This window comes from Zea mays, chromosome 6, assembly GCF_902167145.1.
Source record: "Zea mays cultivar B73 chromosome 6, Zm-B73-REFERENCE-NAM-5.0, whole genome shotgun sequence".
NCBI lineage: Eukaryota > Viridiplantae > Streptophyta > Magnoliopsida > Poales > Poaceae > Zea > Zea mays.
Genome location: NC_050101.1, coordinates 108,138,372 through 108,209,128, shown reverse-complemented (window position 1 = coordinate 108,209,128; position 70,757 = coordinate 108,138,372). Strand labels below are relative to the sequence as shown.

The following is a 70,757-nucleotide window of genomic DNA, read 5'->3' as shown; positions in this document are numbered from 1 at the left end:
CACCGACAACGGCACCCAGTTCACCGGCAGAAAATTCTTGGATTTTTGCGAGGATCACCATATCCGGGTGGACTGGGCCGCCGTGGCTCATCCCATGTCGAATGGGCAAGTAGAGCGTGCCAACGGCATGATTCTACAAGGGCTCAAGCCTCGGATCTACAACGACCTCAACAAATTCGGCAAGCGATGGATGAAGGAACTCCCCTCGGTGGTCTGGAGCCTAAGGACGACGCCGAGTCATGCCACGGGCTTCACGCCGTTTTTCCTGGTCTACGGGGCTGAAGCTATCTTGCCCACTGACCTGGAATACGACTCCCCGAGGGCGAGGGCCTACACCGAACAAAGCAACCAAGCCAGCCGAGAGGAATCGCTGGACCAGCTGGAGGAAGCTCGGGACAGGGCCTTACTACACTCGGCGCGGTATCAACAGTCCCTGCGACGCTACCACGCCCGAGGGGTCCGGTCCCGAGAACTCCAGGTGGGCGACCTGGTGCTTCGGCTGCGGCAAGACGCCCGAGGGAGGCACAAGCTCACGCCCCCCTGGGAAGGGCCATTCGTCATCGCCAAAGTTCTGAAGCCCGGAACATACAAGCTGGCCAACAATCAAGGCGAAATCTACGGCAACGCCTGGAACATCAAACAGCTACGTCGCTTCTACCCTTAAGATGTTTTCAAGTTGTTCATATACCTCGCACCTACGCAAAGTTTAGTCGTCAAGGAAGGGTCGGCTTAGCCTCGGCAAAGCCCGACCCTCCCTCGGGGGCTAAAAGGGGGGAGACCCCCTATGCGTCGAATTTTTCCTCGAAAAAGGATCTCTTTTTAGCAGGATTTCTTTCGTGCTTCTTGACTACTTCGGAAAGCGGATCCTGGAAACGACGGAGTACACGTAAGCAGCCAAGGCTGACCGAGCCGAGGGACTCCTACGCCTCCGGGATACGGATACCTCACTCATCACCTTCTGCGATAAGTAACTTGCGCTCGGATAAAGCGACTCCGTGGACCGAACAAGTCTTCACGTTCGGAAGCTCTCCTGCCGAAGCAGTCCTTCAAGCTTTCTCGACTAAGTCGGGGACAGGGCCTCATGGACGGGTGAAAGTACGCGTAAGCGGCAAGGCCGACCGAGCCGAGGGATTCCCACGCCTCGGGGATACGGATACCTCACTCGTCCCTTCCGCGAAAAGCAACTCTCGCTCACACAAACATCCCTGTTACCGACAGAGTCCAGATGCTCGAAACAAGAGAAAAAAAAGACGCAGCTTCGCAAGCGCGGCGAGGGTGTGTTTTTCTGGCCTCGGCGGCCGCAGAAAGCACACGCTACAAGATGATCTGATCCTGCAGGCTCGGGTCTTCACGCTGAAGGGAGCCATAGCACCCTCGGCATCGACGACGTCTTCAGCAAAGTCCGACCCAGCCTCGGGCGGCGACGCGGTCCAGGGACTCCTCCAGGAATCCGGCCCGAGCAGGCGGCTCGACCGGTTACCCCTGGGGTCTCGGTCAACCGGCTTCCAAGGGCGCCAGCCCGACCCGAGGCCTCGACTGATCGACTTTGGCGTCGGCTCCGCTGACGGACAACACGACTAGGCTCCGGCCAACCAGGTTCCCATTCTCGAGCCAACTCCGCCTCTGTTCATACTAATATCGCTACCCCTGGCCTCGGTCCACCGAAGGGCGGCCGAGGGGTCTCTTTAACTAAGCTAGAGGAACCCCAGACAACAAGGCCGAACGGGCCGAGGGATTCCTACGCCTCCGGGATACAGATACCTCACCCGTCACCTTGACACGGGGCGACTCATGCTCGGTAAAGCGGTTCAGATAATCAACAGGCGAGACTTAGTGCTCGAAAATGAGGGAAAAACACGGCTCCGTGCCGAAATTACATACATGTTCAGGCCCCGACAGCCACAATGAACAAAAAGCACTGGCATTCGAAGTGCCATTACGAACGGAACTCCGGTTCCCCCCTCCGCAGGTACGAACGACCCCACTCCATGGGGAAGGCCTGCGGAGCAACAGAAGACCGACGGTCGGCTTGCCGCCGCCCATCCTGACTACGGCGACGGTAGGTCGGCGCTGCTGCGGTCTTGCTCTCGCCCCCGCCGACGCTCGAGGGGCGAGGACAAGCACGCCGGCGCGGTGGCCCGGGGCGCGGGTGGTGGCAGTGATCCCGTCGGTGACGAGGACTTCTCGAGCCGCCTCCGCCTCGGCGCCGATGGCAGGGGACACCAGCCCCCCGGCAGATCCCCACTCAAATCCTCCCAGACGAGTGGGGCGCCGGCCTCTGCGCAAGGGCGCCGTCCCAGTGCAAAAGCAGGGCCACCCCAGAACACGAACGCCGCCCTAACGGCGCGCGGAATCGTGGGTGGTCCTCCCGTGCACACGATGCGGCGGTCACCCTCCGGCAGGAGGGGCCGCCGGAAGCCCGGCCGACGACTCCGACACGCTGGAGGTAACGACGCCCGCCGTCGATCAGCCCCACGTTGTCTAAGTCCGCGCCGTCCGCAGGGCCAGCGAGCGCCTCCACCCCCGAACGCCGCGGGAAAGGGCGACCCGCGGACCCGCGCGGAAGGTAGAGCACCGGCTCAGCGTGGCTCCCACCCCAGCGGGGATGATGAACATCCTTGAAGCTGAGGGTGGGACCAAGATCGCAGCCCGGCTTGCTTTTCCCCACCCAGAAACCGGCGGTCACCATCCTGGGTGATCGCCGGCATGGGGGTACGGCCGGGCCGGCTGATGAAAATCCTTGAAGCCGAACGATGGCTGAGAGGTACCAACTCCCATGGAGTTGCGTTCCTCCAACGAGGAGGCGGAGAGGCGGCGGATACCCCCCATCCGGGGGCTTGGAAGATGGGAAGACACGACGCTTAAGGGAGGAAGAAGACATGGTTGCCTTCCGAAAGGAGTCTCCCTCCTTTTAAAGGCAACTCTCCCTACGTGCGCCCCCAGGCGCCGCAAGCCGAGTCTTCTACGACACGCTCCAAGGCCCTCCCCTGCGACTCGGGGGCTGGGTCCCGCATGTCATGCAAGCCGGCTCAGGGCAGAAGAAGCCAAACCGCCGCGCGTGGTGCGCACGACCGTCCAGCGGTTACAAGCGACCCCCCATTTTCGCCCAGACCAACGGGCAGAAGGGGCGGGCAGCCATGCAGGCGGCATGCAATCGCGCCAGATGGACGCGCTTCTCCAACTTCTGACACGCCAGCTTGGGAACCCAGGCCCACGCGTCGAGCAACCGGCGCGCCAGTCGCTGCATGCAAGCAACCGCACCGCCACTTGTGCCACCATCGCGCCTCTTCGGTTGCGGAGCCAATGCCGCGACTCGAGGCGACCCATCAGCGCCAGCCTGGCGCGTCGGTCAAAGCGACCGAAAGTGGGCCAGCAGTGATAGCGGTGGCAGGCAGGCGGGCGCAGCGGTCACGTCGTCAGCCAGGCTCACGTCCCATCCTGGGACAGCAAGAGAGCCTCCTCTCACGGCGTGGAGACGGTGCACCCGTGACCCGTTCCTCGAACGGATCGCACGCGCGCAACGGCCGCCCCGCCAACCACTCGCCCCGTCGCATTAACTCCGTGGCGGGACACGCGGCGCCTCTGGCAGGAGGAGCGCGCGACGCTTCACCTTCGCCGTAATAATCGCGTCAGAAAAGGTACGCCACGTCGTCCGATTTCGTATCCTTTTCCGTTTTCCTCTTTCTCTATCTCTTGCAACAGGGACCGGGAAAGGGGGATACCCCGAGAGGGATCCTTCTCCGCGAAGGAACCGGGCTCCGAGCCCCCCACTACTGATCAGGGGTTCGAAGGCTGGCCCTCCGAAGGGTTCAACAGCCGCCTCAGATCGCATGGGCCCGACACCCACTACTGGTCAGGGGTTCGAAGGCCAGCCCCCCGAAGGGTTCCATGGCCGCCTCAGGCTACTCGGGCTCCGCGCCCATTACTGATCAGGGGTTCGAAGGCTGGCCCCCGAAGGGTTCACAGTCGCCTCAGACACCGAGCGAGGGATGACCAGGGGTACGTTCGATACATAACCAAGGCTCGGGCTGCGCTCCCGAGGTACCCTAGGACATTTCCGAGACCAGCGGGAACGATCTTGTAACGGAATCCCATCGGAGGGAGGCATCGAGCCCTCGGACCCCGTCGCCAGGGGATCGGGTCCGACAAATCACCCGCAGGTACTTTTGGGCGTGCCTCTGGGCCCCTAGCCGACCCCCAACGAACGGGGCACGGACGTCCACTCGGATTACCCGCTTGCAGCTCACCGGAGACACCATGTTCGGTGCCCATCGAGGGTAACATGGCGCACTCCCCCCCTCCTCCTTGCGGAAAGGCGACGTAGGGGCGTATGTAAAAAGTCGAGTCTGTCCCTGATCGCCCTCTCGCCCTGTGCAGAGGCTCGGGGGCTGCTCTCGCAAAAACCGGCTCCGGCCAAATCGTTGACAGCGTCAACATACCAGCCCGAGAGCTTGGACCCCGACCGTGCACCCGGGCTACGGCCAGTTCGCATGAGGGAACGACCAGACCAGCCGAAGCATTGCGCGAGGTATTAAGACCTCGAAGGAGTGTAACCACTCCTCCGAGGCCTCGGGGGCTACACCCGGCGGGTGCGCTCGCGCGCACCCACCGGAACGAAATGCAACCGAGAAAGGTTGGCCCCCTTGCAAAAAAGTGCGACAAAAGCCTCCAAGCGAGTGCTAACACTCCCTTCGAGGCTCGGGGGCTACTGTCGGGGACCATAATTAGGGGTACCCTCAAGACGCCTAATTCTCAGCTGGTAACCCCCATCAGCATAAAGCTGCAAAGGCCTGATGGGTACGATTAAGTCAGGGATCAGTCCACACGAGTGACTCGATCACGCTTCACCCGAGCCTAGCCTCGGCCAAGGGCAGCCGACCTCGAGAGACTTCCGTCTCGCCCGAGGCCCCCTTTTTATGGCGGACACATCACCGGCTCGCCCGAGGCCTTGGCTTCGCTCAGAAGCAACCCTGACTAAATCGCCACACCGACTGACCAAATTGCAGGGGCATTTAACGCAAAGGTGGCCTGACACCTTCATCCTGACACGCGCCCCCGGCAGAGCCGAAGTGACCGCCGTCACTCCACCGCTCCACTAGCTAGTCTGACAGAAGGACAGCGCCGCCTGCGCCACTCCGACTGCAGTGCCACTCGACAGAGTGAGTCTGACAGGCAGTCAGGCCTTGCCAAAGGCGCCACGGCGAACTCCGCCCCGCCCGACCCCAGGGCTCGGACTCGGGCTAAGACCCGGAAGACGGCGAACTCCGCTCCGCCCGACCCCAGGGCTCGGACTCGGGCTAAGACCCGGAAGACGGCGAACTCCGCTCCGCCCGACCCCAGGGCTCGGACTCGGGCTAAGACCCGGAAGACGGCGAACTCCGCTCCGCCCGACCCCAGGGCTCGGACTCGGGCTAAGACCTGGAAGACGGCGAACTCCGCTCCGCCCGACCCCAGGGCTCGGACTCGGGCTAAGACCCGGAAGACGGCGAACTCCGCTCCGCCCGACCCCAGGGCTCGGACTCGGGCTAAGACCCGGAAGACGGCGAACTCCGCTCCGCCCGACCCCAGGGCTCGGACTCGGGCTAAGACCCGGAAGACGACGAAACTCCGCCTCGCCCGACCCCAGGGCTCGGACTCCGCCCTGGCCTCGGCCGAACGACTTCCGCCTCGCCCGACCCCATGGCTCGGGCTCGGCCACGGCAACGGAAGGCAGACTCAACCTCGGCTTCGGAGGAACCCCCACGTCGCCCTGCCTAGGGCACAGACCGCCACGTCAACAGGAAGCGCCATCATCATCCTACCCCGAATCGACTCGGGTCACGGAGAACAAGACCGGCGTCCCATCCGGCCAGCTCCGCCGGAGGGGCAATGATGGCGCTCCACAAGCTCTATGACGACGGCGGCCCCCAGCTCTCTTACGGAAGCAGGACGACGTCAGCAGGGACTCGACCGCTCCAACAGCTGTCCCTCCACCAGGCTCCGCCGCACCTCCGACAGCCACGACATCACGCCAGCAGGGTGCCCAGATCTCTCCGGCTGCCACATTGGCATGTACCTAGGGCGCTAGCTCTTCCTCCGCTAGACACGTAGCACTCTGCTACACCCCCCATTGTACACCTGGATCCTCTCCTTACGACTATAAAAGGGAGGACCAGGGCCTTCTTAGAGAAGGTTGGCCGCGCGGGACCGAGGACGGGACAGGCGCTCTCTTGGGGCCGCTCGCTTCCCTCACCCGCGTGGACGCTTGTAACCCCCCTACTGCAAGCGCACCCGACCTGGGCGCGGGACGAACACGAAGGCCGCGGGACTTCCACCTCTCTCACGCTCGACTCCGGCCACCTCGCCTCTCCCCCCTTCGCGCTCGCCCACGCGCTCGACCCATCTGGGCTGGGGCACGCAGCACACTCACTCGTCGGCTTAGGGACCCCCCTGTCTCGAAACGCCGACACTATTAAACCCTGATTGGCGATTGCATCTCAATTATCTTAGACCATAAGTTTCTATATGTGTTGGCCACTTTAGGTTCCATCGTGATTTGACGTGGATTGCAATCCTATGTTCTTGGTGTACAGCCACTCCCATGTCATCTAATTGCATTCTTGTTTGGGTACTTAATATAAAAAAATAAAGTACAAACCGCAATCTCGGGAATTTTGTAGGGTTTAAATTAGCAATAACATGAGGTCAATACACTAGTATATTTGGTGTTAGTGTAAACTCGATTTAAGGAAAATTTTCTGATATGCCATCAGATGTTATACTCATTTTTTATAAAGTGATATATATATATATATATTATGTATAATATGTATGACTAGTGACACACAAGAAAAGAGTATATTTTCGGATGGTATACAGAAAATTGGCCGTTCTTCCAACGCTCGACACCCGTCCTGCACGTCCACATTGTCCACGCTGGCACAGCAAACCCAATGACGTCGGGCCGTACCCACTCTTTTCTGGCCCAACCGTTATCCTCCGCCACCCCGATCAGCGGCGACCCTACAATCGTCCTCCACTTTGTGACATCATATACTATAAAAAAACAATTAATAAAAAACCTAGTATCCTAAATATTATTATTCTATACTATATTTAAAGCATCAATTTCAACCGTCGCCGTACGTCATTTTTTACAAATAACCCCTCACAACTATTTCAAATTAATCCGTTGCACGTTTATAGATGTCAAACGACGCCCGACACGGGCTAGATACACGTGGTGACGCGGGCCACAACTATGGCACAGACATGTCATGTCGGCCTGCTAACTGTGTCGGGCCAGCCCGTTAGCCCGTCGATCCATTTAATTAAATCAGCGTAACGACGCCCGACACGGGCTAGATGCACGCGGGTCACAACTATGGCACATGCACGTCATGCCGGCCTGCTAACTGTATCGGACCAGCCCGTTAGCCCGTCGATCCATTTAATTAAATTAGTGTAAAATGTTAAAAAACGATGTAGGAGGTAGGGTTCGAACCCATTCCCTGATGAAAGAAGGGCGGGCGACACTGGGTGAAACTGTCTAACCAGTAGAACATCACACTAAGATGTTTCTAATATTGAATATAAATTGTATATAGGTATATACGTTTTTTTGTAAAATAAAAAAATAATCGTGTCGGCACGGACCAGCACTACGGGCCGAGGCTACAGCCCAAGAACGGTACAACGTTCTTGGCTCATGTAAGCATTAGGTCGTTTCTGAGACCACATTGGCGCAATGAACTACATAGTGTTGAGGTTGCTGAATTGGATGAAGCAACAATGATTTGTCACATTAACAGCAAAATGAAAGGTTATTTGTTGGTTTTAAACGTTAGTAATTGCTACGAAGTAGCATAATTTATATGGAGCGCATCCAGTTTTTATTGATGCCTGACTTTAGCAATCACTCCATATTTTGATCTATCTTTTTTATAAATTTGACTTCATGGAACTTATTTTAGAAACTTGATCTCACGAACTTTCTCTTATTTGGTCTATGTATGATGGAATTATGTCATTTTATAATATTTGTTCATTCAGTCAATCGTTGTGAACTCTCTTCTAAACACTCACTTTATTGGCTGTGTTGTACCAAGACATATTTGCATGGAGTAAACAATAATATCAGTTAGCCAAATCAAAAAATATATTATACAGAGAGCGGAGACAATCAATAAAAAATCTTGAAATTCTTTTGATGAATAGTTTATGTGGGTATTGTTGTAAGCCGTCGCAACGCACAGGTAACCGACTAGTTTACCATACAAGTTTCACTAAAATCGATATATTTTGACTCTGAAAAACCAGAATAATTTATAATTTGAAATAGAGGGAACACCGCTTATTAGGGCTGAAAACGGAACATTTGACTCGTCCATTTTCTTATTTACGGTAAAATCCGAAAACGAGTGAAGTTCTATCACACTCGTTTTTAGCCAGGTTAAACCCGTATGTCTGAAATCTGGATCAAGCCAATATGAATTAGTGTATTAGCTAAAGCCTCATATCCTTATCAAATTATAGCACAAATGTCATTCTAGCCACCAACTCTTCTCAATGACAAAGTGGTCTAAAGGTTTAAACAACCAACCGTAGTTATATGTACACCACTTACAACCAAATAACAATGAAGTGTTACCTCTCTGTATCTATTTGTTTTATATTATTATCCTATTAGTCACTCAGCAATTACATGCAGCAATCTCTCTGTATCTATTTGTTTTTATATTATTATCCTATTAGTCACTCAGCAATTACATGCAGCAATTACACCGGTCGTTGTTTTTTTTTCGTACGTCAGTTTATTCTGCTCCCATTTTCGTTGCCTAAACCTATTAGAAGAAATTTCTAAAACCTTTTTCTAGTACAAGCTAGGGTTTAATATTTTTGGAAAACTTGATTGAGCTGTTCCAATAAAAGTCTTGTACAATTAAATAATCGGCAAAATTGCTCTGAAAACCTTTTCCACACAAGTTTTATCCACATATATTGAAGGAGAAAAAAATGTTTCTACAATGTTCTAAGATCATTTCCAAGAGCCTTTCTAAAATATATTCTCTAAATCATCATTTAGAGAACCATTTTAGGAAAGATTGTTTTCTATATTTTTGTACCCTGTAACAACTTTTCTATATATCTTGCACAATCTAGAGAGCTATTCTCGTTTTTCATATTTGACTAGCATTTCATGAAAAATCAATCCCGAGAAGTTGTCCAGACAAATTTAAATATATCTGAGAAAAGTTATGCACGAATAAATAAACTTACGCCCACAAGTTCCTCGGTGAAGTTTATGCAGGAAGTGGTGTTATATGAGTTTTGGGGAAGTTGCATTATAAGTTTGTGCACAAAACAAGGAACCTTATAACTTCAGAAAAATACAAAACTGCGTAGAAATGAAAATTTCGATAAAGAAAAAGAACGGAGATGTGAGGAATCGCTCATCATTTTCGGCCCAAGAGCATGCGTTTTTTTAGTTTTTAGCTGGTCCTTAGAGCAGCTGCCATCTCCAAGAGACTTTATAAAATTTACTCCCATCTCCAAGCGTCCACGGATGTGCTAATCGCAGTGCGCAGAAAACTTTGCACTCAAACTTAATATGTCACTGTTCAAATCAACGGAGAGGGGGGTTTCCCTTCTGGTTCGTTCCATGTGTGGGAGCACCGACGATAACAGCAGACGATGGAAGCCCTTGGCTTGCACTACGAGTACCTTGACCAGCTTCCGTCGCTTGCCCTATGGAACACCCGGGGCTTGTGTTTTGGGAACGTCTCTTCCCAGTCCGGGTTATCGATCAGGTATTTCCAGATCCTACAAACAAGAAAAAAATTACAGATAATTCTAAGAACAAGATAACTGTGAGTCATAAATCAGTTTGACAGTATTTATGGTCTGCAAACTGCAAAGGAGTAGGGAAGTCTACACTGTAGACACACAAACCTTCTTTCGTTTTCCACGAAGTGAGGTGGTTCTGCGGCTGGAGAGGTGGAGCACCGCAGCAGGACTTCGGAGTCCGAGAGCTGGTTGAGTGAGGACGCTATATCGGCCCAATCTGGCATCCTATGTATCAACAGGCGATGGATTTTATGGTAAGGGAAAACTGTAAGCAAACAAGGCATGTACTGTTTCCGAGTCCGTTGGATACCATGCGCTCTTAAACTATTTGTTTACTGCAATATTTTCTTGAAATTTATACAGCAAGAACTATCACTCAGTAGGGAAAAAAGTTGTGTTTTTTCTGGTTCCGAGTGGATTTGATATATTGATGGCAAAGAAGATCATGGTAATGCCTCTATAGAACTGTTCATGCAAAGAGGTACTAAACAAAGATGAACATCTGTTTAGAAATGTACTATAGGCATTAATCGAAAGTTTTGCCTTTCCTTTTCAGATAGTACTACACCCATTGCACTGTTGGAATATCAAACTGGATGAAAATAACTACTGAAACAGTAGCTCAGAGTTCAGAAACGTGGATGTTAAGCACAAAGAGTTTGAAACATGCAAATAAAGACGATGGGAGGATTTTAGATACCAGCAGGCAGGTGCAATTTGGAAAACATCGTCCTGAGTATCGTAAGTCTCCAGCAACCTTCCTTGCCAAGTTGGATCATAAGAGCTAACGCTCACACGAATTCTCCTGACAACTTCATCTGGGCACCTTGAATCCATATCAAAGGTTGCTGGTATCACAACTCCAGATGAGGTTTCAACCTGAAGAAACCAGGTCAGCCTATGTGAACAATCAATCTCAAGTTTTGTATGTTCAAATTCACAGTGCTAAAGCTCTATTGTATGCATGAATATTTGAAATCCGCACCGAAACCAAACACAAAAATGGATGTAGGGGGAAATGGAGAGGTGACTGCAGAATATAACTTTGGATTAACCTTCAATGAGACCTTCAAGGACATTCTGTAGGAAGGCATCGGAACTGCTATGTACTGGTTCTAAGCAGATTGGTGCCAACTAACCAACAATGTAACGGATGCAGAAGAGAGGAAATCACTAACCACAAATCCACCAATTATAGGTAGCGCATTTCCAAATGAGTCACTCTTCGTGTTATTCTCAAGGACACAAAATGATCGAAGGTGGAATTGTAGCTGGGACTTATGCAGCACTTCAACTATTTTGCAACATAGTGGATAGGAATACCCTTCCTGTTTGATGTGTTTCTTTCCAGAGGAACGAACAACCTGAAGAAGTGAAGAGTTAACAATGGTAAATGGTTCCACAACGTCTTGTATCACGCAAAAAAAGAGAGAAATAAAATACTCAACAAAATGGTGAACCACCAATAAGTTTTGAATCCAACCTTTGTGGAAGCATCAGCAAAGCCACCAATAAGGTGAACCTGCAGTAAGTACTAGTGAGAATGCCTGAAAGGTGCATAAAGTACACCCCATATTGAAACCACAGTTAAAGATACAAACATCAAATGGTGCATTGTCATCACCAAGTAATTCTAACATCTGCTTGATCCCTCCCTCCACAATTTCTGGAAAATCCATATGGCTAACAGAGGTCCTGGAGTAAGCAATGGAAGATCACAAGCATTGTCATAAGTCCTTAATCTCAGTTCATTCAGAAAATACAAGAGTTATAAAGTTAACAAGAAACTGAAGCCTTACAGGATCAGATAAATGCTCACTTCTTTTTCACTTACATTCCAGTCTTGTTGTTGCGAATTACAACACCAATGCATGTAGTAGCCTCATCTGTGCCAACTAACTATAACGCAAAAGACATATTAACTCAGGTGTTATTCAATTTTAAATGACATATGCAAGGTTTCAAATTGCGGGCTATAGTAAGTAGTGGCATATTTTTCCCAGAAGCTATAAAGCTATAGCACCGCTATAGCGGAGCTATGACAGATACTGGTTTTTAAGAAAACCATGAAAAAATGCAAGTAATTGATTCATAAAAAATATAAGAATCATGAAATTTGGTGGACACAAAGGCTTTAGGAGTACAGGTTCCAATACTAGTAAATCATCACAATCCACAAAGTTGGTAAAGTACAGGTAAAAAAACCTAAGAAACCAGCTAATAAAAGGTAAAAAAAAAGCTGCTAAGATGACTGCCAAACCCTAGTTTTACAGGTAGCAGCAGTAACCCCTGACAACGTCCCCAAAGCTCCCAGCACAAGAATCCCTGCTTTATCCTTCGCACCCAAAAAGGTTTCTGCTTCGTCCCGAACCAATTCCCAAATCGAGTGAAGTGAAACTACGAAGACTTGCCGATCCACTACTTCAGAACCTGAGCCCTTTGTCTCGACAGCAACAGTGATGATTTAGACAGGAAAACGAAGTTCACCTTCACAGCACAAATCATCACTGAGCTACACATATAATCGATCAGATACACAAGGAACTCCATCAACGACGTAACAAGATCCCGTTTTTATCACCCAAAGGCAGGTGGGGAACGAAATTCCCCAACCCTATTAGACCAAGCCGCGACAAGGCAACTCCACGCACCTCGACGCGCGCCGGATCCACCGTGGCGTACTCCCGCTGGAACACGTAGACGTGCTTCGGCGCCCCCTCCTGCCCTGCCGAGATCCGCCTCTCCGGCGCGACCTTCAGCCGGTCGACCGCGTGGCGGATCCCGGGGCTCTCCAAGAGCGCCGCCACGAGCTCCCTCCCGCTGTCGCTCTGCAGAAAAAAAAAACGATGTCGTAGAATCAGAGACAGGAGCCAGCACCCACGAGCTCGTCAAGGTGAATAACCGACGCACCGTGCGAGAGGCAGCGCCGGTGCTTCCGGAGGAGGAGAGGACAAGGTCGCCGTCGAGGAGGAGCATGCCGCCGGCGGTCTGAGTCTTTGTCGGAGGAGAGCTGGAAAGTGTGTTTCAGACTCGAAAAGTGGTGCAGAGGGAACCAACTTCCAAGCTTCCTTGCGCACCACCTGGTTTCAAGATCAAAGAAGACGCGATGCATATACAGTAATACAAAGGTGCAGGTGGTGAGGCGGCGTTCATAGGGATAAGTTTAATAATAAAATCAAATGTTTAGCCATTAGTTAAATTATAAGAGATAAAATATATAATACTCTCTCCGTCCCAAGTTTAAGGGAGTGTTCAATGACTATGTATGTGTTCAGGGCGAAGCCAGCCTCGAGCTTCGTTGGTGTCAACATCATTTTGCACTAATATCATCAATATTGTAAATTGTGTGGTTGTTTTTTATCCAGCATTTTATGTGATTTTTTCATCTTGCCAAAAGTTACCTATACTTTTTTAAGGACAATCTCAGGCCAGATTCTTCTGCTCCTCTTGATATATACTAGAACATGAGGCGCACTTCGTGCGCCCTACAGTAAAGCAGCGAGGAAAGGGAAGCGAAAGCCTAGTTAATTGTATCATCAACAAATAGTATGATTTATTTGTTTGAAGAATAGCAGCCCTACAAGCTCCCCAAACAACTGTAGTTTATCGGTGACAGTGTGCTGCTGGTAAAAAGTAGCAAATCTTTCGATAAACTAAAACTATGGATACTTCCAAATATCAAGTGCTGCACATAGTTGGTTACTGTAATCATATAGCAATCTGAATAAATTTCATAATTGAAAGTCGCCTAGAGGGGAGGTGAATAGGGCGAAACTGAAATTCTCAAATATAATCACAACTACAAGCCGGGTTAGCCTTAGAAATATAATTGAGTCCGCGAGAGAGGGTGCAAAACAAATCGCAAGCGAATAAGGAGTGAGACACGTGGATTTGTTTTACCGAGGTTCGGTTCTCGCAAACCTACTCCCCGTTGAGGTGGTCACAAAGACCGGGTCTCTTTCAACCCTTTCCCTCTCTCAAACGGTCCCTCGTACCGAGTGAGCTTTTCTTCTCAATCACTTGGAACACAAAGTTCCCACAAGGACCACCACAAGATTGGTGTCTCTTGCCTCAATTACAAGTGAGTTTGATCGCAATGAAGAATCAAAGAAAGAAGAAAGCAATCCAAGCGCAAGAGCTCGAAAGAACACAAGCAAATCTCTCTCACTAATCACTAGGGCGTTGTGTGGAGTTTGGAGAGGATTTGATCACTTGGGTGTGTCTAGAATTGAATGCTAGAGCTCTTGTAGGTAGTTGAAGTGGGAAAACTTCGATGACTTGAATGTGGGGTGGTTGGGGGTATTTATAGCCCCAACCACCAAACTAGCCGTTTGGTGGGGCTGACTGTCGTATGGTGCACCGGACAGTCCGGTGCACACCGGACATGTCCGGTGCGCCAGCCACGTCACCAAGGCCGTTGGGTTTCGACCGTTGAAGCTTCTGACTTCTGGGCCCGCCTGGCTGCCCGGTGTACACCGGACAAGTACTGTAGATTGTCCGGTGCACCGTCTCGCGCGTGCCTGACTTCTGCGTGCTTCTGGCGCGCATTAAATGCGCCTGCAGGTGACCGTTGGCGCGAAGTAGTCGTTGCTCTACTGGCTCACCGGACAGTCCGGTGTACACCGGACATGTCCAGTGAATTATAGCGGAGCAAATTCCCGAAGTTGGCGAGTTCCAGAGCCGCTCTTCCTTAGGGCACCAGACACTGTCCGGTGTACACCGGACAGTCCGGTGAATTATAGCGGAGCGCCTCTGGATTTTCCCGAAGGTGAGGAGTTCAGCGTGAAGTCCCCTGGTGCACCGGGTTTAGGGTTTAGGGTTTAGGGTTTAGGGTTTAGGGTTTAGGATTTTCCCGAAGGTGAGGAGTTCCCGAAGGTGAGGACAGTCCGGTGCGCCAGACCAGGGCACACTTCGGTTATCCCTTTGCTCTCTTTGTTGAACCCAATTGTTGGTCTTTTTATTGGCTAAGTGTGAACTTTTGGCACATGTATAACTTGTACACTAGAGCAAACTAGTTAGTCCAATTATTTGTGTTGGGCAATTCAACCACCAAAATCATTTAGGAAATAGGTGTAAGCCTAATTCCCTTTCAATAGTTCACGAGTCTACTTTTTTACTATGCAATTAAAAAAACACATGTGAACAGAGCTAGGATATTTTTGCAATTGAAATATCATATGGCTGTTATTCTTTACTTTATCAAGATCATTATCCTTTGGCTCAAACTTCTTCAGAGGTCGCCGAGCGGGGTCGGGGACGACGCCAGCGCGGCCCACGCTGACTCATCCATGGGCCAGGCGTCTTCGAACACGAGCAGCGACGGCCCCGCTGCGTTCGCGAACCGCGGCTCGCCGAGGATGCGGCGCACGCCGGCGAGATACTCCGGCCCGCCGCTCTCCCACAGGTACTGCCCCGGCAGGCTCCCCGCCCGCACCACGTCGGGCGTCTCGAACCACTCGATGCACACGAAGTGGCCGCGCACGCGCTCGTCGTCGCATGCGTGCTTCACCAGCGTCGTCTTGCCCACCTTCTTGGCGCCCACCACGGCGAGCGCGCTCAGGTACGGCGCGCGCTGCAGCAGGAAGTCCACCACGCGCTCCTTCTCGACGTGGCGCCCGAACACGCAGCGGTCCATGTACATCGTCGTCCGCTCCGGTCGGTGCACCTTCCGCGGGTACCCCTGCACCAGCAGGATGAACTCGCGCATGTAGTCGCGCGTCAGGCCCTCCAGCTCCTCGGCCACGGCGGCCAGCCTCTCGGTGCCCCCGTCGCCGCCCACGATCAGGCTCGTCACGCGGGAACGCTTCGCCCTGCTGAACGATCGGCAGAGCGCGAACGACCTCTTGCCTGCACTACTGGCGGCGACAGTCGTGGCGTCGCCGTCACCCGCGTCCTGTAGTCCCAGCCTCAACAGCGACTAACAAGAAGGTGTCCTCAGATCCGGCCAGCGCCCCGTCCTAGGGGCAGCGAGATCCAGGCGACCAACTTCGATGGCGACAAGATCCCCCTCTCCTTGGGGACCCACGCGGAGGTAGGATGGATGGCGCCGATGAATGGCACCAGCGAGGGCGAGCCGACATGTGGCGAGGAGAGCAGGCGAAAGGAATGGAGGGAGAGAAACCTCACCACTGCAGGAGTGGAGGAGGAGACGCACGGGCGGCGGGAGTAAGGAGGGAGTAGAGATAAGGGAAGAGGAAGAGGAGTACAGAGGATGGAGTGGAGATGAGACATTTTGAAGCGACCTATGCAGCACGAGGAGAAATCCGGACAGGATAGCCCATCATTCCATGTTCGGAGACGAAGCAGCCAGCGAGGGCGACGAGGAAACTGCCACCACTGACGCTGGCGCTGAATCCGAACCCTCCGCGGGCAAATTCGCCGATTCAGACACAGAGGACGTCGCCGGCGAGGCCGGCGAGGTAACGAGAAGCGACCGACGGTGGATCCACGAATAAGACCGCGGGGAAGACGACACCCTTGGCGATGGCGCCGAGGAGGTGCTGGATCGCCGCAGGGCCTTCATCGGCCCGCCCCGCATCGCCTCGTCGTTGGGGCTGTACTCCAGCATCTGCGACGACGGCGGCTCCCACTTGACCGGCATGCGGGACACGAAGGAGGGCAAGGCAGAGGACGCCGTTGGGGGATCCGGGAAGGGGAGGCGAGATGGAGTACGAGTGGGGCGGGTGATGTGGAGGACGAGTGGGCAGAGGCGTGGAGGGGTGGACGTGAGCTCACACACGGTCCTGATTCGCTGAATTGAATTAAGGATTTCGGGTCCGCGGGCTACACGTCGCGTGCGTGTTAGTGGGGCGTCCGTGGAATGCGGGGAGGGCTCGAATTCCTTGCATCTTTTAACTAGAAGTAATGCCACTATTTGAAGGGACAAGTGTATGTAAATGAAAAAAATAGTTCATGAAACAAATATGTGTATCAGCCATTGATCTTCACATGTAGAAGCGATTGCTCGGACCCTAGAAATTTGTTTCCTTAACACATGAGTTTAGCCATTTCCTTTCAAATTCCTATGTTGTGTCAGTCCATAGACTCTGTCACACTCGGAATCAAAGGACAAACTCGAGTGCGTCTTATATGTGTGTCAATCAAAATCAACACATTCAATGACTCAATGTATAGAGACGAATGTCACAATCTTTATTACATAACGAAAATATCTTATAAAATTATTGATAATGAATAAATCGAACTAATATTATTATTATCTCTTGGCATCATCAAGCTGACTGAGAGACGACACCTAGACCTTGTCGAACTCGTCGTAATAGTCCTCCTCCGGTGGCACCTACTCTTCACCTAGGGGAGTTTTATTGCAAGAGTGAGCCCACAGATGTTCATCACTCAATAAGTGTAGTGAATAATGTGCATGAGCTCACTTACGGTGGTGCTCATGTATAGTGTAAGACTGATCAATAAATAATGGTTAAGGTAGAGCATTACTTTTAATAAGTTGGTCAAATTTTATTAGCAGTTACTAAGTATAAGTAAATAGCATCCTAATAAAATAAAAGATCAATATTATAATAATTCTCACAATGCAATGCATATGACAGAATAAGTTTAATTTCATAAATGAATCACACGAGAGTCCTGAGTCGGTCTTGACCGTGAGCATGGCTGATATATCAGTTTTACACTCTGGATAGGTTGTACCATTTACCCACAAGTCGTGTTACCCATTCATCAAGGGATTGTGACTTCCTATTCATCTTTACCAAGGAGACGAGGCAGGGTTCCACTACGAGACATTTACAAAGTTCCACTAGCTTTAGAAAACTTCCTACGATTCCGTGAGAAGAGCGACATAGGAATCCCTCGTCCGAAAAGCCATCGCAGCATGATCGACCCGAGGACCTCCCTACACCAGCAACTCCTCTATCGCCCTTGCCCCTTTCGGGTAAGGTAGTCCTCCACTAGTTTTCCTAAATAGTCAGCCAAGGGCGTCCCATTCTGCCCTTGTGGTGGCACGATTATCTCGAGTTAAGCTCCATGTTCTAATTAACACAATAATATTATCATGAACAATAAATAATCTAGTAACAATAATAAAGCATGATCCTGAATCATATGTATCTTAACATCCAAAACCACATAGAGCAATAGCAGAATACTACCCAATAGTTCAGTGGCAAGCAAGGTGTGAAGTAACCAAACTAGGGTAACCTATTAGGTCCCATCGGATTAGCCTAAGCATATAATAGTGATTAGCAGAAACAATATTGGGTAAAGAAGAGTGATCAAGGGCACAACTTGCCTTCAGCGAGCTCCCGCTCAGAGTTTTCCACATGCTGTGCTCTGGGCTCCTCGGTCACTTGTTCGTCTATTCGCAACAATACAAACAAACATGGTATGGGAGAAATTAACATCACACCAAACATGGGGCAAAATGCATAATAATGATCTACGCGTTGCTACGAGATTGTAGGTTCGAGAATCACTAAAATCGGAGTTACGATTAAGAAGATATAGTTTTCGAAAGATCTATGTAAATAACTTAAGAAAACTAGTCCTTATTTTGATTTTTATAAATCATCTGAGAAAGAACTAACTAGTTAAACTTTAATCTAAACTATAACTTCATTAGAGATCATATCTAGTCAATGTATAATTATAGATTAAAGTATCACATTTATCTTTGATTAGAAAAGTTATCATAGTACCGATATTTAATTACTCTTGAAAACATATAACATAATGTTGTTATGGTGTAGACAATTTATTATGAAGCTAATGTAGTTGGAACGAGCTAAAACAGAGTCAAATTAGGTTGTTTGGTTCTGGGTCAAGGGTTGGGACAGTACTATCTAGTGTTGTCCCCTGTTGTCCCTCAAAATTGGAGGGACGAGAGAGGACGTCAGGGGACGATCCCGTCCTAGCTGTCCCACAACCAAACACACCCTAAGTTTTTGAGTTATTTTTACACTTAAAAAACCATTTTCCACATTCATTCACGAATTTCTGGACTGCGGGTATGATTTTCCAGGAGTATAGGGTTTAATTAAAAAAACTTGGGCCTACTGGTAAGGGTCCCATGCTACGGGTCGATCGCAAGTTGATTCCGTAGTTCCGAGGGGGTTCTTTAAAAAAGGCAATACCGAAGGGGTATCTGCGTATACCTACTGTTGGATCCCAATCCGATGGCACTGATTAGAATCCATCGATAATGAAAACGATGGCCCTCGGATCTTCTATCCGTGGCTGAGATTTGCGCCACGCCACACGCTACACTGATCTGCCCATCTACCCGCCGACAGCCCTGATTTAATGGCTCGAATGGGTATGGGTGTCTCTAATCTACACTGTCCACGCGAGATCGACAGCCACTGTATATACTTCTTCCTTCGCCCAACCGAAGTGGCAGCGCGCTGGTTATCCGCGACGGCGGTGCCAGGATACGTCATCCCCCATGTACCAATTCACACAGGGACAACAACTATTCGTACGGGGAGACGAGGCTGATTGATTGGGGGAGATCTTACCGGCCAATTGAGTCGCGAAGGGGACCAACCACGGCGTGATGCAGACAATCGGAGAACACGAAGTCCGACGAAAGATTCCAGCGCCCTGGGTCTCTATACGCCCCACGCAAGACGTTGACTTCCTTCCTCGAGACCCTATGGATCTTTCTCGACGATCGCCAAGGGCTTGGTGGCGTCGAGCTTGCGGTTCAAGCACGGGGGCAATCTGTGGCTCCACCTCCTCTCGATCTGTCACACCCGGGTTTCGGGGCACCAAGACCCAGGCGCGAACATAATCATCAGGTGTGCTGGGACCAAGTCTCACACATATGATGATTCATGGCACAGGATCGAATGTCACATCTTTACTACATAATAGGAGTTCTATACAAAATAAATAATTACATTATAAGGAGACAACGGTCCAGCAACCCAAAGTTGACTGGGAGACGACGACCTAGATCTCTCACGAACTCATCGCAGCATCCTCCATGCGCCTCATCTTGCGGTACCTGTTCTTGACCTGTGTGGGGTGTGAGACAGCAAGAGTGAGCTCACATACGTTCATCGCTCAATAAGTTGTGGGGAATAATGTGCATGAACTCGTCAAAGGTGGGAGCTTACGTGAAGTGTAAGGCTTACCAAAGAGGATGGTTAGAGCTGGGCATTGCTTTTAAAGTTGGTCAAAATTTTATTAGCAATTACTAAGTATAAGTAAATACCAAACCATAATAAATAATAGAACAAAATTAATAAATAATCCCATGCAAATGCATACGACAAATTGAATTTAGGTTCCATAAATTAATCATCAGAGAGTCCTGAGCTGCTCATGACCGTGAGCTCGGCTAGTATACTAGTTTTACACTCTGCAGAGGTTGTACCCTTTACCCACAAGTCGTGTATCCCATGTCGTCAGGGTTAGCTAGACCCTTAGACACTACCGAGGTGAATGGCTAGGGATCCACTACGAGGCCTTTACAAAGTTCCACTAGCTTCCGAAAACCCGCTACAGTTTATGAGAAGCGCACTTGCAAGAATCCCCCGTCTGACCGCCATCGCAGCAAAATCAACCCGAGAACCTCCTTGCATGCAACTCCCCTACTGCCCTTGCCCCTTTCGGGTAAGGTAGTCTTTCGCTAGCTTTCCTAATTAATCAGCCAAGGGCGTCCATAAACCCTTGTGGTGGCACGTGTTTCTCAAGTTAAGCTCTATGTTCCAATTAACATTAATGATCTTGACATGAACATAAATAGAATAACAACATAACTGGAACATAGATATGATAAATAATTATCCCAAACCCATGTAAAGCAATAGCAAACTACCCAAGTGATTCAGGGGTAAACAAGGTAATGAGATAAACAATCTAGGGTAACCTATTGGGTCCCATCAAAATTAACCTATGCATGAATAAATGATATTAAAGAACATTATTGGGTAAAAAGTGGTCAAGGGCACAACTTGCCTGGCACTTGAGATTCCAGTTACCAGGGTGATTCTTCAAATCCTCGTGATCTCACTGCTAGTCGTAGCAATACAAACAAGCACAATATATAGAGAAAATTAACATCACACCAAACATGTAAACAAAATACACAGTAATAATCTACACATTAAAATGAAATCCTAGGAACAAGAATCATAATTTTTGGAGTTATAGATTTTAAGATATTAATTTCCTAAGGTTTAATGTGCTTGAAATATGATTAAATGAGAAATCATTTTTCTTACTGTTTTCATGTCAAAACTGAGACTCTAAGTGATAGATAACAATTTTACAAAATTTTAGAAACTGGAATGGGTTATTTTGGAGTTTATATGAATTTTCTATGAATTATTCAAATTCCAGCACTCATTTATATAATAAAAACCTATTTTCTAATCCATTTATTCAATTTAAATAGGCTCTGGACTGGGCGCATTAAAACAGGGAACTGCAGGGGCCTCTGTGCAAGTTATTTCAAGACTCAGAACACTATTTGTAGTACTGCTGGTTGATTTCCAGAGAGGTTAGGGTCTTGTCGGCGTTTCAAGACCAGGGGGTCCCTGGGCCGACGAGTGAAATGTCGCCGCGTGCCCCAGCCCAGATGGGTCGGCGCGAGGCCGAGCGCGAAGGGGGGAGAAAAGGCAGCCGGAGACGGGCGTGAGAGAGGTGGAAATCCCGCGGCCTTCGTGTTCGTCCCGCGCCCAGGTCGGGTGCGCTTGCAGTAGGGGGTTACAAGCGTCCACGCGGGAGAGGGAGCGAGCGGCCTCACGCGAGCGCCTGTCCCGTCCTCGTCCCCGCGCGGCCAACCCTCTATAAGAGGGCCCTGGTCCTTCCTTTTATAGGCGTAAGGAGAGGATCTAGGTGTACAATGGGGGTGTAGCAGGGTGCTATCGTGTCTAGCAGAGGAGAGCTAGCGCCCTAAGTACATACCATCGTGGCAGCCGGAGAGGTTTTGACACCCGGTTCGTGTGGTGTCGTGGCCGTCGGAGGAGCGCTGGAGCCTGGCGGAAGGACAACTGTCGGAGCTGTCGAGTCCTTGCTGACGTCCTCTTGCTTCCGTAAGGGGGCTGAGAGCCGCCGTCGTCACAGAGCGTGCGGGGCGCCATCATTGCTTATCTAGCGGAGCGAGCCAGATGGGACGCCGGTCTTGTTCCCCGTAGCCTGAGTCAGCTTGGGGTAGGGTAATGATGGCGCCTCCTGCTGACGAGGTCGGTCCGCGCCCTAGGTTGGGCGATGTGGAGGCTCCTTCGAGGTCGAGGTCGAGGTCGAGTCTGTCTTCCGTGGCCGAGGTCGAGTCCGAGCCCCTGGGTCTGGCGAGGCGGAGACCGTCGGCTGAAGCCAGGGCTGAGTCCGAGCCCTGGGGTCGGGCGAAGCAGAGTTCGTCGTCTTCAGGGGCTGAGCCCGAGTCCGAGCCCTGGGTCGGGCGTAGCGGAGTTCGTCGTCTTCAGGGGCTGAGCCCGAGTCCGAGCCCTGGGTCGGGCGGAGCGGAGTTTGCCGTCTTCCGGGGCTGAGCCCGAGTCCGAGCCCTGGGTCGGGCGGAGCGAAGTTCACCGTCTTCAGGGGCTTAGCCCGAGTCCGAGCCCTGGGTTGGGCGGAGCGGAGTTTCCTATGGTGCGTGAGGCTGGGCCTGACTGCCTGTCAGCCTCACTCTGTCGAGTGGCACAGCAGTCGGAGCAGCGCAGGTGGCGCTGCCCTTCTGTCAGGCTGGTCAGTGGAGCGGCGAAGTGACTGCGGTCACTTCGGCTCTGTCGACTGAAGGGCGCACGTCAGGATAAAGGTGTCAGGCCACCTTTGCATTAAATGCCCCTGCGATTTTGGCGGTTGGCGTGGCGATCTGGCCAGGGTTGCTTCTTGGCGAAGACTGGGCCTCGGGCGAGCCGGAAGTATGTTCGTTGCTGGAGGGGGGCCTCGGGCGAGACGGAGATCCTCCGGGGTCGGCTGCCCTTGTCCGAGGCTGAGCTCGGGCGAGGCGTGATCGAGTCCCTCGAATGGACCGATCCCTGACTTAGTCGCACCCATCAGGCCTTTGCAGCTTTGTGCTGATGGGGGTTACCAGCTGAGAATTAGGAGCCTTGAGGGTACCCCTAATTATGGTCCCCGACAGTAGCCCCCGAGCCTCGAAGGGAGTGTTAACACTCGCTTGGAGGCTTTTGTCGCACTTTTTTGCAAGGGGACCAGCCTTTCTCGGTTGCGTTTTGTTCCGGTGGGTGCGCGCGAGCGCACCCGCCGGGTGTAGCCCCCGAGGCCTCGGAGGAGTGGTTTGACTCCTCCGAGGTCTTAATGCCTCGCGCAATGCTTCGGCTAGTCTGGTCGTTCCCTCATGCGAGCTAGCCGTAGCCCGGGTGCACGGTCGGGTCCCAAGTTCTCGGGCTGGTATGTTGACGCTATCAACGGTTTGGCCGGAGCCGGGTTTGCGAGAGCAGCCCCCGAGCCTCTGCACAGGGCGAGAGGACGGTCAGGGACAGACTCGACTTTTTACATACGCCCCTGCGTCACCTTTCCGCAAGGAGGAGGGGGGGAAAGCGCCATGTTGCCCTCGGAGGGCGCCGAACATGGTGTCTCCAGTGAGCTGCTGGCGGGTAATCCGAGCGGACGTCCGTGCCCCATTTGTTAGGGGTTGGCTAGAGGCCCATAGGCGCGCCCAAAAGTACCTGCGGGTGATCTGCCGGACCCGGTCCCCTGTCGACAGGGTCCGAGGGCTCAATGCCTCCCTCTGATGGGATTCCGTTACAAGATCGTTCCCGCTGGTCTCGGAAATGTCCTAGGGTACCTCGGGAGCGTAGCCCGAGCCTCGGTTATGTATCGAACGTACCCAGGGTCATCCCTCGCTCTATGTCTGAGGCGGCTGTGAACCCTTCGAGGGCCAGCCTTCGAACCCCTGATCAGTAGTGGGCGCGGAGCCCGAGTGGCCTGAGGCGGCCGTTGAACCCTTCCGAGGGGCCGGCCTTCGAACCTCTGACCAGTAGTGGGTGTGGAGCCCACGCGCTCTAAGGCGGCTGTGAAACCCCTCTGAGGGGCCAGCCTTCGAACCTCTGATCAGTAGGGAGGCTCGGAGCCTGTTTCCTTCACGGAGAAGGGTCCTTTTCGGGGTATCCCCCTTTCCCGGTCCCTGTTGTAAGAGAGAGAGAAAGAGGAAAAGGAAAAGGACACGAAATCGAATGACGTGGCGTACCTTTTTTTGACGCGGTCATTATGGCGAAGGCGAAGCGTCGCTCGCTTCCCCTGCCAGAGGCGCCGCTTGTACCGCCGTGGAGTTAATGCGACGGGGGGGCGAGTGGTTCGCGGGGCAGCCATTGCGCGTGCGCGAGCCGTTCGAGGAACGGAACACGGGCGCGCTGTCTTCAAGCCGTGAGAGAGGGTTCTCTCACTGCCCCAGGATGGGACGTAAGCTTGGCTGACGACGTGACCGCTGCTCCCGCCCGCCTGCCACCACCATTACTGCCGGCCCATTTTTGGCCGTATTGACCGTCGCGCCTGGCTGGCACTGCTGGGTCATACGCAGGGTTGCCTCGAGTCGCGGTTCTGGTTCCGCAGTCGAGGAGGCGTGGCAGTGGTGCGAGTGGCGGTGCAGTTGCTTGCACGTAGCGACCGACGCACAGGTTGCATGACGCGTGGGCGTGGGCCCCCATGCTGGGTGCGTTGGAAGTCGGAGGGGCGCGCCCACTTGGCGCGGTTGCATGCCGCCTGCATGGCTGCCAGCCCTTTCGCCCGCTGGTCTGGGCGAAGGTGGAGGAATGCTCGTAACCTCTGGGCGGTTGCATGCACCGTGCGCGGCGGTTTGGCTTCTTCTGCTCTGGGCCAGCTTGCATGACGCGTGGGACCCAGCCCCCGCGCCGTAGGGCGAGGTCCTTGGAGCGTGTTGGAGAAGACTCAGCCCACGATGGCTGGGGACGCAAGTAGGGAGAGTCGCCTTTAAAAAGAGGGTGACTCCCTTGAAAGGCGACCATGTCTTCACGCTCCCTTATGCATCATGTCTTTCCACCTTCCGAGCCCCCGGATGGGGGATACCCGCAGTCCTTCCGCCTTGTCGTTGGAGGAACGCAACTCCGTGGGAGTTGGTACCTTTCAGCCATCGTTCGGCTTCAAGGATTTTCATCATGCAGCCCGGCTGCACCCCTCCGCCGGCGGTCACCCAAGACGTTGACCTCCAGTTTGATGGTGGGGGAAAGCAAGCCGGGCTGCGGCCTATGCCCCTCCCTCAGCCTCAAGGATTTTCATCATCAGTGCTGGGGAGGGGAGTGTGCCGAGTTGGGGTCGGCCCCTGCGTGGGCGGTGGCCCGCTTCTTCCCTCAGTGATCGGGGGGAAGGGCGTTCGCCGTTCATGGCGCTGGCAGCTGCCGCGTGCCCGGCTCTCGGACCCGAGTGGCTTCGGAGCCGCTCCCGGCGCCGCCTTTCGCCACAGCAGCTGGGAGAGGTTCTTCCGCCGACGAGATAGCCGGGGCCGCCCACGGACCGACCTCCAACTCTACGGCCTTCTGCCCGTCCTTGCCTCACGAGTTTGGGCACGGGCGAAGGCCTCCTGGCAGCAGCATCCGCCCTGAGGTCATCGCTGCTGCTGTTCGGTCCCCCGGAGCAGAAGTCGTCGTCGTCACCGCTGCTGGAGCGGGTGACGGCGCGCCGTTCTTCGGTCTTCTGTCGCTCCGCAGGCCCCCCGATCGAGTGGGGTTGTTCGTACATGCGGAGGTGGAACCGGAGTTCCGTTTGTAATGGCACCTTGAATGCCGGTCTTTTGTTCATTGTGGCTGTCGGGGCCTGAACGTGTATGTATTTTTGGCGCGGAGCCATGTTTTTTTTCTCATTTTTGAGCACTAAGACTCGCCTGTTGGTTGTCTGAACCGCTTCACCAAGCGTGAGTCGCCCCGTGCAAAGGTGATGAGTGAGGTATCCGTATCCCGGAGGCGTAGGAGTCCCTCGGCTCGGTCGGCCTTGCTGTCCGAGGCTTCTCTTGCTTAGTTAAAGGAACCCCTCGACCGCTCTTCGATGAGCCGAAGCCAGGGGTAGCGGTGTCAGCATGGACAGAGGCAGAGTTGGCTCGAAAAGAAGACTTGGTCGGCCGGAGCCTGGCCAGGTCGTCCGTTAGCGGGACCGACGCTGGAGTTGATCTGCCGAGGCCTCGGGCCGGGCTGATGTCTTCGGGGGACAGCTGGCCGAGGCCTCGGGGTGACCAGCTGAGCCGCCTGCTCGAGCCGGATTCTTGGAGGAGATCCAGGCGGCGATGGCTTGGAGGAGACCCAGGGTCGTCCTTCAGAGTGGAGATCCTCGGACCGCGTCGCCGTCCAAGGCTAGGTCGGACCTCGCCGAAGGTGTAGTTGACGCTGAGGGTGCTGCTGCTCCCTTCAACCGTCAAGATCCGAGCCTGCAGGATCGAATTATCTTGTAGCGCGTGTTTTCTGCGGCCGCCGAGGCCCAAACACACCCTCGCCGTGTTGTAAAGCTGCGCTTCTTTTCCTCTTGTTTCGAGTATCTGGACTTTTTCGTCGGTAACAGAATTGTCTGTGCGAGCGAGAGTTGCTTTTCACGGAAGGTGATGAGTGAGGTATCCGTATCCCGGAGGCGTAGGAATCCCTCGGCTCGTTCGGCCTTGCCGCTTACGCGCGCTCTTGCCCGTCCATGGGGTTCTGTCACCGACACAGTCGAGAAGGCCCGAAGAATCGCTTCGGCAGAGGAGCTTTCGAGCGTGAAGACTTGTTCGGTCCGCGGAATCACCTATCCGAACGCGAGTTACTTATCGCAGAAGGTGATGAGTGAGGTATCCGTTTCCCGGAGGCGTAGGAGTCCCTCGGCTCGGTTAGCCTTGGCTGCTTACGTGTACTCCGTCGTTTTCAGGATCCACTTTCGAAGTAGTCGAAAAGCACGAAAGACATTCTGGCTGAAAGGATCTTTTTTCGAGGAAAATTTCGACGTAGAGGGGTTCCCCCCTTTTAGTCCCCGAGGGAGGGTCAGGCTTTGCCGAGGCAAGGCTGACCCTTCCTTGATGACTAAACTTTGCGTAGGAGCGAGGTATATGAACAACTTGAAAACATCTTAAGGGTAGAAGCGACGTAGCTGTTGGATGTTCCAAGCGTTGCTGTAGACCTCGCCTTGACTGTTGGCCAGCTTGTACGTCCCGGGCTTCAGAACTTTGGCGATGACGAACGGCCCTTCCCAGGGAGGCGTGAGCTTGTGCCGCCCTCGGGTGTCCTGTCGCAGCCGAAGCACCAGGTCGCCCACCTGGAGGTCTCGGGACCGGACCCCTCGGGCATGGTAGCGTCGCAGGGACTGCTGGTACCGCGTCGAGTGTAGTAAGGCCTTGTCCCGAGCCTCTTCCAGCTGGTCCAGCGAGTCTTCTCGACTAGCTTGGTTGCTTTGGTCGGCATAGGCCCTCGTCCTCGGGGATCCGTATTCTAAGTCTGTGGGCAAAATGGCCTCGGACCCATAGACTAGAAAGAACGGCGTGAAGCCCGTGGCTCGGCTCGGCGTTGTCCTCAGGCTCCAGACCACCGAGGGGAGTTCCTTCATCCATCGCTTGCCGAACTTGCTGAGGTCGTTGTAGATCCGAGGCTTGAGCCCTTGTAGAATCATGCCGTTGGCACGCTCCACTTGCCCATTCGTCATGTGGTGTGCCACGGCGGCCCAGTCCACCCGGATGTGGTGATCCTCGCAGAAGTCTAGGAACTTTCTGCCGGTGAACTGGGTGCCGTTGTCGGTGATGATGGAGTTCGGGATCCCAAAACGGTGGATGATGTTGGTGAAGAACGCCACCGCCTGTTCGGACCTGATGCTGTTTAGGGGTCGGACCTCGATGCACTTGGAGAATTTGTCGATGGCGACCAACAGGTGCGTGTAGCCTCCGGGTGCCTTCTGCAAGGGGCCGACGAGGTCCAGACCCCACACAGCAAAAGGCCAGGTGATGAGTATCGTCTGCAGAGCCTGAGCGGGCAGGTGGGTCTGCCTCGCGTAGAACTGACACCTTTCGTAGGTGCAGACAATTCTAGTGGCGTCGGCCACCGCCGTCGGCCAGTAGAAACCTTGTCGGAAGGCGTTTCCGACAAGGGCTCGAGGTGCTGCGTGATGGCCGCAAGCCCCCGAGTGTATCTCTTGTAGGAGCTCCTGGCCTTCGGCGATGGAGATGCATCGCTGGAGGATGCCTGAGGGGCTGCGGTGGTAGAGCTCCTTCCCATCTCCCAGCAAGACGAATGACTTGGCGCGCCGCACCAACCGCCGAGCTTCGGCTCGGTCGAGGGGTAGCTCTCCTCGGTGGAGATATTGCAGGTACGGGGTCTACCAGTTTTGATTAGGCGTGACCCCGCTTCGCTCCTCCTCGACGCGTAGTGCCTCACCCTCGGGGGCCGAGGGTACCTCGGGCTAAACCAAGGATGCCTTGGGCCGAGCTGAGGGTGCCTCGGGCCGAGCCAAGGGTGCCTCGGACTGAGCCGAGGGTACCTCGGGCTGGGCCGAGTGTGCCTCGGGCTCGGGCGAGTCGTCGATCTTGACGGAGGGTTGATGCAGGTCTCGGGAGAAGACGTCCGGGGGAACCGTTGTTCGCCCCGAGGCTATTTTAGCCAGCTCGTCCGCAGTCTCGTTGTAGCGTCGGGCGATGTGGTTGAGCTCGAGCCCGTAGAACTTTTCTTCCAGGCGCCGAACCTCATCGCAGTAGGCTTCCATCTTCGGGTCGCGACAGTGGGAGTTCTTCATGACTTGGTCGATGACGAGCTGCGAGTCACCGCGAGCGTCGAGGCGTCGGACCCCTAGCTCGATGGCGATCCGCAACCCGTTGACTAGAGCCTCGTACTCAGCCACATTGTTGGACACCGGGAAATGGAGGCGTAGCACGTAGCGTAGGTGCTTCCCGAGGGGCGAGATGAAGAGTAGGCCTGCGCCGGCTCCTGTCTCCATCAGCGACCCGTCGAAGAACATGGTCCAGAGTTCCGACTGGATCGGAACTGTTGGGAGCTGGGTGTCGACCCATTCAGCCACGAAGTCCGCCAAGACTTGGGACTTGATGGCCTTCCGAGGGGCGAACGAGATTGTTTCGCCCATGATTTCCACCGCCCACTTTGCGATTCTACCCGAGGCCTCTCGGCACTGGATGATCTCCCCCAGGGGGAAGGATGACACCACAATTACCGGATGAGACTCGAAGTAGTGTCGCAACTTCCGCCGCGTCAGGATCACCGCGTACAACAGCTTCTGAACTTGTGGGTAGCGGATTTTGGTCTCGGACAGTACCTCGCTGATGAAGTAGACTGGCCTCTGGACGGGCAATGTATGCCCCTCTTCTCGTCTCTCAACCACAATCGCGGCGCTAACCACCTGAGTGGTCGCGGCGACGTAGATCAAGAGGGCTTCTCCGGCAGCGGGGGGCACCAAGATGGGCGCATTCGTGAGGAGCACCTTCAGGTTCCCGAGGGCTTCCTCGGCCTCAGGGGTCCAAGTGAAGCACTCGGCCTTCCTTAAGAGGCGGTACAGAGGCAGGCCTCTTTCGCCGAGGCGTGAGATGAAGCGGCTCAGAGCCGCAAGACATCCCATGACTCTCTGTACGCCTTTCAAGTCCTTGATGGACCCCATGCTGGTGATGGCTGTGATCTTCTCCGGGTTGGCTTCGATGCCCCGCTCGAAGACGATGAACCCCAAGAGCATGCCTCGGGGCACCCCGAAGACACACTTTTCGGGATTGAGCTTCACGCCTTTCGCCTTGAGACATCGGAATGTCACTTCAAGGTCGGAAAGGAGGTCAGAGGCTTTCCTCGTCTTGACTACGATGTCATCGACGTAGGCCTCGACCGTCCGACCAATGTGTTGGCCGAACACATGGTTCATGCACCGCTGGTACGTCGCACCCACATTCCTCAAGCCGAACGGCATGGTGACATAGCAGTACATGCCGAAGGGCGTGATGAAAGAAGTCGCGAGCTGGTCGGACTCCTTCATCCTGATTTGGTGATACCCTGAGTAGGCATCGAGGAAAGACAGGGTTTCGCACCCAGCAGTGGAATCCACGACTTGATCGATGTGAGGCAGAGGGTAGGGAACCTTCGGACATGCTTTGTTTAGACCAGTGTAGTCTACACACATCCGCCATTTCCCTCCTTTCTTTCTCACAAGCACAGGGTTGGCAAGCCATTCGGGATGGAATACCTCTTTGATGAACCCTGCCGCCATTAGCTTGTGGATCTCCTCGCCTATGGCTCTGCGCTTTTCTTCGTCGAATCGGCGTAGAGCCTACTTGACGGGTCGGGCTCCGGCTCGGATGTCCAGCGAGTGCTCGGCGACATCCCTCGGTATGCCGGGCATGTCCGAGGGACTCCACGCGAAGACGTCGGCGTTCGCGCGGAGAAAGTCGACGAGCACTGCTTCCTATTTGGGATTGAGCTCGGAGCCGATTCGGATCTACTTGGAGGCGTCGCTGCTGGGGTCGAGGGGGACGGACTTAACCGTCTCCGCTGGCTCGAAGTTGCCGGCGTGACGCTTCACGTCTGGCACCTCCTTAGAGAGGCTCTCCAAGTCGGCGATGAGGGCCTCGGATTCGGCGAGGGCCTCGGCGTACTCCACGCACTCCACGTCGCATTCGAACGCGTGTTTGTACGTGGGGCCGACGGTGATGACCCCGTTGGGGCCCGACATCTTGAGCTTGAGGTAGGTGTAGTTGGGGACGGCCATGAACTTCGCGTAGCATGGCCTCCCCAGTACCGCGTGGTAGGTTCCTCGGAACCCAACCACCTCGAATGTGAGGGTATCCCTTCGGAAGTTGGAAGGCGTTCCGAAGCAGACGGGAAGGTCGAGTTGTCCGAGGGGCTGGACGCGCTTCCCGGGGATGATCCCGTGGAAAGGCGCAGCGCCTGCCCGGACTGAGGACAGATCAACACGCAGGAGCCCGAGGGTCTCGGCGTAGATGATGTTGAGGCTGCTGCCTCCATCCATGAGGACCTCGGTGAGCCTGACGTCGCCGATGACGGGGTCGACGACGAGCGGGTATTTCCCCGGGCTCGGCACGTGGTCGGGGTGGTCAGCTTGGTCGAAGGTGATGGGCTTGTCGGACCAGTCTAGGTAGACTAGCGCCGCCACCTTCACCGAACAGACCTCCCGCGCTCTTGCTTGCGGTGCCGAGCCGAGGCGTTCGCCGCTTGCCCACCGTAGATCATGAAGCAGTCGCGGACCTCGGGGAACTCTCCTGCCTGGTGATCTTCCTTCTTGTCGTCGTCGCGAGCCCTGCCACCCTCCGCGGGTGGCCCGACCCTGTGGAAGTGGCGCCGAAGCATAGCGCACTCCTCAAGGGTGTGCTTGACGGGCCCCTGATGATAGGGGCACGACTCCTTGAGCATCTTGTTGAAGAGGTTGGCACCTCCGGGGGGTTTCCGAGGGTTCTTGTACTCGGCGGCGGCGACAAGGTCCGCGTCGGCGGCGTCGTGTTTCGCTTGCGACTTCTTCTTGCCCTTCTTGGCGTCGCGCTGAGTTGACGCCTCGGGGGCGTCTTCCGGTGGGCGGCCCTGGGGCTGCTTGTCCTTCCGGAAGATAGCCTCAACCGCCTCCTGGCCAAAGGCGAACTTGGTGGCGATGTCCATCAGTTCGCTCGCCCTGGTGGGGGTCTTGCGGCCCAGATTGCTCACCAGGTCGCGGCAGGTGGTGCCGGCGAGGAACGCGCCGATGACATCCGAATCGGTGATGTTGGGCAGCTCGGTGCGCTGCTTCGAGAATCGCCGGATATAGTCCCGGAGAGACTCTCCCGGCTGCTGCCGGCAGCTTCGGAGGTCCCAGGAGTTTCCAGGGCGTACGTATGTGCCCTGGAAATTGCCGGCGAAGGCTTGGACCAGGTCGTCCCAGTTGGAGATCTGCCCCGGAGGCAGTGCTCCAACCAGGCGCGAGCGGTGTCGGAGAGGAACAGGGGGAGGTTGCGGATGATGAGGTTGTCATTGTCCATTCCACCCAGTTGGCAGGCCAGCCGGTAGTTCGCGAGCCACAGTTCCGGTCTCGTCTCCCCCGAGTACTTTGTGATAGTAGTCGGGGGTCGGAACCGGGTCGGGAACGGCGCCCGTCGTATGGCGCGGCTGAAAGCCTGCGGACCGGGTGGTTCGGGCGAGGGACTCCGATCCTCCCCGCTGTCGTAGCGTCCTCCACGCCTGGGGTGGTAGCCTCGGCGCACCCTCTCGTCGAGGTGGGCCCGATGGTCGCGGTGATGGTGCTCGTTGCTGAGGCGACCCGGGGCCGCAGGCGCTGTGTTGCGCGTGTGCACGGTGTGGACCGAGGCTTCCCGCATGAATCGGGAAGTCGCGACGCGATGTTCCGAGGGGTACCCCTGCCTTCGGGAGGCGGAGCTTTCGGCCCGTCGGACCGCGGCGCCCTCCAGGAGATTCTTGAGCTCTCCTTGGATTCGCCGCCTCTCGGTGGTTGATGGCTCCGGCATCGCGCGGAGAAGCATTGCTGCTGCTGCCAGGTTCTGGTCGACCCCACTGGAAGCGGGTGGCGGCCTCACCCTGACATCGTCGGCGATGCGGTGCTGGATACCCTGGGGTAGATGACGCATTTCCCCGGCCGGAGGTTGGCCCGCCCATTCCTGCCTGACGTCCCGGCGGATCGGCTCAAGTGTTCCTGCTCCCTCGTCGAGCCTGGCCTGCACCCCGCGGATTTGCTCGAGCTGTGGGTCATGACCCCCCGCCTGAACGGGGACCACTGCTAGCTCCCGTAGGATGTCAACGCGAGGCACAGGCCTAGGGAGATCACCATTCTCCGGCATACCAAGATGGTTGCCTTCGGAGGGACCCCCTAGATCGACGTGGAAACATTCACGACTTGGGCCGTAGTCCTCGTCGCCGAGGCTGCGGCTACCGTCGGAACAGTCGGAAAGGCAGTAGTCGCATGCGGTCATGAAGTCCCGCATGGCACTGGGGTTACCAAGTCCGGAGAAATCCCAACAGAAGTCGGGCTCGTCATCTTCCTCGAACCCCGAGGGCCCGTAGGTCGAGACGTCCGTCAGCCGGTCCTAGGGTGACCGCATACGATACCCCAGAGGGTTTGGACTCGCCTCTACGAGACCGTCCGCCAAAGCGAAGCCGCTTGGCGGGTCGAGGCTGAATCCAAGGGGCGTGAGATGGGAATTGGTCGGTACCTCTTGGTCGACGGGCGGTGATGAAGTCACGTCAGGGACTGACTGCACCGTCATCTCAGGTACGAGGGTGACGCCCAGCAAGCCTTTCGCGAGCGTGCTGGCGTCGTCCGTTTGCTCGGAATTGGCGTGTTGCGGGGAGACGACGCTCGTCTTCGTCTCAAACGCGAGGTCGATGCCCGACGCGCCCCTCGTTGGGGCGCCGGCGCCGTCGACTTGCTCGACAGCCGACGAGGTGCCGCCTCCTGCTTGGCCTTGGTTGCCCCGCCTCCTCCTCCGTCGGCGGGGGAGAGGGCGGGATGAGCTCGAATGTTGTTCTTCCACCACGCGGGGAAGACGTCGTCGATTCCGCCACCGGCGGGCGGGCTGTCGGCCGCCGTTGTCGCTGTCGCACGGCGGGGGAAGGAGTATCATGTCGTAGCTGCCGTCGAGGGACATGAACTCAAGACTCCCGAAACGGAGCACCGTCCCGGGCTGGAGAGGTTGCTGGAGACTGCCCATCTGGAGCTTGACGGGAAGCTGTTCGTCAACACGCAGCAGGCCCCTACCTGGCGCGCCAACTGTCGGCGTTTCGAGACCGGGGGGTCCCTGGGCCGACGAGTGAAATGTCGCCGCGTGCCCCAGCCCAGATGGGTCGGCGCGAGGCCGAGCGCGAAGGGGGGAGAAAAGACAGCCGGAGACGGGCGTGAGAGAGGTGGAAATCTGTAAAGCCCAAAATCTGAATAAGAGAAAAACAATAAGATAAATAAATAAGTATACTTATATGTTAGTGTTCTGAGAATTATTTGATTTTCTTTTCTTTGTGCATACTCAATTAGTGGCATTAAATTATTCAACTAACAAATAAATGAATAAAGAAATTAAAGAGAGTAAATAAAAAGTGGAAAGATCTTCATATGAATTAGATTTTTTTGTAGGGTTGAGGGACATTCCTAAGGAAGGGTTTTACTAAAAGTAATTTTTATGGCTTGCATGTTGAAAAGCATTTGCCCGATTTAAACAAATAGAATAGCTACAATAAATATAAATAAAGCGAAACCTGCATTCCATACTAGAGTTTTGCTTGAACATTTTGAATATTTATATTCTAATGTAGGTTTGAATTTGGGATTAGATGTGAAACTGAAATTTAGAAATTCAACAAAGAAAATGAAAATGGGAAAAAGGAAAGATAAAACCATTCCTGGGCTGCTCATCCTCCACTCAACCCAAGAAAGCATGTGCTTTCCGCCCCCGCGCAGCGCATCCCTCCCCATTTACCACGCCAACCCATTTCCTGGTCAGCCTCACCTAGCACCTGCTCACGCAACGGAAACCCGCATGCCTCTCCTATCTTCTCTGACTGATGGACCCATGGCGTCAGGTTTATCTTCCACCTTGTGAACGAACTCGACCGAACGGCGCGCGTGGAATTCGGATGGGGTCGCTCACCACCTCTATCCAAATCCCCCTGTTGCGTATATATATCCACGCCGTGCTCGCCTCTCCCACAATCCTAGCCCAGTCCTCGCGTTCGACATCGAGAGTATAGGATTCACCATAGCAGCGGGTGTGCGGGGAGACCTACCACCGTCGCCGCCATTGATTCCTAGCACACACGGCCGTTTAGGGCGCGGAGACAAATTTGAGTGCTTCGCCAGGTGCCCTGGAACGTTTTCGTTGTGATGCTAGGGACTCTGATTGATGGGATGGCGGCGAATTTCTCGTCATCGCGCGGCGACACCATGAATCCACCGTACGCCGTGGACCTGCTTTCCTCCGTATTCACCATCGGTAATGTCACCCTTGTCTTATCCGCCTTGACTCGGGCATAGGTTAGCACTATTTGGCTTGAGGATTAGGTCGCCGGATCACCGGGCGGGATCACGATGGGGCTGCGCTGCCGCGAGCCATGTACAGCATCGGCCAGGGGAAAAATCGCGTTGGGGAAGATGCTGGGCTGACCGTCGGATATGTGATGGATGGTCCAGATCGGAACCTAAATAGCCCTTGGTTGTATCAAATCACATCCGTCGGTTTCTAATCGGGCGGTCGGCGGGCATCGCGCGACTCATTAAAAGTGGACCGTTGGATCGGGATCCGACCGCTGGCATTGGATACCGCTTCGGGTATTATGATAATCTAATTCGGGCCGCTGTGGTATGATCGGACGGTCCTTATTGAACCATACCCCTTCACCGTAGTGTTTTTGCGAAAGAGCCCTTCCACTGTTATAAAACTAACCCGCCATCCTTTTCTGTTGAAACTAATCGCAAGCAGGTCCCTGGTTTATACAAAATCACCCCTGGGCTTTGTTAAAATAGTGTTCTGAGTCCAATCAGAGAATAAAAGGGGTAAAACAATTCAGAAAAAAATGATTTTTAGTTTAGAAATAAATTCAGAAACTTGTTTAATTCATATTTAATTCATATTAACACCAAACTGATCCATTCCAGTGGTATTAATTTTGTTTCAATATTTTTTATCATCTAGTAAACCTGGTCAGTCATGAAACCTAGATAAACATTATCCACTTGATTTATTCTATATTGAGTATTTAATAAATCCGGAAAATCATAACTTGAGAACCGTAACTCCGTTTTGATACATTCTAGTTGCATTAGTCTCACAATAATATTTATAATCATCTGGTAACGTTGTTTTGTCATGAGATATAGGTTAAATTGTTGCACATAGTCTATTATATACTTAACCACGTGGATCTTCGGAAAACCATAACTTCATAATCGTAACTCCGAATTTAGCGGTTCTCGATCTCACGATCTCGTAGAGACGTATAGATTATTATTACGCAGTTTATTCTTATGTTTGATGTGATGTTAATTTTGCCCATGTCATGTTTATTTGTATTGCTACGACTAGCGCGAGGTTACGAGTCATCTAAAGATCATCCTGGTACCTGGAATCTCAAGTCCCAGGCAAGTTGTGCCCTTGATCACTTCTTTTACCCACTCATGTTCTGATTAATCATAATGATCTGCATAGGTTAATTTTGATGGGACCCAATAGGTTACCCTAGTTTGAATATCTTTATACCTTGTTTACCACTGAATTCTTGGGTAGTACCTGCTATTGCTTTATGTGGTTTTGGGTATGAAGATACACATTATTTATTATCATACTTTTATTATCAGTTGTTATTCACTGTTCATGATAAGATCATTATGTTAATTGGAACATGGAGAACCACCCGGGAAAACAGTGCTACCACAAGGGTTTATGGACGCCCTTGGCTGATTAATTAGGAAAGCTAGTGGATGACTACCTTACCCGAAAGGGGCAAGGGCAGTAGGGGAGTGGTCAGTGTAGGGAGGCCCTTGGGATGATTTTGCTGCGATGGCGGTCATGCGAGGGATTCCTGCATTGGAGCTTCCTATAAACTGTAGCGGGTTTTCTGAAGCTAGTGGAACTTTGTAAAGGCCTCGTAGTGTTACCCTGCCTCGCCTCTTCGGTAGAGGTGTATGGGATTAGCCGTCTCTTGGCAGATGGGTAACATGACTTGTGGGTAAAGATGTGCAACCTCTGCATAGTGTAAAACTGGTATACTAGCCGTGCTCACGGTCATGAGCAGGGTAAAGATGTGCAACCTCTGCAGAGTGTAAAACTGGTATACTAGCCGTGCTCACGGTCATGAGCAGCTCGGACACTCACATGATTAAATTATGGAACTTAAATTCAATTTGTCATATGCATTGCATCGCAGGTGATGTTGTTATTACTTTTGTTCTATTACTTAATTGGGTTGGTATTTACTTATACTTAGTAATTGCTAATAAAATTTTGACCAACTTTAAAAGCAATGCTCAGCTTCAACCATCCTCTTTGGTAAGCCTTACACTTCACGTGAGCTCCCACCTTTGGCGAGTTCATGCACATTATTCCCCACAACTTGTTGAGCGATGAACGTATGTGAGCTCACTCTTGCTGTCTCACCCCCCACAGGTCAAGAACAGGTACCGCAGGATGAGGCGCTTGGAGGATGTTGTGACGTGTTCGTGAGAGGTCTAGGTCATCGTCTCCCAGTCAACTTTGGGTTGCTGGACCGTTGTCTCCTTATAATGTAATTATTTATTTATTTTATACAGAACTCCTATTATATAGTAAAGATGTGACATTCGATCCTGTGCCATGATTCATCATATGTGTGAGACTTGGTCCCAACACACCTGGTGATTATGTTCGTGCCCGGGTCTTGGTGCCCCGAAACCCGGGTGTGACAAAATCCCGCGGCCTTCGTGTTCTTCCCGCGCCCAGGTCGGGTGCGCTTGCAGTAGGGGGTTACAAGCGTCCACGCGGGAGAGGGAGCGAGCGGCCTCACGCGAGCGCCTGTCCCGTCCTCGTCCCCGCGCGACCAACCCTCTGTAAGAGGGCCCTAGTCCTTCCTTTTATAAGCGTAAGGAGAGGATCCAGGTGTACAATGGGGGTGTAGCAGGGTGCTATCGTGTCTAGCGGAGGAGAGCTAGCGCCCTAAGTACATGCCATCGTGGCAGCCGGAGAGGTTTTGGCACCCGGTTCGTGTGGTGTCGTGGCCGTCGGAGGAGCGCTGGAGCCTGGCGGAAGGACATCTGTCGGAGCTGTCGAGTCCTTGCTGACGTCCTCTTGCTTCCGTAAGGGGGCTGAGAGCCGCCGTCGTCACAGAGCGTGCGGGGCGCCATCATTGCTTATCTGGTGGAGCGAGCCAGATGGGACGTCGGTCTTGTTCCTCGTAGCCTGAGTCAGCTTGGGGTAGGATAATGATGGCGCCTCCTGCTGATGAGGTCGGTCCGCGCCCTAGGTTGGGCGATGTGGAGGCTCCTCCGAGGTCGAGGTCGAGTCCGTCTTCCGTGGCCGAGGTCGAGTCCGAGCCCCTGGGTCTGGCGAGGCGGAGACCGTCGGCTGAAGTCAGGGCTGAGTCCGAGCCCTGGGGTCGGGCGAAGCGGAGTTCGTCGTCTTCAGGGGCTGAGCCCGAGTCCGAGCCCTGGGTCGGGCGGAGCGGAGTTCGTCGTCTTCAGGGGCTGAGCCCGAGTCCGAGCCCTGGGTCGGGCGGAGCGGAGTTCGCCGTCTTCCGGGGCTGAGCCCGAGTCCGAGCCCTGGGTCGGGCGGAGCGAAGTTCGCCGTCTTCAGGGGCTTAGCCCGAGTCCAAGCCCTGGGTCGGGCGGAGCGGAGTTTCCTATGGTGCCTGAGGCCGGGCCTGACTGCCTGTCAGCCTCACTCTATCGAGTGGCACAGCAGTCGGAGCGGCGCAGGCGGCGCTGCCCTTCTGTCAGGCTGGTCAGTGGAGCGGTGAAGTGACTGCGGTCACTTTGGCTCTGTCGACTGAAGGGCGCGCGTCAGGATAAAGGTGTCAGGCCACCTTTGCATTAAATGCCCCTGCGATTTCGGCGGTTGGCGTGGCGATCTGGCCAGGGTTGCTTCTTGGCGAAAACTGGGCCTCGGGCGAGCCGGAAGTATGTTCGTTGCTGGAGGGGGGCCTCGGGCGAGACAGAGATCCTCCGGGGTCGGCTGCCCTTGTCCGAGGCTGAGCTCGGGCGAGGCGTGATCGAGTCCCTCGAATGGACCGATCCCTGACTTAGTCGCACCCATCAGGCCTTTGCAGCTTTGTGCTGGTGGGGGTTACCAGCTGAGAATTAGGAGCCTTGAGGGTACCCCTAATTATGGTCCCCGACAGGTCTCTTTAGCGAAACAGACAGGCCAAAGGGGTATCGATTAATCTGAGCCACATGATCGCAGATGGACGCTGCAGATTAGATCTGAGCCGCGATGAACCGGTACGCTATGCCGCCCGTTGATTTGGAGATCTACGGTTCCGCGATCCGCACACAACATCGACCGTCTGATCACATCTAACGGTCCAAATCTAAAACGCGAAGGGGTATCCTTACAATCTAATCCTGACCGTTCAACAAAGATCGGACGGGCTAGGTTCGTCTTCAACCTATCTCGTCGCTCAGCAAGACCGGGAGGCGCCCCACCCGGCGGAGCTCCCACCGGCGCGCCGCCGAATTTGCCCTCCCCGGTGACCGAGCTCCCATAGTGATGTGCGAAAAACCAAATTGAAGCTAAGGCGGTAGCTAATAAGGTGTTTTACCGGAAGTAATTGTGACAAAGAAGGCCGACCGCGGTGTGTGGCAGATCCAAGTTCGTCGCGGTCGTCGGCGAGAGATTACCCGAGCTACGGCGATCTTCACTCCCAATAGCAGTCGCGGGCGACTTCCTCAGACACACCCCGAGGACAGGAGCACGGCGTTGAGGGAAATCACCGGCGATGCAACGAAAACACACGCGGCGGCGGCACAAGCGCTTCTCCCAGCGGCGGATTCGCTCTCGCGTTCAGCAACCCCGATGCGCTATTCTTGGACTTGGAAAGACGTGCGGAGGCTCTCAATTCTCACGGCGAGTACACGGTGGCACAGTTCTTATACCCAGAATCAAGTCCGATTTCTAGGGGGAAATCGTTCAACGGAGCGCGCGATGCGCGCGGTCTGTTACAGAGGAACGATGAAGGGGGTGACTCTTACGGGGTTGGCCCACACCGCAGTGAAACATAGTCACACACCAGTGTATGACAGCGTGGCCCCACCAACAGAGACGCCAGGAGACTTGCGCGGAGATGATGTGGGCTCGCGCGGAGGGGGGGTTCCTGGTGGGCCGAATGAAGGATCCGAGGCCCAAGTAGGTTTTCTCCCTTTTTTCTTTTTCTTTTTTTTTCTCCCTTTCCAAATTTAGATTTCAAATTTGAATCTATTTTTGTGGGAAGTTCAAACTCAGGTTAATTTTCTATATTTACATGACAACATAAACTGAATTTTAGTTTATTTATATTTTTATTTTACACTATTTGTGTAGTGTTTTCTTCTCTTTTTCCCAATTCTATGATTTTCTTTTAGATTTAAATTCCACTTTGGACTTTAACATATATATTTTTAATGTTATTTTTATATTGTCACAAATAATGCACTCACAACAAAATCCCAGCATGATGCATAATTTAGTAGTATATATTTTTCTTAAATGTTTTAAAGATGGTGTTCACATGAAATAACAAATATAGATAACAACCATATATAAAGGAATAAAATTTCTCCTTTTAGACTTTTCTTACAAAGTGGGTATTACACGATCTCTCGGTCGGTGGTGGTTCGTGGTGGTGAAAGGAGAAGCGAAAGCCCCAAGAGTCAGCTATATGGCCACGAGAGGTCGGTTCGGTGAGTCAAGCAACAGAATCCTGGCTTCCCCGCGGTGCCTAACGTTTCGGCGCCAGGTTATTGCGAGGGGGGAGAACAACAGGAAGTAGAGCCCCCATTGGCCAGTGCAAGCACGACAACCCGGGACTCTGACAGGTGGGGCCATCCTATCGCGCACCACGGCGACACGCAATGGGTCAACCGAGAGGCATGTTGGTCCGTATAGGTGTACATTTGGGCCACCCGGCCCGGCCCAAGCCTGTAAAGGCCCGTATTGTTTGAGTTTCGGGCCGGGCCGGTCCGTTTGAATTTCGGGCTGGGCCGGCCCACGACCCGGCACGTAATTGCTTAAACGTGCTGGGCTCATTTCGGGCGGCCCGAAATTATAAAAGCCCGGAATTTAATTTTTGGCCCGAAATTCACATTAGGGCCCGAAATTCAGTTTTGGCCCGAAATTCACATCAGGGCCCATAATTCACATCAGATCCCTAAATTCAAAATAAATTTAATAAATCAAGTAAAAGATAAGACAAATAAATTTGACCAAAAGCAAACTTAATATTTGTATTAAGCTACCATAGCTATGCAATGACTATCTCGTTTACAAATCATTTTGTTAGAAGAAAAAAGAGCATAATCAACTCTATACAAAGTTCGTAAGTTCAATTCATTATCTAATGTTCATAACAAAAGTAAAATTACATCACATACTCTAATTCAAAGCTACAAAAATATCTAATAGCATTATCTCTAGCTTTGTGTTCTTTATAAAGTACATGAAAGTTTGGAAAGTGTTGTTTTAATAAATATATGGGCATTTTCGTGTCTTTATATGGGCCATTTCGTGCCTGCCTTAAACAGGCCGTGCTCGTGCCCGCCCATAGGCTGCGACCTCGGCCCAAACCTGGCCTGATACCCGATACTAAAATATTTCAGGCCGTGCTTCGGACCGACCCATCAGGCCCGTCCCAAATGTACACCTATATTGGTCCGGAATCAATTGGATTTGGCCCAGCGTGATTTGTACTCTTTTCTTTTTTTGTAATTTCTATTCATTTTCTTTTCCTTTCCTTTTTGTTATTTTCTTTGCTATTTTCCTTGCTCAAGGTGTGGCTTGAATTTCCAAATTCCTATTTTAACTTTGGTCAAGTCAAGTGCAACACATAAAATACCAGCATGTGCAAATTAGTTCTTACTCATTTAGCTATTAGTTGTTTTTAATCAAGTCTCATATTGTTGATGGGCATGAAGAGAGGAAAAAAATATACCCACACAGACTTTTCTAATTTCCAAGAAATATTATTATACTAGGTGAGTACCCGTGCGTTGCAACGGGGACATATAATAACATAATAACTTATATACAAAATGTGTCTATATTGTTATAAGAAAATGTTTCATAATCTATTTTTAATCTTAGCCATACATAAATTTTGTTATTTTAATTTAGCTGTATCATGCAGACTTCGATATATGCCACGATTTGCATGGTCTCATCATTGAAGAGCACGTGTCACACCTGCCGGTAGAAGTTCCCTCGTACATTATCAGTCATCAGGTAGGCACCACCATACACGCTTGCTTAAACAAAAAAAGCAAGTGTATGTGTTTGCGAAGAGAATTAAAGGCAGGCCGGCACAAAAGCTACCCCGACGATGACGAGTGGTCATTGCTGTCGGTCCTCCTCTGCGTCACCTCTAGCGCCAAGATGACGCCATAGTCCTTGATATAGTAGTCGTCGAACGCGCACGACATGGCGAGTACCGATGACTCTTGGTTGGGCTGCCAAACGAAGTGCACCCCGGGCTCATCAGCGAGGTAATACACCTAGTCGTTGCACCACCGGATGTGCTACTCCTCTACATACATCTTGTTCGAGGACACTCACACAATGTCAGCAACGGTCGTCGTCCCAGCGCACAAGAACTCATGGCCGGTCAATAGTTACTTACGTGGCAGGTTGAGCTTCAGGTGATGATGAGCTGGACGGTGCGACGGCACCATTGTCGAATGCGGTGCCCAGAACAACCCAAGAGTCGCCGGCATTGGTGACGACCATGAGGTCCCCCTGTTTGAGATGGACAACGCGGTGCAGCCGCTCTGGACCGCATCCAAGCGGCGGCTGTGGCGGAGCTTGCCGAACACAGCGACGCATGTGGTCACGTAGTACTGCTTCCAGAGGTCGAACTGGCAGTCGCCAAGCTTCTTCTCGTCGTCGATGAGCGATGCCAACGCAAGCGCCTCCTGCCAGTGGTGTTTGTTCGAGGTTTCCACGTAAGAAACATGGATTCATCTTTAGCGTTGGTTTATGAAAATGACTCACAAGTCAAATCCATGGAAAAAATATTACGGAGAATAAATGTCACACATATAAAAAAGAATTTAAGTTGAAAACATTATTCAAACAAAAAAAAATTGCATGCAAGACACTTCTTTAAATAATACTCCCTCCATCCAAAAATATAATTTAGGAATCTCGTTGATAATTATCTACTACTACACATTGTGCGAAAGTAGCAGGTAGGCTTTGGAAGAGATGTAGTAGATATTTTTACTGTAACAGATATTTATATAAACACACATGTGGTGTAGTGGTAGCTACGAGCACGTTTGCTTAAGAGGTTGTAGGTTCGAATCCCATTGGGGCCACATTTGTGTTTTTTTAATTTAATTTTAGCTAGGCGTGAGATGCACATGAGCTTTGCGGAGAGGAGGGAATGAGAATGACAGAACACGGAATGACAGCCTAACCCTTAGTAGATATATTTGTTCTTTTATACATCCTGAATTTTGAGTATTACTAATCCTTGACAGTGATCGGCAAAAAAAGTGTGTAAATGTCAAATCGAGCAATATCAGGATCATCGGTACTGTACTCCATAGATCAGTTTTTTCAAACTTCTTGCTCAGTCACTTGATCACTTCCGCTGGAAAGCATGGTTTCACATTGACAACCAATTAAGGCCTTGTTCGGTTATTCCTACAGTACATGGATTGGATGGGATTGGAAAAAATTTAGAACAACTTTGACTTGCTTGGGATTTAAACCCACCCAATCCCACTCAATCCACATGGATTGAGAGCTAACCGAACAAGCCCTAATAGTGCCGTGACACAAGTACACAACCTGTTGTGTTGATCACTCTTGCTCTCTGTGATGTGTGATCACGTAAGCATCTTCCCTGGTAAATCCCTACATGTGGCATCAAACAGGCCAAGCATTACAGCTAACCACACAATAAACTAATCTCCAGCTGCGGGTAATTGGTGTGCTGCTGTCTACCCACATTCAGTGCAGCGAAACCCACATCCCACAGAAGTCCTGGCTAGCTGCCTGTCTCCAAACCGCTGGTGGTTTTCACGGCAATGCCCTCATGGGGCGTAGAAGAGAATCAATGAAACACATCCTGTGTATATAGGCGTTCTAAGGGTTTGTGGATAAATGAGAGTTTGTGGCGATTATAGGGGCAGAGATGAGGCCAACAAGCACAAACAAAAACACGGAGCATGGAATAATTTGGTGGTGTTTTAAATAGGCGTTCTAAGGGGCACAAATTATCAATAACTCGAGTGGGAAGACGATTGATTAAATATGAGGCAGTCGTAAAGGCTTCATCCTAAAATTTTAGAGGCATGCTGGCATGAGCTAAAAGAGTAAGACCAGTCTCGACAATATGACATTGACGATGTTTTCGTTCGGCTGAGCCATTTTGTTGATGGGTATGAGGACAAGAGACATGATGAGCAGCAATGCCTAATTTGGTGAAAATTTGATTATGATTTTTTTATATTCTCCACCCCAATCAGACTGGATGCATTTAATTTTTGTGTCTAGGAGACGCTCAACATGCGCTTGAAAATGCAGGAAGATGTGTTGTGCGTTAGTGCGATCATTCATCAGATAGATTCACGTGAATTTGCTATAGTCATCAATAAAACTGATGTAGTACCTAGAACCACCAACAGAGGTAGGCGCCGGCCCCCAAACATCAGAAAACACAAGTTCAAGTGGGGAAGCAGATCGATGAATCGAATTATTATATGGTAATTGATGACTCTTAGCAAGTTGACAAATATTACAAACTAATGACACACTGGACTCTTTGAGACATGGAAGATGATGAAGACGCAAAAGTGACCGAAGGACTGGGGAGGACGGTTGGCCAAACCGACTATGCCATTGGTCCGGGCGTGCTGAATAACAGACGAATGCATGTTTGAGGATCTTGACGTCAGATGACTTTAGGTGGGATAGAGCCCGAACTCACACTTGCCTGCGAGGAGCAATTTCCTTATCGCCCGATCCTTTATAAGAAAATAAGATGGATGGAATTCAAAGAAAACATTATCATGTCGAGATAATTTGTGGACTGAAAGAAGTTGTTTAGAAAATTTTGGAACATGCAACAAATTATGAAGAGCAAGAGGGCGAGTATCAGTGTTAATAGAACAGGAACCAATATGCATAATGTTCAAACCTGCTCCATTGCTAACCTGCACCATGTCATTACCGTGGTAGGGTTCGCACATGGTAAGGCGATCTAGATCACTCGTAATGTGATCGGTGGCACCCGTATCAATGTACCAATTTGGGTCAACCTTATAGGAACAGGTGGATGACAAGGCCGCCGAAGGGGCTTCATCCTGGTATGATTCGTCCATCCTATACCAACACTTGATGGCGGTGTGATTGAGCTTGCCGCAGATCTAGCATGGACGACGAGGATAATTGCCACGACGATCGCCGCGGGAGGGAGCACTGCCGCGAGACCGACCGCCACGACCACGGTCACCACGACCGCGACCACCGAAGGAACCACCACGACCCACGTAATTCGCAGAGGCGACGTGGTTCAGCTGCAATTCCGCCAGGTGTTGGAGTTGTCGAGTCTCGAACGCGACCAAGTGCACGAAGACGTTGTCGAGAGAGAGCGCCTCGTTCTTGGTCGTCATGGAGGTGATGAAGGGGTCGTAGTCGGCTGGGAGACTTGCGAAGAGATAGGCGAGAACCTCCTCATCACGGAAGGGAGCATCAGCGGCGGCGAGCTCGGTGTCAAGCCTCGTAATCTTGCGAAAGAAGTCGGCGACGTACATATCACGTTTCTTTGCCGTGGCGAGTTCCACACGGATTTGCACTGTGCGTGCCTTCGTAGATGAGGCGAAGTTCTTCTGGAGGAAGTCCCAGACCTCCCTGGAAGATGTGGCGTGGACGACATCCCAAAGAACTTCCTCGGACATCGAGGAGAGAAGGCCACTTAGTAGCTGTTGATCTTGATTATACCAGCGTTCGTACGCCGGGTTGGGGACTTGTGTGGCACCTGCAGCAATCGTCAACGCTCGTGCAGCTTGGGTGCCATCTAGGTGCCCTATCAGCTTCCAGCTCCGGAGGTATGGCAAGAGCTGAGCACGCCATAGGAGAAAATTAGATTTCGTAAGTCTAATGGTGACTACTTGATGAATGGGTATGGGTAGCATGGTGGTGTTCTGTGTGGCTGACATGATAAAGGAGGAGGAAGTGGAGGAGGAAGAATGAGTGGTGGGGATTTAGGAGAATAGTCTTGGCTTTGATACCATGTTAACGTGGCACACGGCAATGCCCTCATGGGGCTGTATTCCATTATTTATAGTAAATTATTTATAGTAAGGAGATTACATGAGGGGCTCCACCCGTAGAAGAGAATCAAGGAAGCACATCCTGTGTATATGGCGTATGAATGTGCTACAATCACGAGATCATAGGCTAAACTAGAATCAAGGATTCCATCTATAGATAATACCTTTCTATGCATGTGCTACAATCACGAGAGCACAACCTAAACAGGAATCAAGGTTTCCATCCATAGATAATATCTTGCTATGTTTAACAACTCCGTGTATAAGGTTGTCCATAGCAAATCGTGTAAAATATGAGATTTGCACTGTAGATTATATTCTATACAGAGTGAAGTTTAAAATAGAGAATAATATGATATGAGATGGTGTTGAGTTTGTGATCCAAATTCTGAAGAAGGCGGCCAAGTTGGCGAGCGAAGCGGAGGCCCGTCGCCGGGAGGCTTGGGCCGGAGCGCTTGATTTCTATGAGCACTGTGTTTTCGGTAAGCATAAAAGGATAAAATTCAGTTCTGCTGTTCATAATACCGAAAATATTCTTGATTATGTTCATGTTGATTTATGGGGGCCGTCACGTATACCTTCACATGGTGGTGCTCGTTACATGTTGACTATCATTGATGATAATTCACGCAGAGTTTGGCCTTATTTTCTTAAGCAAAAATCAGATGCCTTTGAGTCTTTCAAGGTTTGGAAGACTATGGTTGAGAAGCGGACTGAGAGGAAGCTGAAGGTTCTGAGAACTGACAATGGTATGGAGTTTTGTTCTGGTGATTTTAACTCTTTCTGCAGGAAGGAGGGCATTGTGAGACACCACACTATACCATATACGCCTCAGCAGAACGGTGTGGCAGAGCGTATGAATAGAACAATAATCTCCAAGGCTCGGTGTATGCTGTCCAACTCAGGTTTGAGCCGAAAGTTTTGGGCTGAGGCCGCTTCCATTGCTTGTCATTTGATCAATTGTTCACCATCCACTGCTATCGATAAGAAAACTCCAATTGAGGTTTGGTCTGGTTCCCCCTATGATTATTCTCAATTGAGAGTGTTTGGTTGTACTGCATATGCACATGTTGATAATGGTAAACTTGAGCCTAGAGCAATTAAGTGTGTTTTCTTGGGTTATGGATCTGGTGTTAAAGCATATAAATTGTGGAATCCTGATACACAGAGGGCATTTTTTAGTAGAAACGTTGTGTTCAATGAATCTGCTATGTTTCCTTCGGTTGTATCTACCAGTGCTACTAACCAGAATTCTGAGTCTATCAGTGTGCAGGTGGAGCACGGGGGGGGGGATGTTGATGATCATGCTCCACCATCTGCTGAACCTGCTGAAAATTCTGTTTCTGAAATTTCATCACCTGTTGTGGAGTCTCATCCCCAGAGTCTTGCTGAAGGCCGAACTAGGAGGCAGATAGTTCGGCCCCAAAGACTGATTCAAGAGTGCAATGCTGCTTTTGCTTTGGCTGTTGCTGAAGAAGTTGATAATGTTCAGGAACCATTGAATTATTCAGAAGCTATATTGTGTACTGATAGTGAAAAGTGGATGGGTGCTATGCATGAAGAAATGGAGTCTCTTGATAAGAATGGCACTTAGGAACTAGCTCGGCTGCCTTCTGGTAAAAAGGCAATTAAGTGCAAATGGATCTTCAAAAGAAAAGAAGGTATGACTCCAAAAGAGCCTCCACGCTTTAAAGCAAGGCTAGTTGCAAAAGGTTTTAGTCAGATTCCAGGAATTGATTACTCTGATGTCTATTCTCCTGTTGTCAAGCATAGTTCAATTCGTACCTTTCTTAGTCTTGTTGCTGTACATGACTATGAGCTTGAACAGTTAGATGTGAAAACTGCTTTCTTACATGGTGATTTGGAGGAGGACATTTATATGGACCAGCCAGAGGGGTTCATTGTTCCTGGAAAAGAAGACTATGTGTGCAGGTTGAAGAAGTCCTTATATGGTCTGAAACAATCTCCCAGACAATGGTATAAGAGGTTTGATTCATTTATGCTTTCTAAGGGCTTTCAGAGGTCTCAATATGATAGTTGTGTTTATCTAAAATTTGTTAATGGATCACCTACATATTTGCTGCTATATGTTGATGATATGTTGATTGCTGCCAAGAGCATGAAGGAAATCACTGCTTTAAAGGCACAACTTAGTAGCGAATTTGATATGAAGGATCTGGGTGCTGCAAAGAAAATCCTTGGCATAGAGATAGTCAGGGATAGGAAGTCTGGACTGCTGTACTTGAGCCAGAAGAATTATATTGAGAAGGTCCTTCGTCGTTTCAACATGCAAAATACTAAACCTGTGAGTACTCCGTTGGCTCCTCATTTTAAACTGTCTGCTAAACAGTGTGTTGAAACTGATGCTGAGCTTGAATATATGTCAAAAGTTCCATACTCTAGTGTTGTTGGGTCACTCATGTATGCTATGGTTTGTTCTCGTCCTGATTTGTCTCATGCTATGAGCGTTGTTGCTAGATACATGTCTAATCCTGGTAAAGAGCATTGGAAAGCTGTTCAGTGGATTTTCAGATATCTACGTGGTTCTTCTAGTGCTTGTTTATGTTTTGGTAAATCTGGAGATGGTCTGATTGGCTATGTTGATTCAGATTATGGTGGTGATTTAGACAGGAGGAGATCTCTTTCAGGTTATGTCTTTACTATTGGAGATTGTGCTGTGAGTTGGAAAGCTCGTTTACAGGATACTGTTGCTTTGTCTACCACAGAAGCTGAGTATATGGCAATTGCAGAAGTTACTAAGGAAGCCTTATGGTTGAAAGGTATATATTCAGAGCTATGTGGAATTAAATCTTGCATTACCATCTATTGTGATAGCCAGAGTGCCATTCATCTCACCAAAGATCAGATGATTACTGAGAAATCCAAACATATTGATATCCGTTATCACTTCATTCGTGATATCATTGAAAAAGGGTTGGTGAAGGTATGCAAGATCAGTACTGATAATAATCCAGCTGATATGATGACGAAGCATGTTTCTGTTGCTAAGTTTGAGCTATGCTCAAACTTAGTTGGTATTATAAATTAGCCCTTAGTGGCTGTTGGCGCCGGCAAGATAATGATGCATTTGTTTAAGGTGGAGGTTGCTATTATGATGCTACAAGGAATTTGTCTCAAGGTGGAGTTTGTTGAGTTTGTGATCCAAATTCTGAAGAAGGCGGCCAAGTTGGCGAGCGAAGCGGAGGCCCGTCGCCGGGAGGCTTGGGCCGCGTTTTAGGGTTTCACCTCTATAAATATCTTTGTAAGCCGCAGGAGATATCTATCTCAATTGTAAATCTCCTGCGATCAGTAACCACCCGAAAATAGTGAGAAGTTGCCTGCCGGCGCCCGTGGTTTTTTTCCCCTTCACTTTGGAGGGGTTTTCCACGTTAAATCCGTGTCTTCTCTGTGATTGATCCTATTTGTGTCGCATTCATTTACAACAGATGGTATAGGATAGCTGTTGGAGACCATCTAAGCCACGTGCCCCTGCATATAGTGCACTGATCTTTTAGAACAGTGATCAGCTTCCATTTCTTCTTGGGAGTTGGGACAAGTACTAGGTCTACTTGCTTGATGGGGACTGGAGAGATACTGAAAACAGGCGCAGCAGCCGCCCTAGTGGAAAGTGGTTTTGAAGGGTTGCCTGCACTGCACCTGCCTGTGTGGATTTGGTTGGGGGAAACCAGGAGGAAGGATCAGGATTCAGAAGGGCTGCATCTATCCCGTGCCTGAATTTCAAGAAACTCTCTTTCATGGTGAGGACAAGTGATTTATTTAGCATCCTGTGTGCGTGTGTGTGTTGACTTCTGAAATCGACTAAAAAGAAGCCACTTGTACAATTTTCTAAAGCTAACCTTTCTGTCCGGTGGTTGGGTGGAGACACTTGTATACTACAAAACAAAGAAAAGTACCACTCTAAAAGACCCCTTTTGGACACATATATAGTTGAGACCTGCATTTGATATTTGGAGGTACTAAAAGGTAGGACGACTGTGATGGATATCCAACATCTTACTCTCGGAGAGGCGATGGATGCGACGCTTTCAGAGAGGCAAGTCAAGCACTCATTTACTAGTTTAATGCTGAAAGCAATTTTTTCCAAGGGGCAGAAAGTGAAGTCGAACCTCGAAGCTTGCAGATGACATCCCTAGGATCTTTTTCTAGGGAGATGATGTGTCATAAAAGAACCAAGATATATTTTTTCCCAGAGTTTATGTTCATTGTTTGGCATGGAGCTGAATGGAAACTAATTAGGTACCGTTCGGTTGTTTGGGATTGGTGTGTCGAAACAATTTCTAACCAGATTGTTTCTCTAATTTATATAAACTTTGATTAGCTGGAACGATTCCGGGTGCAATCTGACATAAACGAACAAGACCTTAAGGACCATTCTAGCTAGGATCGGAGGGCTTTTCTACTCGCATATAACGTGTTTGCTGAATAAAAGAACACAAATAAACTGGTTCTTGTTTAGGGTATTAGCAGAACATCAAGCACTTATTAAACTGCCAAACCTAGTGCCTAGCTAGATAGGGGCCCTGTTAATTATCTTATGCAAGAGTCGTTTTCTGCCAGCCTATCTACTTACACACCACAGCATATTGTAAGCACAACACCAATCCAGCCAGACGAGCAAGAGACTTGACATAGATCCAGCCAGACGAGCAAGAGACTTGACATAGAGAGAGAGGGTTGGTATAAAAAACCATATTCCCATCAATCAAAGAAATTATTGTCTGGCACTTTCACACATTCATAGCCACCTGTTTGTTCATGTCCTTGGCAGCATTTAATCAGAGTTTTCTCTGGCTGCATGTCCACATCTCACATTTGGATTGCGAGACCAGCTGCCCCCAGATTGATCAATCTTACTATATATGATTTCACCAGTGGCCCTTACACACATATAATTCACTATTGGCATTGCACTCCTGGTTTCTTCCCCCTTAGATTGGTCATCTGGGTGCTTACATTCGCTTCACTGTCTGAAATATAAGCACCCAGATGACCAATCTGTCCAAGTCTCTCGACCAACTCACGGCGCACCAAAAAAAAAAATCCCTCAAGCTCTAGACCTAGGAATTGTTGTCAAGACGCGTACATTTCACCAACAAAGTCCATCCTGGACGAGCCAAAAGGCTGCAAGAAGTCAATGTCAGCAGCCAGGCCTTGGAAGACGCCTTCGTCCTCCTCCAGGAAGCTCAAGAACCCTCCTCCCGTGCTGAGGTCCATCCACAGGTTGCTACGGCCGAGCTCATAACCACCGAAGCCTCCTTCCTCCACCTTCACCTCGCACTTGATCTTCCTCTTCTTGGTCGCCGTCTCTTCTTGCACTTGCACCGTAAAACCGCTCTTCTCGTCGTTGGCCACCGGAGCCAGTGCCGGCCTCGGCCTCTTCTTGGACGTCTCCGTCTCATCGTCCTCACCTACCGGCGGCGTCGATGTGACGACGTCGGTGGCGGCGCAGAAGGCAGCCTTGCCGGTGAGCCGCTGCACGAGGTCCCGGAAGTGGGCGACGTCGGTCTTGATGATCTCCGGCGCGATGATGTGGATGATCTTTATCTTGGGCCGCGTCGGCGGCAGCATCGTCGGCGTCCGAGGGCGTGCCGTCCTCATGGTTGATGTGCTGCTCACCCCATCGTTGTTGTGCTCCCCCATTGATGTGCGCGGTGCGGGTGTGGGTGGAGACAAGCTAGGTAGCAGCGGCACAACCAACAGGGAAGCGGGTGCAGAGAAGAGGACGATGGTGATGCTGTGGTTTTGGTGTAGTAGGATGAGCTTGGTTGTTGTTTATATAAGGTAGATCGTCGTGCCCTTTTGCAATTAGTGCCTGCATATAGTACACACTGATCAGCTTCCATGTCCTTTTGGGACAAGTAGGTCTACTTGCTTGATGGGGACGACTGGAAACAGGCGCAGCAGCCGGCCTAGTGGAAAGTGGTTTGGAGGGGTTGCCTGCACGGCTGCACCTGCCTGTGTGGATTTGGGGGGAAACCAGTAGGAAGGATCGGGATTCAGAAGGGCTGCATCTATCCCTGTCCAAGTATCACCAACTTGCTATTTAGTACCTCACATGTTTAGACGATGTAACCCTTGGCCTTAATTATGAGTTTACAGTTGGGTCAAGCACACATGTATCAGCTAGCCCAGCATACAAGGCATCGCTATTGAAGTTCACTCCCCCTCCTTCAAGGCATCGCTATTGAAGTTCGTCTCGGCCTCAACGTCACCTTCGATCATTGCTTTCGCTTCTCGGCGTCTGGTATGCAGGTGAAGACGGGGTTCTGCATTTTGCAACATGAAGTCGAAGCTGCTACGTCAGCGGATGTGGCTCGGCAACGATGACTTGAGGCGAAACCCCCTTCTTCGTAGCTCGAATTGTTTTGGATGTTGGGCAAATACTAGAGGCGGGGCGAAGGATCATGCTCGTTGGTCAAGAATTGGAGCTGCCTCGTGTGAGGTGTTGAGGTTTGGCAACGACGGCGCACCGCAGTCTTCCTCTTGTGTCGGATTTTGGGTATATGCGTCGTTAAGTTCCTTTGACCATGTGTGGCCTGTCTTTTGGAGTTAGAGCTGCTCGTCCCTTGTATTGAGTCCGACAACGATGACTTTAGATCGACTTTGTGTTGGGGCTACTGTTGTCTAAGTGGTTTGTGCACTCTGTGTAGGTTTCGGGTCCGACTTTTTTATAAAAAAAACTCACTCAATTATATTCCTCTTTTTAATTGAAAGATAAAGCTCTTGCCATTACGTTCAAAAGTAAATAATCTCCATGTACGGAACGTTAAGGTGTAGAGTGCACTTGCTGATGCTCATTGCATGACACATCGCAGCTTGAGATCATGATGGTTGATAAATTGCACATTTTTTTTAAAAAAAAAACTCAGTTCATGGGCTTGGGTCCAGCCAATAGAAAATTTCTAACTTTATTAATGCGTCTCGTTTGACAATTTATTAGGAGATAATTCAGTGGTTAGCCACCCCCTGGTACTCATCAAGGACAACAACTTGGGTTTCCAATGGTTAAATAGACGCATTTATAAATATCATATGTGCCTTAGTGATGCATGCATGTAACTATTACGTACCTTCCATGAACCTTCTTTTATAATCTCGTCGTACTTCATCCCAAAAGATAACTATGCAATGTAAATTGCAAAATTTACCTCTCCGCATGTCATGCGTGCCTGACTTCTTTATAGGTTGGTACCAACGTAATGGTTAAATTACATACTACCACATCTCATAGTTCAAGTTCACACATGAAACAACTGCTCCTGAATTTCCAGAAACTCTCTTTCATGATAAGGACTGCCGATTTATTTAGCATCCCCTGTGTGTTGACTTCTGAAATTGACCCCAAAAAAATCAACTTGTACAATTTTCTAAACCTAACCTTTCTGCCTGGTGGTTGGGTGGAGACAATCGTATACTACGATACAAAAATGTACAACTCTAAGGCTATCTCCAACGGAGCAGCTAAAAACGTATGCAAAGCTATTATGGCTACTCATATTCACTGTAGCATCATGTATTTTCCATCCAACAGAGTAGCCAAACAGAGCAGCCAAATTCTATGGCAGGTGAGAGAAAAGCTATTATGGCTGGGCAGGAACCGAGCAGACATCTCTGATGCAAATTGGTGGGCCATTCTTGTCAGTGAGCATGAAACAAGCTATTTTTGCTATACCATTGGAAAGTGTTATATTATAGATGGACAGCTAAAACATCTATGTCAGTCAACATGCTGAATGCCTGCTTCTTTTAGCTGCCGCATGTTGGAGGCAGCCTAATTAAGACCCCTTCTGGACACATAGTTGGGACCTGCATTTGATATTTGGAGCTACTAAAAGGTAGGACTGTCAACTGTGACGCATATCCAACATCTTAATTTTGGAGGGAGGGATATGCGAAAGTACTTGACCAATTGAAATCTTTAAACCAATGTAAGTGGTGTAAATGAGAGGTAACAAAATGTAGACAAAGGAGATGGTGGGGGAAAATTATATGCATCCGGATGCAAAACTGTCTCTTTGTAGCCTCTCACATCTATCATCTACAAGTCCATACAAACAGAAATCAAAGACTACTGCTTGGTCACTTTTTTTTTCTGTTTAATCTACAAGTGATGGATGTGAGAGGATGCAGAGAGATGGTTTTGCATCCTGGATGTATATTTTTTCCGATAGATGCGACACTTTCAGAGAGGCAAGTCAAACAATCATTTTAGTTAATACTGACAGCAACTTTTCCGTTGAAAGGTAGAAAGTGAGGTCGAAGCTTGCAGATGACACCCCTAGGCTCTCTTTCTAGGGAGATGATGTGTCATAAAAGAACCAAGATATTTTTTCCCTCTGAGTTTCTGTTCATTGATTGGCATGGAGCATTGGAGCTGAATGGAAACTAATAAGGACCAGTTTAGCTATAGGAGGGCTTGTCCCAGCTGCTTCTGGGTCATTTGGAGAAAAGAGGAAACAATTTCTTGTACAACGCACCAAGCTTCTCTAGAAGCTGGAGCCATTTTGGGAGGAAAACCACTCCCAAAGAGTAAATGATATAATAGATAAATCTCTTCATCGACCCGCCATGTATCTGTCTGTTCCCTCAACTACATATTAGACTAGCATATATCGTATGTGTTTGCTCAATAAAAAGGACACCACTGGATCTTGTTTAGGATATAACAGAACATAACAGAACATCGATTACTTGCTAAACTGCCAAAAGTCTGTTCAGACCGCTGCAGCTACAATAAATAGAGATAAAATACTGTAGAAGCTGCAGCCAGATTAAAGACGCAGCGAACAAACTAGTGCCTAGAGACCCATTATCTTATGAAGAGTCGTTCTCTGCCAGCATATTGTGAACACAGCAGTACAACACCCATCCAGACGAGCAAAAGACTTTGACATAGAGAGAGGGTTGGCATAGAAAAAACCGGGCTAGCTATTCCCATCAATCGAAGAAATTATTGTTTGGCACTTTCATACACATTCATACCCACCCACCTGTTTGTTCATATCATTGGCAGCATTTAATCAGAGCATTCTGCATGTCCACTGAAAATTACATTTAACTACACCGCTGCTCATGAAAGAGAAGGGGCATATACGTAGAGAGAGGTCGACCTTGTCAGGACTGCCTAGTTTTGTTTGAGCTGCAGGTTTTAGAGCTTTTTCGAGCTTTTGATACTGAGATATGATCAAGGGTGTACTGTACCTACAATCCTACAATGCGCGAACAACAGGTTAATCATCTTGAGATATGATCTAATTGATGAGGGTCACTGTTGTGATCCTTCCGGTTCACATTCAACTTGGTTAACACAGCACTCGGTACAGAGCTAGACAGACATTTTACATTCGGATTGCGAGACCAGCCTCCAGGGATTGATCAATCCTTTCATTATTGTCATGCACTTCTGATTTATTCCCCCTTTAGATCTGTCATTTGGGTGCTTACATTCGCTTCAGTGTCTGAAATATAAGCACCTGGATGACCAATCGGTTCAAGTCTCGACCAAAGTGCAAATAATCCCTCACGGCGTACAAAAAAATCCCTCAAGCTCTAGACCTAGAAATTGTTGTCAAGATGCGTACATTTCACCAACCAAGTCCATCCTGGACGAGCCGAAGGCCGGGCTGCAAGAAGTCATGGTCAACAGCCAGGCCAGGCCTTGGAAGACGCCCTCCTCCTTTTACAGGAAGCTCAAGAACCCTCCTCCCGGGCTGAGGTCCATGTCCATCCACAGGTCGCTACGGCCGAGCTCATACTCATACCCGTCGAAGCCTAGCTCTTTCCGATCCTCCACCTTCACCTCGCACTTGATCTTCCTCTCCTTGTCGCCGCCAATCCTTGCACCGTGAAACCGCTCCTCTCGTCGTCGGTCACCGGAGCCAGTGTCGGCCTCGCCTCTTCTTGGACGTCTCTGTCTCCTCCTCTCCCCTACCGGCGGCGGCGGTGTCGATGTGACGTCGGAACAGCAGGCAGGCTTGCCGGTGAGCCGCTGCATGAACGCCCGGAAGTGGGCGACGTCGGTCTTCATGATCTCCGGCGTGATGATGTGGATGATCTTTATCTTGGGCCGCGTCGGTGGCATGGCGTCCCACGGTGCGCCGTCCTCGTGGTCGATGTGCTGCTTATAGATGTACATGAGGCACGGGCCCGTTAACCCGGCCCGAGGCCCGTTTTTTTGGCCCGGTTCGCGCCCGGCCCGGCACGTATGAAATGGGCCCGGGCTGGCACGGCCCAGTGGAGCAGGCCGTGCCTGGGCCGCTGGCCAGGCATGTGGGCCGGCACGGCACGACCTACTCCGTGCGGACAGCCCGGTCGGGGCCCGTAGCCAACGCCGTGGACAACCGCCCCCTTACCTCCTCGGCTCCTCGCCCCATGGGCCCCACCTCTCAGTCCCTCGCACTCTCATTCGCACCCGCTCGCTCCCTGCTCCCTCTCTCTCCCGACTCGGCGGCGATTGACTTGGCGAATCGGTGAATCCCCTCCGTCGCGGCGCCGCCCTGATCCAGCGACCTCGGCTTCCGTCCCCGACGCCGGTGACCTCGATCCACCAGCTCCTCTCTAACCCTAACCCCTCTCCCCTATCCAATCCCCTCTCTCTCGGTGAACTATGTGAGTTCGTGTTGTCGTCTCGCCCTCCCCTTCGGCCCTCCCCCGCTCGTCGTCGTCTCTAATCGGTCTCTGTCTGTCGTGTGTCGTCTGGGTGGCCCCCGTGTTCTCCAGCATCGGGCTCCGGTAGCACAGGTAAACCCTAACCCTAACCCTAACCCTAACCCTAGATCTTTCGTAAACCCTAACCCTAACCCTAACTGTATATTGTTCTGCTCTTTTGTAGGTCAGTTGCTGATGCCTCGTCTTCCTCCTCTGGGGTAGATCGGGCACGGCGACTGCGTGCTCCGTTGAGGGACGGTGCTGGAGTTCGGCCGTCCGCGGTGAAGGTCGCCATGGCGGATGATGACGATGTCAATCCGGTCACCGGCAACGACGACCTTCGCGCGACAGGGCTTGTCCCAGATGACGAAGACGACATCCAGGCTGATGCTGCTGCTTTGCTCGGTATCGATCTAACCTCTGCTCCTATCGATCTAAGTTCTAATCCGACCAACGCTGGTGGAGGGCCTGCTACGGCCACCGATACTCCGGACGGCTCCACCAGCACCGATGGTGGTACTGGTACCTCATCTGTTGGTAAGCGTAAATCTACTGTCTGGGTTGATTTTGATGAGGTATTTGAGAAAGTGAATGGGTCCAATGTTCGAATTGCTGCTATTTGTAGAATGTGTAAGACTCGTTTATCTGCTAGATCTTCTGCTGGTACTGGGCATTTGCTTAGACACCAGAAAGCTTGTAGGAAGAAGGTTGATCACGCTGCTAGGGTCCAGTCTAGGCTTGCTTTCAATCCTGATGGTTCTCTACACAATTGGGAATATGATCCTATTTTTGCTCGAACTGAGTTGTGTCGTCTGATTGCTAGGCTTGACCTTCCATTAGGTATTGGTGAGTCACAGGCCTGGGAGGATTATATTGCCCATGCTCATAACCCCAGGTTTACCAAAGTGTCTAGACAGACCACCACTAGAGACCTTCTGAAGCTTTTCACTGAACGACGTAATGTGCTTATCAATTCTGTGTTGCCTGCTACTTCTTCGGTTGCATTAACCTCAGATATTTGGTCTAGTAATGCTAAGGAGGACTACATTAGTGTTGTCTGTCATTATGTTAATGCTGATTGGGAATTACAGAAAAAGGTCATTGGTCTTAGGCTTATTGAGGTTAGACATACTGGTCAAAATATTGCTGAAAGAATTGGTGTTGTGGTTGAGGAGTTTTGTCTGGTTGACAAGATTTTCTCTGTCACTCTAGACAATGCTTCTTCTAATTCAAAGGCTATGGATACATTGACACCTTTGTCTGCTGGTTATTTGGGTCCTGATCCTTCTTCTAACTACACTCTTATGCATCAACGTTGTGCTTGTCATATCATTAATCTCATTGTTAAATCTGGAATGAAGAGACTGAAACCTTTTTTGGAAGATTTTAGAACTGCAATTAATTTCTTAAATGCTTCTAATTCTAGAATAGCAACATTTAAAGAGTACTGCTTAGCAAGGGGTGTTAGACCCAGAAAATTTGGCTTGGATATGGATGTTAGATGGAATTCTACTTATTTGATGCTTAAACACTTGGTCCCATACAAAACTGTTTTTTCTGTCTTCATCAATTCACATTATGAGTCACAATTGTTGCCTCCTAATCATTGGTATGTTGCTGAGAAGATTTTAGAGTTTCTAGAACTGTACTATGACTCTACTGTTGTTCTGTCTGGTGTTTATTATCCAACTAGTCCACTAGTTCTTCACCATATTCTGGAAATTGCATCTCATTTGAAAGCATGTGAAAGAGATTTAAATCTTAGAATTATTGTGTTTCCAATGCAACTTAAATTCCTTAAATACTGGAGTGACATACCTTTGCTATATTCATATGCATTCATTCTGGACCCTAGAGCTAAGATGAGAGGTTTTTTTAATGTGTTGCATTTACTTGGAGAGTGCACTGGGTGTGAGTACAATACATATTATGTTGATGTCAAAAATGAATTGTATAAACTGTTTACTAAATATGAGACTAAGTTTGGTGCAGTTAGGGCTCAAAGGGCTGCTCAGCCTTCTATTCATACAGGTAAAAGAAAACAAGCTTGGGGAAGAATATTTGGAGATTCCAGTTCAGGTGTTGTTGGTCCTCCCCCTAGCTCTACCCCTTCTGCTTCATCTTCATCTGCTATTTGTGAGCTCTCAGCCTACTTAGACAGTGACAATGCCACTTCTTATGAGGATGATTTTGATATACTTCTCTGATGGCGTGACCACAAGCTAACATATCCAGTTTTATCCATAATGGCAAGGGATATTATGTTTGTTCCTGTATCTACTGTCTCTTCGGAGTCTTGTTTCAGTTTGACAGGGAGGATAATTGAGGAGCGACGACGACACTTATTGCCTGAGAATGTGGAGATGCTGACTTGCTTAAAAGATTGGGAATTAGGAGAAAAGAGAGAACAACATGTTGTTGACAATCCAGAGCTTGAGGACTCATTCCAGAACTTATTCCTTGATGAAGATGAACCTGTTGCTGCTTAGTGACTTTTGGTATTTACTACTTAGTTCTAGTCTTCTAGATTGTGATGTGGTCATCTGATCTGTGCTTTCACTGCTTTGTGCCTTTGTCATTGAGTGATTGTGAGATAGTCATTTTGTATTGTAATATACATTTATAACAGATATAAACTTAGTGATTAAACTTTGAGCTGGCTGCACTCTTTTTTCTTTTCTAGGGTTTCTCACAAGGGTGAGTTTTACCTAGAAAGGTTTTTAATGAGGCAGCATTGCACAAAACAGCTCATTTATTATATTTGTCTATATTTTCTGTTGTTTTTTAACTTTGGTTAAATTTATCTATATTTTCTGTTGTTTGGGATCATTAGCGGGCTGGTGCTGGCATGGCCCGTTTTTTTGAGCGTGCCTAGCAGGCTGGCCCGGCACGAAAAGTGGCCCAGAGGGCCGTGCCTGGGCCAACGGCCAGGCATGTGGGCTTCTAGGCACGGCCTGTTGAGCCCGTATACCTGGGCCGGCCCATTGGCTGATGGGCCGTGCTTCCCCGGGCCCGTGCCGGGTCGTGCCGGGCCGGCCTGTTGGCCATCTATAGTGCTGCTCACCTTACCGTTGTTGTGCTCACCCATTGATGTGTGCGCGTGGTGCAGGCGTGGCCGCGTGGGTGGAGAGAGGCTAGGTACAACCAAGAAGGAAATGGTGCAGAGAGAAGAGGACGGTCGATGATGATGCTGTGATTTTGGTGTAGTAGGATGACAAGAGCCCTATTTTTTTGCATTTTAACACTTTTCTAAAAATTTTATATTTAGTATCTTGGACGACATAATCTTATTTTTGAACTCTCTTCTCGACACTACAAGTCGCGACGCCCAGCTAACATGGCATGGTGCAGTGACTTATGGTGCCAAGGTGGGACGCTAAGTGTTGCGTTGGTGACTACGTCACATGTCCAGGCGTTGAGCTCGACACCAAGATCTATAGTGCTGATATAGGCACCAAGAATTAATTTGAATGACTCACATGCATCATTACATTAATAAAATAATTACATATAGTATCGCCAATTTGGCATAGCTCTGGGTTCAAAAAATTTAATATGTGCGCGTATGATCAATCCAACTACACAAAAATATATGTGTGCATATGAATTGATCAATATGGAGATAGAAGTGTGTGTATAAATTAATCATTATGAAGATAGAAGGATGTGAAAAAATTGTTAATTATTTTTTATCCTGAAATCAGTAAAATTAGTACACTAAGTAAATAAAAATTATATGACGCAATCGATAAACTATCATATGTGTGTGGGATGGAACGTATATTGTGTTACATCATATTAAAATAGGACACTTACTTTATATAGGCACACATAAACCATGAATGAGCCACTTGTATATATTTTAGAAAAAAATCTTCACAAATGTAAAAATATAATGAATTCCTAATATACCATAGCAACAAATATCTAAGCTTCATGCCTTGACTTTTTTTAAAATTGGCATCGGAATAGCATAAATATCAAATAAATTCAATTTAAAATCTTAAAACCAGAGTTATACTAAATTGACGATGTTATATATAATCTATTTATTTATGTAATGGTGTATGTGAGTCGTTCAACTTAATTCATCGTGTCTAGCTCTAACGTAGCCCTTGCCACTCCACCTCGACACCATAAGTCATAGCGTCGAGCCATATTACCTCGTCGTTGTGGGTCGTGGCATCGAGAAAATGGTCGAAAGATAAGATTACGTTGTCAGAGGGTAAATGTAATTTTTAGAAAAATGGTTAAAATGAAAAAAATCAGGACAAGAGCTTGGTTGTTATTTATATAAGGTGCATAGTACAAGAGAGTATACATGTCCATTCGTGCGTGCTGGGCTGGCACGGCACGAGCACGGCAAAGCACGACACGATCTTGGACGTGCCGGGCACGGCCCGATTCAATTCTGTGTCGTGCCGTGCTAGCCCGCGGGCGGAAAGGCTGGCCCAAGCACGACACGAAAGGGATAGAAACGGGCCGTGTCGTGCCTGTAGCCCGGTCAGCCCATAGTGCCGGGCTGGCCCGAAGCACGATTCAAATAAAATCACAGAAATTCACAAAAAATGAGACAATCACAGATATTCACAGAAATTCACAATTCACATACACATATAGAAATTTACACAGTTCACAAAACAACCCAGAGACAATCACAGATCACAAAAGTTTATGCAAACAATATATACTAATGGAGCTTTAGTGCAATGCTGCCTCATTAAAAACCTTCAGTGGATGCATATGGCAGAGACCCTTACCCTCTTACCATTCACCAAATCTTTGACCTCTGTGAAGTCATTCCAAGCTTTAGACCTCTTCTTCCCTGCTCTATCATCTTCAACTGTGCTCTCATTGGTCGGGCTCGTGGATCCCGTCCCAGTACCACCAATAACAGGATCTATCTCGGCGTCCAAATTGACAGCAATCTGCGCTGCTGCCAAGGATGAAACGACGAGCATCCTCAGCATCATTGTGGTCCTGCAGCCTTATCTCCACGGCCTCAGCGGCTGGATCCAAGTCCATTTCCATGGATGCCGCCCGCTGGACACCCACACCACACCTCTACAGGTCCGGTTCCTCAACGGCGTGCGCGACACCAACCAAATCAGTCGGCGACCTTCATAATTAACAGAACAAAAGATAGGATTAGAGATGATGCACGACAAGCGGCACCAAACTTAACAGTGAGGAGGATGCACGACAAAATACCTACGCAGCCGGAGCACCGGAGAAAGGAGGAGGATGGAGATCTGGCCAGCAGAGATGGTGACTTGACCAAAACGAGTAAACAACGGAGGATTAAGAGAAGCCGAGTGATTAGGGATTAGGGTTAGGGTTAGCTACTTAGCTGCCTGGGAGGAGATCCACAACCGTGACAAGACGCGCCGATTCCTCAACAGCGAGCGCGGCACCAACCTAATCGGTCGACGGCCTGAGCACAAAACAAGAGAGGATTAGCGACGGATTAGTGGATTAGAGAGTAGAGGAAGATGGAGATTGGAGATTACCTGCGCAGCCGGAGCACCGGAGAAGAGAGTAGAGGTAGATCCACAACGACACAACCACAGTCCACACTCCACAGTACACAGGAGGGAGAGAAGAGGCTCTGGTTCGGCGGTTCCTCAATGGCTCGCTCAACTCAAATGGCAATGCGACGACCGGACACAGGAGGGAGAGAAGAGGGGAAGGGAGGAAGCCGAGGAAGGAAAGACCTAGTCCATACTGACGCGTCGACGTGGATGACCGGAGGGAGAGAAGAGGCTCCGGTTCGTACCGTTCGGTGGTTCCTCAACGGCGAAACCGGCGATGTCGATGCGACGACGACGACCGAGTAGCCGAGAAGAGGCCACAGCGACGACGACGAGGCCACGACGACGACCGAGCTGCGAGCGAGATGAGGCGGCCGGCGGCGGTCGGCGGGATTGGGGATTTGGGGCTAGGGTTTAGAGTATAGACAGTCGCGAGAAGGAGAGACCGAGGGAGACTGGGAGAGTGAGGGCGCCGCGTGACCGCGTGACTGAGGCGGGGGATTTGGGGGCGTGGGCGTCTAGGGTTTTCTCGGACCGACATCGTGCCTAGCAAATTTCCGGGCTGGGCCCGTGCCGGCACGCGGGTCGCTACACCAGCCCAAGCACGGCACGGTGGGCGTGCCGGGCTGACCCGAGCCTATTTTGCTCCGTGCCGTGCCGTGCCCGTGACGAGCCAATTCCGTGCCGTGCCACGGGTTGCCCATTCGGCCCGGTCCGAATGGACATGTATACAAGAGAGGGCGAGAAGGGGTTACACGCAAGCAAGACCAGGAGAAGTGTGCCACCTGAGGAGAGTCGTACATGCATGCAGCATACCAAAAGGCAAAAGCATACTCCCTTTTATAAACTTTGTTTTGAAAGGCTCGAAGTGTGTGCGCGCGCGCGCAGATTGAGCCATCAAAAAACGTAAAAAAAGAAAGGGCAGACGATGTGGAATTGTGGATGGGTGCACTTTTAGTTTTCTAGTGTCAAAATGGTGAATAGTTTGACATTGTATGTGGTGGATGGTTTGTTTTAAGTTTGTTGTACTATAAGCCGCTGGCTACTTATACATAGCTCCTGAATAATTGGCATGTGGGTTCTAGTTGGTTGATTGACTTGTACACATGCTATGCAGATATAACATGTCTAAATTTATGGACCTATTAATTCTAATTAGTCCATGATTTGACCATATGTTGCCACATTAAACATTTGCTAATTATGGATTGATTAGGCTTAATAAATTTGTCTCATTGTTTAACCTTCATCTATGAATTAGTTTTTTTAATTGATCTATATTTAATACTCGTAATTAATATTCGAACATCTGATGTGACATATACTAATCTTTAGTCCCTGGAACGAAACAACCACTAACCTTAGATGGATAAAGTTATATAAACTACGCTAAATTAGACAGCAAACAAATCAGACCTTAAGTTATCCATAAACTCTAACACTAAGGCTATTCTCACCGGTAATTTCGTAACACTCTTTTCAATGCTGACACATCATCAAGAGTGCCATGAAACTAAAAATGAAATAATGTCTCTTAATGCAAATTTTCACTTCATTATTCATAGACTAATATACCAATTAAATGATGTAACTAAATGGTTAATAGAAGTTATTAAAATATGTAAAGATAAAACAAATCATTCTCAATGAAGATTTCACACGGTTTTAAGACCTTGGAAACAAGTTGACTTGATTTCATCTCCATAAAACTAATTTTATCCAATGAAATGCATTCCTCTTAAATGCTACGTCAAGTAATTAAAATGTCAATATAATATACTATTAAATGTGCATGAAACCACCATTAAACTACTATTAAAAATAATCTAACGTCCAGAAAGGGCATAAATGCGTTCAGACACTAGGATTTTTTTATCTATTTTTACTTAGGGGCAATAGTGATTATACCCTTTCGGCATTGCAATTGCAATTTTATCCCTCGTTTTTCAACTTTTTGATTTAACCCCTTTCTTGAAAATGAAGCTGCCTTTTGCCCCTCGCTGTTAACACCGTTAGTAAAAATCAGAATTAGTCATTAATTAAAAAATAAAAAGCAAGAGGTAAAATCACAACTACAAGGTGAGAGGAGGGTATAATCATAATTAACCCTGAAAATTAGGGATGAAAGTAGTGTCGGGGACCATAATTAGGGGTACCCTCAAGGCTCCTAATTCTCAGCTGGTAACCCCCATCAGCATAAAGCTGCAAAGGCCTGATGGGTGCGATCAAGCCAGGGATCAGTCCATTCGAAGGACTCGATCACGCCTCGCCCGAGCCTAGCCTCGGACAAGGGCAGCCGACCCCGGAGGATCTCCGCCTCGCCCGAGGCCCCCCTCCAGCGGCGAATACGTTATCGGCTCGCCCGAGGCCCTGTCTTCGCCAAGAAGCAACCCCGACCAAATCGCAGGAGCATTTAATGCAAAGGTGGCCTGACACCTTTATCCTGACACGCGCCCCTCAGCTGACAGAGCCGAAGTGACCGCCGTCACTTCGCCGCTCCACTGACCAGTCTGATAGAAAGACAGCGCCGCCTGCGCCGCTCCGACTGCGGTGCCACTTGACAGAGTGAGGTTGACAGGCAGTCAGGCCCGGCCGCACACCATAGGAAGCTCCGCTCCGCCCGACCCAGGGCTCGAACTCGGGCTAAGCCCCGGAAGACGGCGAACTCCGCTCTGCCCGACCCAGGGCTCGGACTCGGGCTAAGCCCCGGAAGACGGCGAACTCCGCTCCGCCCGACCTAGGGCTCGGACTCAGGCTAAGCCCCGGAAGACGGCGAACTCCGCTCCGCCCGACCCAGGGCTCGGACTCGGGCTAAGCCCCGGAAGACGGCGAACTCCGCTCCGCCCGACCCAGGGCTCAGACTCGGGCTAAGCCCTGGAAGACGGCGAACTCCGCTCCGCCCGACCCAGGGCTCGGACTTGGGCTCAGCCCCAGAAGACGACGAACTCCGCCTCGCCCGACCCAGGGGCTCGGACTCGGCCTCGGCCACGGAAGACGGACTCGACCTCGACCTCGGAGGAGCCTCCACATCGCCCAACCTAGGGCGCGGACCGGCCACGTCAACAGGAGGCGCCATCATTACCCTACTCCAAGCTGACTCAGGCTATGAGGAACAAGACCGGCGTCCCATCTGGCTCGCTCCGCTAGATAGGCGATGATGGCGTCCCACACGCTCCCTGACGATGGCGGCTCTCGGCCCCCTTACGGAAGCAAGAGGACGTCAGCAAGGACTCGACGGCCCTGACAGCTGTCCCTCCTCCAGGCTCCAGCGCTCCTCCGACGGCCACGACATCACACACCGGGCGCCAAAATCTCTCCGGCCGCCACGATGGCGTGTACTTAGGGCACTAGCTCTCCTCCGCTAGACATGTAGCACTCTTCTACACCCCCATTATACACCTGGACCCTCTCCTTACGCCTATAAAAGGAAGGACCAGGGCCCTCTTAGAGAGGGTTGGCCGCGCGGGGACGAGGACGAGACGGGCGCTCGCGTGAGGCCGCTCGCTCCTTCCCCCGTGTGGACGCTTGTAACCCCCTACTGCAAGCGCACCCGACCTGGGCGCGGGACGAACACGAAGGCCGCGGGATTTCCACCTCTCTCACGCCCATCTCCAGCCACCTCGCTTTCCCCCCTTCGCGCTCGGCCTCGTGTCGACCCATCTGGGCTGGGGCACGCGGCGACACTTCACTCGTCGGCTCAGGGACCCCCCGGTCTCGAAACGCCGACAGTTGGCGCGCCAGGTAGGGGCCTGCTACGTGTTGACGAACAGCTTCCCGTCAAGCTCCAGATGGGTAGTCTCCAGCAACCTCTCCGGCCCGGGACGGTGCTCCGTTTCGGGAGCCTTGAGTTCATGTCCCTCGACGGCAGCTACGACATGATACTCTTTCCACCGCCGGGCGACAGCAACAGTGGCGGCCGACAGTCCGCCCGCCGGCGGCGGGACCGACGACGTCTTCCCCGCGTGGTGGAAGAACAACCTTCGAGCTCGCCCCGTCCTCTTCCCCGTCGATGGAGGAGGAGGAGGCGGGGTAACCAAGGCCAAGCAGGAGGCGGTGCCTCGTCGGCCGTCGAGCGAGTCGACAACGCCAGCACTCCAACGGGGGGCGCGCCGGGCACCGGCCTCGCGCTTGAGACGAAGACGAGCGCTGACTCCCCGCGACGCGTCAATCCCGAGCAAACGGACGACGCCAGCACGCTCACGAAAGGCTTGCTGGGTGTCGCCCTCGTACCTGAGACGACGGTGCAGTCAGTCCCCGACGTGACCTCATCACCGCTCGTCGACCAAGAGGTACCAACCGACTCCCATCCCATGCCTTTCGGATTTAGCCTCGACCCGCCTAGCGGCTCCGCTTTGGCGGACACCCTCGTAGAGGCGAATCCGAACCCCTTGGGGTTTCGTATGCGGTCACCTTGGGACCGGCTCACGGACGTCTCGACCTACGGGCCCTCTGGGTCCGAGGAAGACGACGAGCCCAGCTTCTGTTGGGATTTCTTCGGACTTGGCAACCCCGGTGCCATGCGAGACCTCATGACCGCATGCGACTACTGCCTTTCCGACTGTTCCGACGGTAGCCGTAGCCTCAGCGACGAGGACTGCGGCCCGAGCCGCGAATGTTTCCACGTCGATCTAGGGGGTCCCTCCGAAGGCGACCATCTCGGCATGCCGGAGGACGGTGATCTCCCTAGGCCGGTACCTCGCGTTGACATCTCGCGGGAGCTAGCTGTGGTCCCCGTTCCGGTGGGGGGTCACGACCCACAACTCGAGCAAATCCGTGGGGTGCAGGCCAGGCTCGACGAGGGAGCAGGAGCGCTTGAGCCAATCCGCCGGGACGTCGGGCAGGCATGGGCGGGCCAACCTCCGGCCGGAGAAATGCGTCATCTACCCCTGGGCTTCCAGCACCGCATCACCGACGATGTCAGGGTCAGGCCGCCACCCGCATCCAGTGGGGTCGGCCAGAACCTGGCAGCAGCAGCAATGCTCCTCCGCACGATGCCGGAGCCATCAACCACCGAGGGGCGGCGAATCCAGGGAGAGCTCAAGGATCTCCTGGAAGGCGCCGCGGTCCGGCGGGCCGAGAGCTCCGCCTCCCGGAGGCAGGGGTACCCCTCGGAACATCGTGCCGCGACTTCCCGATTCATGCGGGAAGCCTCGATCTGCACCGGGCGCACGCGCAACACAGTGCCTGCGGCCCCAGGTCGCCTCGGCAACGAGCACCATCACCGCGATCGTCGGGCCCACCTCGACGAGAGGGTGCACCGAGGCTACCACCCCAGGCGTGGGGGACGCTACGACAGCGGGGAGGATCGGAGTCCCTCGCCCGAACCACCCGGTCCGTAGGCCTTCAGCCGGGCCATACGACGGGCGCCGTTCCCGACCCGGTTCCGACCCCCGACTACTATCACAAAGTACTCGGGGGAGACAAGACCGGAACTGTGGCTCGCGGACTACCGTCTAGCCTGCCAACTAGGTGGAACGGACGATGACAACCTCATCATCCGCAACCTCCCCCTGTTCCTCTCCGACACCGCTCGCGCTTGGTTGGAGCACTTGCCTCCGGGGCAGATCTCCAACTGGGACGACCTAGTCCAAGCTTTCGCCGGCAATTTCCAGGGCACGTACGTGCGCCCCGGGAATTCCTGGGACCTCTGAAGCTGCTGACAGCAGCCGGGAGAGTCTCTCCAGGACTACATCCGGCGATTCTCGAAGCAGCGCACCGAGATGCCCAACATCACCGACTCGGATGTCATCAGCGCGTTCCTCGCCGGCACCACCTGCCGCGACCTGGTTAGCAAACTGGGTCGCAAGACCCCCACTAGGGCGAGCGAGCTGATGGACATCGTCACCAAGTTCGCCTCTGGCCAAGAGGAGGTCGAGGCTATCTTCCGGAAGGACAAGCAGCCCCAGGGCCGCCCATCGGAAGATGCCCCGAGGCATCAGCTCAGCGTGGCGCCAAGAAGAAAGGCCAGAAGAAGTCGCAAGCGAAACGCGACGCCGCCGACGCGGACCTTGTTGCCGCCGCTGAGTACAAGAACCCTCGGAAACCCCCCGGAGGTCCCAACCTCTTCGACAAGATGCTCAAGGAGCCGTGCCCCTATCACCAGGGGCCCGTCAAGCACACCCTTGAGGAGTGCGTCATGCTTCGGCGCCATTTCCACAGGGCCGGGCCACCCGCGGAGGGTGGCAGGGCCCGCGACGACGACAAGAAGGAAGATCACCAGGCAGGAGAGTTCCCCGAGGTCCGCGACTGCTTCATGATCTACGGCGGGCAAGCGGCGAACGCCTCGGCTCGGCACCGCAAGCAAGAGCGCCGGGAGGTCTGTTCGGTGAAGGTGGCGGCGCTAGTCTACCTAGACTGGTCCGACAAGCCCATCACCTTCGACCAAGCCGACCACCCCGACCATGTGCTAAGCCCGGGAAAGTACCCGCTCGTCGTCGACCCCGTCATCGGCGACGTCAGGCTCACCAAGGTCCTCATGGACGGAGGCAGCAGCCTCAACATCATCTACGCCGAGACCCTCGGGCTTCTGCGTATCGATCTGTCCTCGGTCCGGACGGGCGCTGCGCCTTTCCATGGGATCATCCCCGGGAAGCGCGTCCAGCCCCTCGGACAACTCGATCTTTCCGTCTGCTTCGGAACACCCTCCAACTTTCGAAGGGAGACCGTGACGTTCGAGGTGGTCGGGTTCCGAGGAACCTACGACGCGGTATTGGGGAGGCCCTGCTACGCGAAGTTCATGGCCGTCCCCAACTACACCTACCTCAAGCTCAAGATGCCGGGCCCCAACGGGGTCATCACCGTCGGCCCCACGTACAAATACGCGTTCGAATGCGACATGGAGTGCGTGGAGTACGCCGAGGCCCTCGCCGAGTCCGAGGCCCTCATCGCCGACCTGGAGAGCCTCTCTAAGGAGGTGCTAGACGTGAAGCGCCATGCCAGCAACTTCGAGCCAGCGGAGACGGTTAAGTCCGTCCCCCTCAACCCCAGCAGCGACGCCTCCAAGCAAGTCCGGATCGGCTCCAGGCTCGATCCCAAATAGGAAGCAGTGCTCGTCAACTTTCTCTGCGCGAACGCCGACGTCTTCGTGTGGAGTCTCTCGGACATGCCCGGCATACCGAGGGATGTCGCCGAGCACTCGCTGGACATCCGGGCCGGAGCCCGACCGGTCAAGCAGCCTCTGCGCCGATTCGACGAGGAGAAGCGCAGAGCCATAGGCGAGGAGATCCACAAGCTAATGGCGGCAGGGTTCATCAAAGAGGTATTCCATCCCGAATGGCTTGCCAACCCTGTGCTTGTGAGAAAGAAAGGGGGGAATGGCGGATGTGTGTAGACTACACTGGTCTGAACAAAGCATGTCCGAAGGTTCCCTACCCTCTGCCTCGCATCGATCAGATCGTGGATTCCACTGCTGGGTGCGAAACCCTGTCTTTCCTCGACGCCTACTCAGGGTATCACCAAATCAGGATGAAGGAGTCCGACCAGCTCGCGACTTCTTTCATCACACCCTTCAGCATGTACTGCTATGTCACCATGCCGTTCGGCTTGAGGAATGCGGGCGCGACGTACCAGCGGTGCATGAACCATGTGTTCGGCGAGCACATTGGCCGCACGGTCGAGGCCTACGTCGATGACATCGTAGTCAAAACGAGGAAAGCCTCCGACCTCCTTTCCGACCTTGAAGTGACATTCCGATGTCTCAAGGCGAAAGGTGTCAAGCTCAATCCCGAAAAGTGTGTCTTCGGGGTGCCCCGAGGCATGCTCTTGGGGTTCATCGTCTCCGAGTGGGGCATCGAAGCCAACCCAGAGAAGATCACAGCCATCACCAGCATGGGGCCCATCCAGGACTTGAAAGGCGTACAGAGGGTCATGGGATGTCTCGTGGCTTTGAGTCGCTTCATCTCACGCCTCGGTGAAAGAGGTCTACCCCTGTACCGCCTCTTAAGGAAGGCCGAGCGCTTTACTTGGACCCCTGAGGCCGAGGAAGCCCTCGGGAACCTGAAGGCGCTCCTCACGAAGGCGCCTATCTTGGTGCCCCCAGCTGCCGGAGAAACCCTCTTGGTCTATGTCGCCGCGACCACTCAGGTGGTTAGCGCCGCGATTATGGTCGAGAGGCAAGAAGAGGGGCATGCGTTGCCCGTTCAGAGGCCAGTCTACTTCATCAGCGAGGTACTGTCCGAAACCAAAATCCGCTACCCACAAGTCCAGAAGCTGCTGTACACGGTGATCCTGACACGGCGGAAGTTGCGACACTACTTCGAGTCTCATCCGGTAACTGTGGTGTCATCCTTCCCCCTGGGGGAGGTCATCCATTGCCGAGAGGCTTCGGGTAGGATTGCAAAGTGGGTAGTGGAAATCATGGGCGAAACAATCTCGTTCGCCCCTCGGAAGGCCATCAAATCCCAGGTCTTGGCGGACTTCGTGGCTGAATGGGTCGACACCCAGCTACCAACAGCCCCGATCCAACCGGAGCTCTGGACCATGTTCTTCGATGGGTCGCTGATGAAGACAGGAGCCGGCGCAGGCCTACTCTTCATCTCGCCCCTCGGGAAGCACCTACGCTACGTGCTACGCCTCCACTTCCCGGCGTCCAACAATGTAGCTGAGTACGAGGCTCTGGTCAACGGGTTGCGGATTGCCGTCGAGCTAGGGGTCCGACGCCTCGACGCTCGCGGTGACTCGCAGCTCGTCATTGACCAAGTCATGAAGAACTCCCACTGCCGCGACCCAAAGATGGAGGCCTACTGCGATGGGGTTCGGCGCCTGGAAGACAAGTTCTACGGGCTTGAGCTCAACCACATCGCTCAGCGCTACAACGAAACTGCGGACGAGCTGGCTAAAATAGCCTCGGGGTGAACGACGGTTCCCCCGGACGTCTTCTCCCGAGATCTGCATCAACCCTCCGTCAAGATCGACGAC

The 70,757-nt window shown here is 51.5% G+C and overlaps 3 protein-coding genes and 1 pseudogene across 3 annotated transcripts; 1 reads left to right on the top strand and 3 right to left on the bottom strand.

The window, feature by feature from the left end:
• Nucleotides 1-9,304: 9,304 nt before the first annotated feature.
• On the bottom strand, nucleotides 9,305-12,953 carry LOC100192828 (protein N-terminal asparagine amidohydrolase family protein). The gene is made up of 9 exons (NM_001138019.2): nucleotides 12,736-12,953; nucleotides 12,477-12,653; nucleotides 11,660-11,724; nucleotides 11,427-11,520; nucleotides 11,309-11,347; nucleotides 11,004-11,189; nucleotides 10,526-10,704; nucleotides 9,931-10,050; nucleotides 9,305-9,801 (listed from the first exon to the last, which is right to left on the bottom strand). The coding sequence occupies exons 1-9, from the start codon at nucleotides 12,799-12,801 to the stop codon at nucleotides 9,693-9,695; spliced, it is 1,035 nt and encodes a 344-aa protein (NP_001131491.2). The 5' UTR covers nucleotides 12,802-12,953; the 3' UTR covers nucleotides 9,305-9,692.
• A 37,550-nt stretch (nucleotides 12,954-50,503) lies between these two features.
• Nucleotides 50,504-51,405, bottom strand: LOC100281794 (VQ motif family protein). The gene has a single exon (NM_001154714.2). It carries the CDS (start codon nucleotides 51,301-51,303, stop codon nucleotides 50,734-50,736), a length of 570 nt encoding a protein of 189 aa, NP_001148186.2. The 5' UTR covers nucleotides 51,304-51,405; the 3' UTR covers nucleotides 50,504-50,733.
• Nucleotides 51,406-54,951: 3,546 nt separating this feature from the next.
• LOC103629722 (VQ motif-containing protein 25-like) lies at nucleotides 54,952-55,763 on the bottom strand (annotated as a pseudogene).
• Nucleotides 55,764-55,872: 109 nt separating this feature from the next.
• Nucleotides 55,873-57,249, top strand: LOC103631274 (uncharacterized). Its single transcript, XM_020540033.1, has 3 exons — nucleotides 55,873-56,132; nucleotides 56,495-56,905; nucleotides 57,168-57,249. Exons 1-3 carry the CDS (start codon nucleotides 55,873-55,875, stop codon nucleotides 57,247-57,249), a joined length of 753 nt encoding a protein of 250 aa, XP_020395622.1.
• The last annotated feature ends 13,508 nt before the right edge of the window (nucleotides 57,250-70,757 follow it).

What these genes read in the sequence shown, in the direction of transcription:
- LOC100281794 (NM_001154714.2), bottom strand. Translation starts at nt 51,303, where the DNA reads ATGGGGGAGCACAACAACGATGGGGTGAGCAGCACATCAACCATGAGG.
- LOC100192828 (NM_001138019.2), bottom strand. Translation starts at nt 12,801, where the DNA reads ATGCTCCTCCTCGACGGCGACCTTGTCCTCTCCTCCTCCGGAAGCACC. An exon ending in ATGACAATGCACCATTTGAT is followed by an intron (nt 11,348 to 11,426) that starts GTTTGTATCTTT and finishes TACTTACTGCAG; the next exon opens with GTTCACCTTATTGGTGGCTT. An exon ending in CTATAATTGGTGGATTTGTG is followed by an intron (nt 10,705 to 11,003) that starts GTTAGTGATTTC and finishes TGGTTTCTTCAG; the next exon opens with GTTGAAACCTCATCTGGAGT.
- LOC103631274 (XM_020540033.1), top strand. Translation starts at nt 55,873, where the DNA reads ATGGGCCCGGGCTGGCACGGCCCAGTGGAGCAGGCCGTGCCTGGGCCG. An exon ending in GCGATTGACTTGGCGAATCG is followed by an intron (nt 56,133 to 56,494) that starts GTGAATCCCCTC and finishes GCTCTTTTGTAG; the next exon opens with GTCAGTTGCTGATGCCTCGT. An exon ending in GTATTTGAGAAAGTGAATGG is followed by an intron (nt 56,906 to 57,167) that starts GTCCAATGTTCG and finishes GGTGAGTCACAG; the next exon opens with GCCTGGGAGGATTATATTGC.